The sequence below is a fragment of the Coloeus monedula genome (genome assembly GCF_965178545.1).
Source record: "Coloeus monedula genome assembly, chromosome: 1".
Lineage (NCBI taxonomy): Eukaryota > Metazoa > Chordata > Aves > Passeriformes > Corvidae > Coloeus > Coloeus monedula.
The window spans coordinates 42,675,472-42,736,419 of NC_138781.1; the positions used below are offsets into that span (position 1 = coordinate 42,675,472).

The following is a 60,948-nucleotide window of genomic DNA, read 5'->3' on the forward strand; positions in this document are numbered from 1 at the left end:
GTGAGGGAGGCTTGCAGGTCCCCCAGGGAGAGTAAGCACCAGAAATAAAAATTCATTCTTGCTGGAGCCATGCTTTGACTATGTAGTACTTCATGGAAAGCATGGATGCCTTGTGTCCTTACACAGGGCAAAATTAGTAAGTACAGATGCCTGAGCCTTCAGAGGGCTAGCTGGAGAGTGGACAAACAGGAGAAAACCTAGAGGTCTCCCTCCTTGACCCTGAAAGAAAACTGGTCTGGAAATGATGGTCATTGCATCTCAAATTCACCTCAAAATGGCTTGTCTGTTGGGAAATTCCTTGGACAATCTTCTGCTGTACCTCCGGGAAATGCTGATGTCATTTGCCAGAGCTGTGGTCTGGCCAGCACCCTGTGATAATTGGCCTATTAAATTTTGATATTGCGAGAAGGCTGAAGCCACCCAAAACACTGTGGTGTGGCCTCCTGGCACTGCCTTGCAGGATCAGAGCTAGCAGAGCCCTGCCTCTCTCTGTCTCTGGGTAATACTGCAAGATGTCTATCTGCACTTGCAGCCTGGCTGTGTGTGGACATCTGCAGGAAAACAATTTGTCACTGTAAAGTGTCTGTGTGAGGGGAGCTGTAGAAAACAGTTGAAAGGTAACTTTCTCTCTGAAGGGTTTGATGCAGCATCTTTGGTCATGATTTTACCAGCAGGCCACCTTCACCACTGCTCTACATAAGATATTTTAATGTAGGGCTGGGCCAAATATTTGTCAAGCCAGAAAATCGGTCTGCACCACGCAGTTGGTCTCAGTCCTGGCCTGTTTAGTTGCTTCAAGGGCTTTACCATGCCTTATGGCAGGGAAATGAGATAAAATCACGGGGGAGCAGCAGGCATCACCACATAAGGAGTCCTTAAGTCCCTGTGCCTTACCCTTTGCACACTCCTGCTGCCCCTACTGATGCTCGTCTTCCACCTTTCGGTGGTCCTGCCCATTGTGCCAGATCTTGGCAGCCCTTCCCCTGGCTGCCCCTGCCCCATCTCCCTGCCTTCCTGCAATATTTTTTTATTTCCATAACACTGTGGCTTAGGGACTGGACTAACCAACACCAGCCAGGAGTAACCAAAGTCCCAGGCAAGGCAAGTGCTCAGGCTATGTTTTCCCTGCAGTAGTCAAGGCAGGTTTTCCTAATTCCCCATGTGCCTCCAGCCAGGTATTAGAGTAATGTCCCCTGCAGGATTGGGTGTAGTGGCATTAGGCACATACTACCTCCGGAATTCAAAAGGGGACCATTGCAAGGCAGAGGGCTTGATCTTTCTGCACCCTTCTCAGCAAGGTTAGCTTGAAAGGTTATTATTTAACCCACATGCCGATTGCAAATCATTTTATATAAGGCGACTGGTGAAAAAGCAGGAAAAAATGCCATGAGACAGGGCAAGAGGTGATGGTTTATGCATTGTAACATTGTACCCCTCCTTCATATACATATACATATACATATACATATACATATACATATACATATACATGTATATCAGCCTGAATGCACTGTATCTACTGAATGCTTTATGGGATAAGGAATGCACTGGCTAAAGGCTGAAAGCAAAATTTAATATCAGATTTAAACAGTGACTCAGTGACTTGCAGAGAAATTCTTGATATGCTGGATGGGTCAGCACCAGAGTGGGAGAGAGTGTGACTCAGAGGTGTGGGGAAGGGTGGTGAGGTGCAGAGAAGGGGCCAAGGCTGGGAGAGGGGGGCTTTGAGGGCAGCAGGGTGGGAGGAGCAAGGCCTTGGAAAGGTCTGTGGGCTGGAAGGATATTGTGGGAAGGAGTGTGCCATCTCTTGAGCACTGGGATGGCACCACTGCAGCTGACTGCCTTGCCAGTGGCTTGCAGCATCAGTGGTTTGGGGAGGGGAACGTGATGCCCTTCCAGGGTTGGACTCTGTGAACCACAGTGTCCTGAGCACAGTCTGGGTGCTGTCACAAAATGTCACAACAGGAATAAGGAAAAAGGAAGGCAGCAGAGAGTCCAGATTTTGAAATGCCTTTACATATCCTGTGAGGTCAGTGCCTGAGCTTGAAATAAAAATTCCAGTATAGTTGACCTAGAGATGGGATTCTGTCAGCAGGCTAGAAGTGAGAGGCTGATTGGTCCCAAATAGTGCTAAACGGTGATGCCTTACCCAGCTCAGCCACTTGAGGCTTGCCCAGGGGGCAGCTGGGAGACAGCTGGGAGGTAACCCGCACAGTGGCCACCCCCAGGGGATATCTACACTGCTATCAGCCATAGGGAGATATGGACTCAGGGGGACCAATGAAGGAAAATGCTCCTATGGAAGAGAAGATCTGGAAGGAAACTAGGCAACTGTCCCTCTAATGCTCACATGGTCCTTGCATGGCATAGAAAGGAAGAGGGTGGAAGTGACACCAAGGCAGAGCCTTCTGCTGCTGGCAACATGGGAAACACAGCTCAGCCAAGTGCTAGGAGGAGCCAGACTACTCAGCAGTGGTCAGAGGTGAGTCGTGAGGCTGCTTTTTGAGGACAGTGCTTCAGTTTGCACTGTAGATTGGTGAGTATTTAACAATTACTCTGCCTCCCAGCAAGAAGACAGGACATGGCATCTGAAGGAATGAGCAGCTGTTGGCTGCTGAAAAGAAGACAAGTCAGGGATCTGTTTATTGAAGGTGTCAGTCCTTTCTGTCTCCTGTGAGGTTATTAGCTCTGATCCTGATGTACAGTAGGTGCAATTTTATTGCCATTTGCAAGTAATTATTGCCCATTGTTCACTGTTTTAAGCAATTAGGTGAACACATTTGCTTTAATATACCTCAGATGAAGTATGGTAGGGGAGAATAGTCCTTACATCAGTATTCACCAAATTTAATCAGCATACTTGTACTCCCATCCTAATTTCTTTGCCAGGCACAGAGGAAACAGACTGGGAAAGGAAATCCCACATTATTACCAGGCCAGATACCAATGCTTTTCCAGACTGCTGTTATTACCCAAATACAATTTTTCTGTTTCAGCACTGGTGCCAGCACTGGTGTTGATGGAGCAGCCTATAGAAAGCACTAATTCAGGTCAGCAGAGAGGTTTTGCAAACATGCTGGCAAAGGTGTTTTCCCTTTTCCTCATGCACAAAACCACAGCTGAGTCTCTAACTGACTCTTTTTGTTTAAAGCATCATCTTACAGCTCCCCAGGAAACCTGGGTAGAAGCTCCCCATTGTTACCCTGGCCTAGGACCTGATCCCTTACAAGTCCTGCTGTCCTGTTCCTCCAGAGCAACAGGCAGAGGCATGTTTGTTCCCTTCTCTCCCATCATTGAGATATCATTTACTATTAAGACACAGAGGACCGGAGACCTCAAAGGCAGCAAGGGAAGATTTACGGCAGAGTGGCTGTCAGTTGCTTTGGTCTAATTAAATGGCTCCTGCCTCCTTGACTCAGTTCCAGTGCAGTGGAGCTTGACTTGTTAAGCATTAGGGAAGTGTCCTGGCTGCTCACTGTTACTAATGCCTCGGCTCCAAAGTGTGACTGTTTGGCTGAAATAAGCTGTAAAAACCTGTCGCTGCCTTCCCACCCCTCCTCGCGGGCAGCTGGATGCCCCTGCTGGTGGGACAGCAGCAGCAGACCACACGGAGTAAGGGGCACCACACATGGGCAGCGGGACAAGGGGCCCACGGAACCACTGCCGCCCTTGAACCCCCTTTGGAGGTGTAGGCACTTTTCATCTTCTCTGCTTGCAGTGGAACCTGGCAGTAGAAGAACACACTGGAGGTGAGGACCAACCTCAGTGTGGTCCCATGAGGTCCTTTCCATATGACCCCATGACTCTCAGGCAGGTGCTCTTCCCCTCCTTGCCCAGAGTCATGCTGCCTCTCCTGGGGCACTTTGCAGCCTGCCCTGCCATTCTCCTAATTTCTAGATATCTGGAAGCAGAGCTGACTGAGTCCTTCACAAGTAACTCACCCAATAGCCTCAGCCCACTTTTTTCATGCCAATGAAGTAAGGAACAGGTCACGGTTCAAGTAAGTGTGTCTATTAGCCTCAGTCACTTGAATTATTTTTGATTACGGTTTATTATTTGTCCCTTGTTAGCAAATTAGCTGGTGTTAATCATCAGAGCACATGCTACCCAATTGGCTGCTCACATCATACGTTATTCCCTCCCCTCCCTGATTGGATGAATCAAATTTTATTAAACAGCAGCCTTCCTTCTCCCTTGCTTGCAGATGATGCATGAGCATTTGTAGCTACTTGGCAATTCTGTTGTGAGACAATAAAAGAGCTTTTCAAAATGCCAGGAGAGGAAATACAGCGTGAATACTCTTGCAAATATTTACTTGTGCTCTTATTTGCAATATTTTATTGTGTAATGGATTTAATGATGCTATTTATCAAATAATGATGATTGCTGTCTTTAATGAATTCAAATTTAGCTAAGCAATTTCCAGAAATATCTGACAAAATTAAGAGAAAATTCCAGTGCACTAAATGCAAGAGATAGGGGAAACCATTATAAATAATTACAGCTGCACTGTGCTTTGATATTGCACAAATGTGTGTTTCACAAGCACCTTAGAGGAAAAAACAAACAGAGAGTTACCTCAGATGCAATCCCAAATTAGCAAATGCTGTATCTCCACCTCTTCAATTTGGTAGCACCCAGCCAGGACACAGTGGACTGGCCTTTTCACTGCAAGCAGGGCTGAGCAAAAACAACCACATCCAAAGGTTTGTCACTTCAAGACAGGGCTATGATAGAAGCCTTACTTTAGAAACCTGGGATGTTTTCAGCCTTTGGGGTGATTTCACAAGCAGGGCTGCCTCATTCCAGCAGTCTTCCCAGCTCTGCCCTGGCCCCATGCCACCCCATTCTGCCTCATGGGAAAAGAGGAAAGGGGTTCCAGCAGTAACAGGGATGTCTAAGAGTCCCTCAGGCTTAATGCATTGACCAGCCAATGGTCATGGAGCTGTGGCTGATGTTTATTCTGTCCAGATCAAGGAATTAGTTGTGGAAAGGTTATCTTTCCCTACTTCTTTTCTGCTGTGCATTTTATCTCTGAAGTTTCCAGCACCCACACATAACTAATTGCCAGCTGACATAACTTTATTGAAAAACAAGAACTACATAAAATGCTGAATTTCAGAATTAAGAAAACACAGAAGGATGTAGTGAAACCTTCCTGAAGTGGGTATCAGGTGTGATTTTCATGCTTCTCATTGAAGGATCTTCCAGGATGTGCTCCTGAAATGCTGAAGACAAGGTTAGTCTCCAAGTCCAGTCCCTTTCCCGGGAAGCTGAGGGCTGGACGTCTTCCTGTGGCAAAGACTTGAAAGGCTCTATCCATATGTCTGTTGAGTCACTAAGCTGAAAGTAGTGGGCTGCAAAAGTCCCTTAAAGTCTACCAGATCTAGGTTAGGCATATGAAAAAGAAGCAACAAGGACACATTCTTAGCCTAGTCTGAAGGAACTCCTAGTGAGTGCCAGAGAACAGGACCATCTCCAAAACACCCGAGTTTCACTGAAATCCAAGCACACTCTTTCCTCGTCTGACTAAAATGGAGGCACTGACTTTTTTCACATTGCTATTTTGACTTGTTTGAATATGCAACAGCAGCCTCTATTTCCAAGAAACACAGTAAATATGGATTCTTGGAGAGCCAAGATCCTCTTTACTCGTTCTGAAGCACCCAAACCTTCAAAGCAAGAAATATTTCCTCCAGCTGTCCATGCATGAAGTTGATTTATGACTAGTTTTCTGTTCAAACCACTGTAATTTTGTGAAATGATAGCAGTATTGATTCCAGCAAGAGTTTCACTTTGCTGAAACTACCAGGCCAGAGGGACTAAATGGAGCCTTGGAGTGAATAATATAGCTTTCCACTTTATCAATTTCATCTGTTTTGCTCTCCACCTTCACTTAACAACCTACATCTCTTCTTTCCTTCCTTCTTTTCCCTTTAAGGCACTGGTCTTTTGCTCTGGTTCACAGCTGTAGATGATTGAATGTATTTTCTTACCTGGGAACTCTGAGCAGCATCAAAATACAATCTGAGCGATGAATACACTGCTTGACATCTCCAAGTGGTTCACGTTGCTGTGTGGGAAGCTGAATTCTGGCTCAGAAATACATGAATTCTGGAGGCGAAAGAAGAAAATTATTTTTCAATATTTTTCAACGGAAGAAAATATTCCTGGTTTAGCTTTTATTAAAATAACAAGCAATAAAATATTTAGGAGAAAAATGGAATTCCTCAGTCTGGGCTAGATTCTGCTCTCAGTTACATTGAGATGAATGAAGATAAACTTTACTGAAGACAATGAGAATATCTTGGTATAAAACTAGTCTGAAGACCAGTTCCACAGATAGACAAATCCTCACCTACGTAGGAGAGAAGGAAAGGGGAGTTGGATGACATTTCTGGACCTGTAACCTTGACAGTGATATAATTTAGAGACTAAGTAAGAATTGCAGATGAATTCCACATACATTCCATCCACACTCCTTGTGTGCAGGTGTGGCTGTGCTTCCATTTCTAATGTCAGAGTGAAAAAACCCAGAAAATACAAATGCTTCAGAGGCATTATTAATTCAGCCATAGGCACAGCGTATATGTCAGCATAAATCTTCAGTAGCCTCGCCAGCTACTGAAACTGCTGCTTCTGCATTTGCTTTCTCTGTACTCACTGACTTAAGAAAGAAATTTCAGAAAACCAGAGAGCTTTAAAGGTGTTAGGAACAAACACCACTTAGAAAAATTAAGAAAGAGATATATATTCTATTTTTCTTGGCATGCATACAACATAAGTTTATTTTTTCAAATGGACCATCCAAGCTTCTGTAAGTACACTGGAGGTTTGAAGATTTTGAGGCAAGTATTCAGGAAAAAACCCCAAAAAATAGTGTATACAGGTTCTAGCCCGATCAAATAACACTTTGGATTCTACCACAGGAAACATGCTTTAAAGCAAAGCTGAGACATGCTGCATTTCTCCCAAACACTATATGCAGTGGTGTGGCTCCAGCACGGGGATGTCAGCAGTCAGCTGACGGGGGTCAGGTTTGGAGGTGGAGGTGGGTTGCTGCCTCCATGCTGGTGCTAAACAACCCTGTGGCAGCCATAAAAACCTATTGTCTGCAGCCCATCCCCATGGCCCCAGGGAGAGGAAATGGCTCGGCAGCTCCTGATGTGGAGAAAAAAGTGCACGTCATGATGCAGAAGGGAGAATGCTCCGGCTTGAGAAGCAAGCCAAGCATGAAATTAATATTTCCTTTATAGAAAAAAGAAAAAAGAAAAAAGAAAAAAGAAAAAAGGAAGCCTGTAACATAGGAATAAATGTAAACTTGAAAGCTCAGGGCCAGGCTTTGAATCTTCTTGGGGAAGGGGAATGCTTTGGCTGGTTCACTTCTCACCCTGTTGAGTAACACAGCACTGAAGAGATCAAGGATGTGCCACACAGTTAGACTGAGATATCCAACCTGCTGCCCGGGTGAAAGCCCTGTATGTCTTGTATTCTCAGTCCCCTTGGGAAAACTTCATCCGTGAGGCATAGGTAGGGCCTGTGCAAGTCCTCAAACCCCCAGGAATGGATTAGGATGGGACCCTTGCTGGACCACCATCTACCAAAAAATACTGCAGAAAGGTGGTGGGGCTTCAGAGGGGTTTTCCCTTGGAGAAAATGGAGATTAGTCTTGTGCAGAGTTGTGCATCGATGGGTATTTTGGCTTCCGTGGTAGGATTTCATTATATTTATTGCATTTCTTCATCTCTCCACTTCCTTTAAGGAACTGCTCCAAAAGGTCTTATGTTTGGAACAATCGGTACTGGGACTGACCAAAACTGGGGTGTGAAGCTAAAGCCTGGACAACCCAAGAAGTATGGGATTTAATCAAAACCTCATCTTAATTTTCCCAGAAGAAAGTTGCTTAGAAAAATTTTATTTTATTTTATTTTATTTTATTTTATTTTATTTTATTTTATTTTATTTTATTTTATTTTATTTTATTTTATTTTATTTGTGTTTTTCCTCACCCTCCTTTTATTTTGACAGCCACATCTCAGCACAGCCTTACCCTTCCCTCCTGTCAGGGGTTTCCTGGGGAGAAGCTCTGCATGCCCTGAGCCCAGCAGAGCGCGGCTGGTGCATTTCTCCTGGCTGGCTTGGCGCAGAACCCTGCAGCCTCCCTGGCACTCCCCAGGGCAGGCAAACTCTCAGTGTTGCTGTCACCACCAAGTGCTTGAAGCAAAGCAAACGAGCAGTGAGGACTGGCAAACATCCTGGGTGGCAAGCAGAAGTACAGCCTTCCCTCCAGTGAGGAAGAGCCACATCTACCTGGAATGGGCACATTTTGGAGGGTGCTAGGGTGAGCAGTGGGCAGGTAAATACCCAAACTGTCAGGCACTTACAGCCTTTACTCCCTGAAACGTGTGAGATGAAGAAGGAGAGGTGGCTGTTACGTATTGAAAGCAAATGACCCAACCTTGCCCATTTTGGGCACAACACACAACTATCTGAAAGGAGGTTGTGATGAGGTTGATGTCAATCTCTTCTCTTGGGTAACAAGTGATAGGACAAGAGAAAATGGCCTCAAGTTGCGCCACAGGAGGTTTAGATTGGATGTGAGGAAAATTTCTTTGCTGAAAGGGTTGTCAAGGCTTGGAACAGACTGCCCAAGGAAGTGGCTGAGTCACCATCCCTGGAGGTATTTAAAGCTGTGTAGATGTGGCACTTAGGAATGTGGTTTAGTGATGGACTTGGCAGTGTCTATTAAGAGTTGGACTCAGTGGTCTTAAGCATCTCTTCCAACCTAAACAATTCTATGAAAAAGAGCAGAATTATGGAAAAGGTAGCAAAGTTTTCAGCACAAAGTAAAAAGCTAAATAAATTACTATGCCTATTCTGGTTTTGAAAAGCCTGTCTTTGGGAAATCTGCTTGAAACTAGGCTTCACCTGCTCCATTCTCCTGCTTTGGCTGGGTTGAGCTGTCACGGTTTCACAAGGTCTGACATGCAGCAATGCTACTGCTCAGTGCATTGTCTATTTCCCACCGTATGTCCGAGTTTTTGGTCACTTGAACATACCGAAGCACTGCTCTGCTTTGAAAAGCCACAATCTCCTCCTAAGTCATCAGGCTGCTCCTCCTCTCAGCTAGAAACCAAACATGCCTGTTTAAAAAAGCAAAATAATTCCTTTTTCTCCCCTGCAACTGCTATTTCAGAGACAGCCTGGCCAGTGCAGCAGGAGATGGACTCTGGTGGCTCTGCAGTATCTACTTTTCCAAAGGTAAAGGGTCTGACAGGAGGAAGCAGCTGGGGTAAGGAGCACTTGGCATGCTTAGGATCCCACCATGCTTTGGTCCTTTTCTCTGGCAGGCTGCCGCCCTCCTCCTGCCCTTGGTGCACCCACAGGCCTTTAAATTCCACGAAAGCTCTTTGGTTCTGGAGAAAATAATAATTAGAGAGAAAAAAAGAAAAAGCAGAGGAAAAAATCCTCCTTGATTGCTGAGGCACTGATGGCAGGAACCTTCCTTCCCTGCTGAACCACTTAATCAGGCTGGCCCCCGGCAGCAGCCGGTGCCCACGAGGCGACCTCGGGAAATCTCCTCATCACCAGCAAATGGCCCTGATGATGGCACAGCAGGGGCCCAGCGAGGCCGGCTCTTAGCGAGCACAGAGGAGCTTCACCAGCAGTGCTGGAGCTTCCCATCTTTCTCCAAAGCTGGAAGTGGGGAGCCTGCTCCGCTACTACCCCGGGCAGCTCCCCTCAGGCTCTGGCTGCTGGATGCTCAGCCTCTAGTCCTGGTGCTGGCAGTGATAGCACAGCCCAGTGCTCTCAGTTTTGAGATGGAGGACTTAGAGCTCCTTGGGGGAAAAAAATGGGATTTTTGAGGAAAGGAGTCATCAAGGGGCCACCTGTGACACAAACTGGCTTGACTGGCCATTTTCCTGGCGTTGCACCTTTTTGCTTACAGCCACATGTGTGTAAGCCAGACAGGCACTCTCTGCTCATCCTCTGGGAAGTCGTGCTTTCATATATGGTGTGCATATGGGGCCTTATTCCAAATCTGAACCAATCTTTCTGTGTTACGGAAGAAAGCACAGTTTTGGCATAACCTTAGTGCTTTTCCCTTGGCTTCTGTACCTATCATGAATACCAATGCCTTCTTCTGACCCACAGATCTCTGGCCTGGGCATTAGCAGTGTTATGTGGCTGCCCTACCAACTTTACTCGAGGTGATGTGATTACAGCCCCTGTCTCCTCTGGATAAATGTCTTCAGTTGCTCAGCAACCTCCACACCAGGATTAAATTAACTTTGATTACAATTACAGACAGCACAAATCAGCCTGCACCATCAGAAGAAAGCAGAGCACAGGCTGGTTTTCTTTCTGGAGGATTTTCTTCTCAAATGCTGTTATTGGAGGGGGGTGGAATTGCATCTCACCTCTTTCCCTTCCTTGCTTTCTGTTGAGCATGGATGCATCCCAACCCCAATGCCTTAAATGTGCAGTGGGATTGAGCACAGAAGAATTCATTTACATGCCTGAAAATATTTCCCTGCTTGGGGAAGAAAAGCAGAGAGGAGGCCCAGGTGCTGAAGGCAGCTTTGCTCTTATGCCAAGGCCCCAAAACTTCCTCTGTTGAAACTGATAGGCTTGAATACAGCTACTCATCACCCCCATAAGGCCTTTGCTGTCACCTCCTCCAGGTGCTCACATTAATAATAGGAATGTGCAGTTATTATTTATGGCTTCACAGCTCCCTGGAACAGACTTCCTGTCTGGGAGGTGCAGCTCCATAAAACCCCCAGGTGATGAGGATTGCAGGGGACCAGCCCCACAGGGATCAGACCTATGGCACACAAAGTGGGAAGATTAATCACCTCTATCTGCTGCTCGTGGTCTTCTGTGTGCACACCTGGAGGAGACTTGCCAGGCAGGCAGGATGCTTTCATAGTGCCCAGCATGTCACTGTGTGGGCTGCAGTGAGGTGACCTAGACTGGCAGGAAAACCTTTGCCTGCGTTGAGAAAACTGAATGTTGCTTGAAGCACTGGCCATATACTCCTGGCCTTGGGAAAGTCAGACTGTTCTTGCACCTCTTCTTTTCACCACCTCCTTTTAGCCAAAACAGAGTGCCTCTTTCCATGGTTTTTCTGCTTTCCTGGCCTGTGGCTCAGGAGAGCTGAGTGCAGCTGGCCACCACCAGCCTGGAGGAGACCCGCTGGCATCACTCTGAAGGAACTACTGAACTGTGTTTCTTTGGGGAAGAAACTCCCTCAGGTAGATGGAGAGGAAAATAGTGCAGAGTGGTGAATCAGTGTGGAAACCGGGACTGGCAGCACCAGTGAGAGTCACAGAGAACTTGGCTGTAGATAAAATTAAGGTGTGCTTTTTAGATGAGTTAATAGAGGGGCAGTGTTTCTTTTCTCCCTGGGCAAAGAGGAAGAGGAGAAGGAGAAGGCAGGGCAAGGCAGCAGCTTTTGCTCCTCTCTGTGGTTCCCTGGCCAGGAGACTTCTGCCAATGCGGTAGGTAAGGACATTGTCTGCTGCAGGAATTGGCCAGCAACAAATGACTGCTCCCAAGTGGGAGTGGGGAAGGAAGTGTGGAGGCTCATTACATTTAATGTAATTACTCTGGACTTAGAGCAGGGTATGCGACAAAGGAATTTGGCCTTCTCTTTTTTCCTCCCTGCCTCAATATTCAATGATATAAGAGTCTGGTCATGCCAGTCTGTGATCCAGAGAGGCTTGACGCAGTTCGCCTTAAACAGGGACACCCCTGGCCTTGCACAGGTAGAAGTAACATGGCAGAACAATTTATAAACAGGCCTAGAATTTGGCCAAGGCTGCTGCTGTGCAGAGGTCTGATGCAGGTGTTCTGCCCTGGCATCCTTTACCTGCTGCCCTCCCTACTCTGCCAGAGAAGAGCTGAGGCTGCACCTTGGCCTTCTGCCCATTTCCTGCACAGGAAACACTGGCCAACAGTGAGTTCCCTTTGCCTGGGACCCACCACTTCACCTGCACCGCCTGCAAAACAGATAACTAGAGAAGCATTGGCCAGAATGACCCAGAGGTGGGTGGGATATGGGGCTTTGATCCACCCACTCCACCCTCCTCGATCCACCCACTCCACCCTCCTCAGCCCTTGCTTTTGCCTTCCACATTTAATGCTGGGGGAGATGGCCCAAAAGCTGTGGCAGTGCTGCCCTGCTCCCTCAGGAATGCACCTCTCCTCAGTTCACTGGGATTGCACTCCTGTCCTGGCATGGACCCCCTGAGTCCCAGGTACTGACCTTCCCACTGGGGCTCCCAAGGCTTATCCATGCAGGCCATGCTGGGGCCATCTCCTGCTGGATCCTTCGTAGGTTACGCAGGCAGGTTCCCAGGCTGTGGCAGTGGGTGGCTACTTGCACTCTTGGAAAGCGCCTGGTCGTGGTCCGTCAGTGCTCACAGCTGTCTTTTATTGTCTGCTTTCTCTCTCTCATGAATGTCCTGATGTTTCCTGACACTTTCACCTTCCTCTTCCTTGTGTGCACCCAGGGGAAAGTGTCTTTGACTCACACTCCCGTTTCATCGTGACTCATTTCAGTCCTGCTGCAGCCTGCTCTGACCACTCGCCAGAGCGCAGCATGTCAGACATGCCAGAGGTTGCCAGGATTTGTCTTCCCAAACTGCATTTCTGATGAGGAACCTTTGCATAGTCTGCCTGTCACAGATTTGGTTAAACAGATCATTTTGATCTAGTGATCATCTAGGAGTTCCAGCTCCATGCTCACCTTTACCTAGTCAGGCTGGACTTTCAAATTACTTAAATGTGGCTCATGTCTGTCCCTTGCTGTGAAAAGAAAGCTTGAGCTATTGCTTGGTATCTTCATCCCAAGGGCTCCTGTGATACCCTCAAGTCAGTGCTTCAGCAGTGGTGATGGAGGCATTCAAAACTAGATGCCCAGGTGTTCTCGCTGCCCCTACCGCTCTTCTCAACACTGTTCCTGGCCATGGAACCCACATATGGCAACCTACAGCCTCTGGCAAAGGTGTTGTCGGTCCTCCGCTTCCCTTTCAGGAACAAGTGTCCACAGCACCCATTTCTCCTATGCAGATAAACCCAAGTATCAGAATATGAAGAACTTTAGGTCCATTTAAATACTTATTTGCTAACACAAAAGTGCGTGCCCCCATAATTTAATATGCTTCTGGAAGTAATTGGATAGAAGTCCTTTGTTTCTTTTCTTCCTGTCATCCTGCATTTGTTTAATTTCACTGTCGTGACATGAAGTGACAGATCCCATGCTCTGTTTGTACAGATAGCAAAACTCTGGGATTCTTCCTTCTGCACCGTTAGAAATTTATGAATTCTCCCCATTCACTCGTACGTCACTATTGTGTCAGATTACTGACCCCCTTAAGCATAAATGCATTTTAATACAGCTGACCCAGAAACCTCCCAGAGGGGAGATAAAGTGTAGCTCTGAGAACCAGCTGAATTTGCTGTGACTTAGAGAGGAATCAGAGAAGGGTCCAAAGTGGGCAATGGCTCCGTGCCATGGTTATTTCCCATTAACATGTCCACATTTCCTGCTGCTTGCAGCATTCTGGTCCCAGGGTTACATCTGCTCCTCCGGCTGGGAAGGAGTTGCTCACACAGAGTTTTCAGCAGTGCTTTCCCAGAGACACAGATTCAAGGGAAGATCAGGATTTATTCCTGTGCAGAGAAGGCAACAGGGCTGTCCCAGAGATGGGACAGGGATCCTGGTATCAGGCACAGCAGGCACCAAGAGCAGCAACATCCAAGGACAGGTATTACTCAGGCACAATGCCTGCAAGGGCGAGAAGGCAGGGGACACAGCTGTCTGCAGGGGTTGGGGAGGAGCATTACAAATAATGCCTCACAGTACATTTGCCTGGCTGGCAATGTTCCTGGCACTTCTCTTTTAAAAATATTTCTCAGAAGAAAGGAGAAGCAGCAGGAAATTGCAGATTCAACCTTGTATGTAAATGCAAAGCTGCAGAGTGCAGGAAAAGAAAATATAATCTTTCTCTTTCTAGAGGTTTTTTAGACATTTTTCTCAAATTTCATACAGTGAATCTTGCTCCCAGTCCATTTTAACAAGTTATTTTAAATGATTTCTGTAAAATGCTTTTAAAGCCTGAAGGACGTGCTAAGTTCTGAAGACCACAGGCCACTTCCACTCCTCTCGCTTTGAGGTTTCTGAGTCGAGTGTTTGGGTCCCTGTGGGGGTCTTCAGTTCAAAGGAAATGCCTTCAGATTATAGCCATGGCAAATTGTTTGGGGGGGGGCATTTGTGTCACCTTGGATGATTCCAGTTACCCACCATGTTATTATAGCACCTCCCCCAAGCACCACAGGTCTCCGGTGCTTAATCTCTGTGCCAGAACCTACTGGTGGCCAAACACAGACCTTTCCGGCAAAATTTCTTTTAATTTATGATCTGCATGTTGCATGTTATCCTCAAGCAGTTTATAAAGGCCATGCTGTTACTAGGCCTCAAAGTTGAACTCTGCAGTGGCCCTGGCAAGGACCTTTGCCCCATGGGAACAGCAGACGTGGTGGATGCTCCACGCAGGAGCCTGCCCGTGCATTTGGTTTGCCACCACAGCCAGTCTGGCTCTGTGGAGCCTGGGTCTGTGTCCCCAGAAGGGATGGAACCTCCTGCTGATGAAATTCCCACCCAGCACTGCTGAGGCCATGGGAAAGGTACTTCAAGCCAGCAATGTGTTTTGCACCCTCCCTGGAAAGGACCAAACCCTCCCATTTCCCACACACAGAGAAGGAAGGAGCCTTTCTGCTGTTTTATTACTGATGTTCAGAGGGTGTAGGGATGAATCAGAAAGTGGCCAAGTTCATTTGCTTAATCTCCCAGGGTCGCAAAGATTGGGTAGACTCTTCTAATCCTTGTTTCCCTTCCCTGAGAGGGGTATAAAAGCCAGGAGGAGAAAACAGCTGAGGTTTCATATCTTAGGTTGATTTTGCAGCATGGACAAAAAAAGAAAGCAAGCTACTCCTCTTGTTTGGAGCTGAAGAACATTTGCTCTGGAAGCCCTTGAAAGAAAATAAACACCGTGCAATATGGTGTTGTTTGTACAATCGGTTTTCTGTGAAAAACTTCACTTTAAATAGTTATGAAGATCTGGATAGTGGTGATCACGTATGTGAATTTAGGGACTATGCAGTAACCAGGGTAATATTTCTACAAATGCCTAATTAGAGAACAAAGCAGGTGACACAGAAAGAGGCATTTGTGAGAGCTTCTCTCCTTCTCTCCAATACAGACTCACACACGTGCATGTATATACACGTAGAGATATATATATATGCACACAAACACAAGAGTTTACTTAGATCTAAGGCCCATTTAACAACCTGGCTTTAAGACTCATGATGACATTAATTGGGTGTGGTAATTGTATGTGCTCAAAACTGAGCAATTGTACTTGAAGTTACCAAGAAATTCTGTGATGAATTACCTTAGGATTTTAATTCTGAGAGAGGTAAGGACAAGGTTAACACAGGCCTAGTTTGAAGAGAGTTGAGCACCTGGTAATTATCCTGCAGTGCTGTATATTTACAGCATGTACTGTTGCCATGAATCTTCAGACCTGTTGCAATGTAATTATTTCTGTTTTCCATAATATGAAATGAATTCCGCACCATGGCATGGCATTGCCTTCTCAAATCCATGGGCATTTTTTTCTGTGGTCCAGAGAGGGGACCTGGCTGTGCCTTAGGTCACCGCAGGTGACTTACCCCACTCTCCTTTCCTTACACACCAAGACATGGATTAAAGTGCCAGATATCAGGCAACTATTTTGGAAATTTTTCATGGAAAAGGATTTTAAAAGTCCGTTCTCAGAAACCAAAGCATTTCAATTCTTTAAAAATGTGGTGTAAAGGGCTGTTGCCCTCCTGTGTCAGCTGAACTGAGGGGAAGATGGAGGATTGGCACACAGCAGCACACTTTTTTCATCTATAAGCATCTACTCTGTGCATTAAAACCAGAGAAGCCATGAATTTCCTTTACTCTCCTCATCCCCCTCAGGGCTTACGAGGCTGTGGTTCTGATAGGAGCTGGATGGGGCAGGGGTCTCAGCTCTACAGGGGGCAGGGGATGGTTTCAGCAGCCAGGCTTGGCAGGCTGGGTCTGCGGTGGCTGGGTGGGTGTCCTCAGGCAGTGTCAGTCCCTGGCTATCAGGCAGGGCTGGCACCCTCCTCACAGCAAATGACAGGCAGAGCCTGGCTTGTCCTCTGCAGCATCACTGGGTCTTCAACCCAGCTGCCTGAGCTGCACAGGCAAGGGGTTTCGTCTCCAGTGCCCAGGCAGTGGGAGTGAGTCGGGGAGAGGTGGGGTCAAATGAAATCTCTGCAGCACTTAAGTTCACAAGTAAATATCTAATTAGAGAAATGTTTGACTTCAATAATAAATGAGCAGAATATCAAGACATGAGTACTGGCAAAGTACATCTACGGCAAAGTCTTTACAATGGGGGCACTTTTTGGTCTGCCCTCCTAAGGTCCTCAAGTAAGTGGAAAAACCATGTGTGCAGCTGCTAAGGGTAGGGCATGACTTTCCTTGCTCTTGCTCTAACAATTTGGAGGCACCCATCGGCAAACCCACCCTCATCAATTCTGCATCTTCCTGAAAATGTACTTTTAAGCACCTTAATTGCATTTCAGAGATAACCCTGCAGGCAAAGTGACAGGAAGAGAAACCATATGGAGCAGTTTGGCGGTCAGGCTCTTTGTTTTAAATCAATCAAACATCTGCGGCTAATGTAGCTTTGGGCTGCTCCTCAGGAAACATTAGCCCTATTAGTCTGGGCTGGCAGGAACACAAAATAATATATTTATGGACAAAGCACATGTGCATTACTGTTGGAGAGCAAGCAGAGGAGGAGGAGGAGAAGATCTGTGGTCAGCACTTTGCCTTCACAGGAGGTCAGCTCCAACAAGCAAAGAGAGGGAGCAGGGATCCTGTCTCTCTGCTCCAGCCCCATGCCACCCACCTGGGAGCAGCCTTGAGACCTGCTGCCGCAATCCTAGAGGGGAAAGACCACCAAAAAAAGCTGTGTGGCTTCTTACCTAAAAGGAAATGTGAGGCAGGACGGTGGAGTGAAGTGTGTTGCAGCCTGCAGGGACAGCGATGGGAGGGAAGCACCGGATGGTGGGGATGGCCAGGGGGCTGTGTCTGGCTCCCCACAACACCACATCCCCACAGAGCTGGTGGAAAATAGCAGGGACAGCATGGATATCCCATCTCAGTCCCCACAAGCAGAGACAAGGGAACCCGTGTGCGAGGGAGCTGGATGTTACCAGGCTGAAACCACCATTTCACACCAAGAGCTGCAACACACAGAGGTGGGCTGGTTCCCTGTCTAGCATTCCTTTCTACATCTAGACAGACAGTTCATCCCATTTTCATCTCATGTGGTGTCTGTGTGCACTTAGGTAACAGTAGCAGTCCCGAAGAGGAGGTGGGAGATGAAAAGGGTAACAAAGTTTTTTCATTTACATTGTCATGCAGACAAATAGAGATGCATTTGCAGGTGCATCAATAAATGAGAGGGCCCAGGACACATGTCTACCTGACAGCACCTCTCTAGTCTGTCCCTCCATACCTCAGTTGCCTGGGAAATGGTGAACCATGACTGAGAGCATGAAGAGCAGGAACTTTGGGACTGCTTCACAGCCAGTCACTGCCTGTATGTGAAGGAATTTGCACCTTAAAAGGTGTCAAAATACTGTACAAACCCTTAATCAACTCCCTAAACCCACTTTTAGGCTTCTTTGTTTCTATTCGCTGCAGGGAAAACCAAAAGCCTGTGGCACTGACAGGGGTAAATTAGAGCAGCCGTATTTAGGGAAAAGTGCATTGCTGACAGATTTTGATTTTGCCAAAACAAAACATTGTAAATCCTGAAAGCACAAACAATTGTTAAATTCAAGAGAAAACCCAAAGTTATTCAGAATAAGGAGTTGTATATTCGTTAGGCTGAGACAAGCCTTAATGGCTGAGACCTGCCCCTTAGTGACACTGAAGTAATCGCACAACTATGACAGTTCAATTAAGTTTTCATTCCAGCACTAGGTGAACCTGTCTTCTCAAATATAGTCTAATTAATCCTTCTCTAATTTTTCTTATTATAACAACACTGGGCAGAGCCAGGGATTTGGGGATGCCTTAACTGTGACTTTCCAGATTTTTAGATGTTTTATTCCAAATTTGCACCTCTAGAGACTACAATGGTAGGGGCTGTGGAGAGAAGGATAGCAGAATGTACAGTTTGGATTTTTTTTTTTTAATCATGCATCCATGTATGTATTTATTGCTAGTGTGTATGTATCTGTTTGAAGAGTTTCCTCTTTTGCCCAGGTTGAAAATATCAGACTGGTACAGTGACTGAATTGCAAAGAGAACACTTTTACATTCAGGAATTGTAATGACTTAAATCTGGAGAACACCAGCTCTATTTCCATATCTGGTTTTTCATGAGCATGCTCATTTGTAAGCTCTGGCTTTCCTGCAGGGATGCAGAGGAGCAAGGCAGGTTTTGTGAAGCAGAGCTGCTGAAGCAGGTAACTGCACACCCTGCAGACCTCCCCGCTGCCTCTGCAGCTCATGCCCCTCACATGCCCCTCATCGTCCTCCTGTCCACATCCTCTCCACATACCCCACAGCCCTTGTGCTTTTCCAAAATGTGTGTCAGCTTCCAGTGCTTCCAGCTGCACTAAGACCATTCCTGCCCCAGCAAATATCCCCATTTATGAGCAGCTACCTACTTCCACCTTCCTCTTCTCTAAAGGGATGTACGAATTCTGCTAACTCATCAGCCCCATTCTCCCAGGAGGGAGATCCATCTCCTATGAAATGGGACAATCCCTGGAACAGCCACTACTGCCTTTTCCTTTCCCAAACAGTGACAAAGTTTCAGTGCTCAAAGGCAGGAGAAGGACTCACCTTACCTTTCTTTAAGAGCCCATGAAAACAACCTGTGTGAAACACTTTGCCCCTAAGGGAAGGCTGGAGAAACATCTACACATTTCCTCTGGTGCATTCGTGAGAAGGCACAAGTCTGAAGACTGCTGCTAAATTTGCCAAAGGACGTATTTTCCGAAGTACTTGTAATTCAGGCAGATTTTCCAATTTATTTGCAAATTATTTGAAAATCCACCTCTACTCAAAAGAGTAAGTGCTGTAACTGTGCCAGAGACCTGCTGCATCTGCACGAGTCACTTACCACCTTCTCCCAATGACAAAAAACATCATAATTCTCAGTAGCAGCCCCATCATGCAAAACACACCAGGTTGGTTTGCATTTTCCCAGCATCACAAGCAAAATGTTTCCTTGAGTCATCCAGAACTGAGGGGCTTCAGGAGGAAACCAAGGGGTAGCTCATCTGCAAGTACACAGAAACTGCTGCTGGTGGGACTTCTCAGTGTGGCCAAAGTTGTCCTGGGAGGGTGGGAAGAATAACTAGCAGGTGTTTCTGGGAGAGAAAAATGGTAGAGGGGAGTTTGCTTTAAAAATATTGTGTACCGCCACTGAAAAGCAACATATCATGGTGGGGGAAATACAGGAAGTAGCTGAGGTCTTGCAGCAGACTTCTGAGCATCGGCTGCCCCATGGTCCCCTCAGTGGCTCAGCAGAGCAGGGACCTGTGTTTTGTGGGTCACAGAGCAGGATGGGGCCCCAGGCAGCAAATGGGGTTCAAATGGATGGAATTTCCACGCTTCCACAAAGAATATTACAATTAGGAGTCATCCTAGTCCATGCAGTCCAAGACAATCATCATATTAATATATTTGTGATCATCAGCTACAAGGGGAAAGTTTTTCTTTCTTGAGCCATACCTCATGGGAACTCCTTATCCAAGGAAAGCATGTGGGAGCTTCTCATCAGAAATGACAGGAACTCAAAGTAAGGGTGACAGTCCTTCCCTGCGCAACTGAAGGTCTCTTGTGTCCCCAAAGAGGTGATACTGCAAAAAAGGATTCAGAGAAGAGTCAGTGTAATTCCAAATGTACTTTGTGCTGTCACCAGCTGTGTGAAAGACTTCAGTGCTGGACCAATGCTGGAAGTGAAGGACATGGAAAGATAATGATGCAGGGGAAAATGAAGTTCTTTGCCATGAATGTTGCTGTGGGAAGATGGAGGCTGTGGCAACCCTTGTGAGGAGTGTGCCTCAAAATTAAGAGAGGTGAGAAACAATGCGGTGACCACATGTGGATTTGAAGATGGTCCAATAAAACTCTGATCCATGTCCAGAAACAGATACAGGGGAGGGCTGTGACCTCACAGGAGTTGTCCCACTGCCTTCATATCCCTTTGGATGAGATCTATTGTATCCTCACTCCCAAGGAAAAAGGATGTGCCGGGCTGGTACAGAACCCTAGACGTCATAGAATGGTTTGGGTTGGAAGGGACCTTTAGAGATCATCTAGTCCAAAGCCCCTGCAATGAGCAGGGCCATCTTCAACTAGATCATGTTGCTCAGAGCCCCTTCCAGCCTGATTTTAAATCTTTCCAGGGATGGGGCATTCACAACCCCTCTGGGAAACCTGTTCCAGCATTTTACCACCCTCACTGTAAAACCTTCTTCCTTATATCTTATGTAAACCAGCCCTCCTCTAATTAAAAGCCATTCCACCTTGTCCTGTCACTACAGACACTTGTAAAAAGTCCCTATCCAGCTCTCTTGTAAGCTCCTTTTAGGTACTGGAAGGCTGGAAGTTGTTCCCAGAGCCTTCTCTCCTTCAGGCTCGGCAATCCCAACTCTCTCCATAGAAGAGGTGCTCCAGACCATCATCTCATGGCTTCCTCTGGACTCACTCCAGCAGGTTCATGTCCTTCCTGAGCTGAGGACCCCAGACCTGGATGCAGCGCTTCAGGTGGGGTCTTACCAGAGTGGAGTAAAGGGACAGAATCACTGCCTCAGCCTGCTGATCATGCTGCTTTTGATGCAGCCCAGGATGCAGTTGGCTTTCTGGGCTTTCGAGCACATGTTGTCAGGTCATGTCCAGCCTTTCATCCACCTGCACCATCAAGTTCTCCTCAGCATCATCTTTGTTCACACCCCAGACTGTACTGGTACCTAGGTTTGCCCCAACCCAGGTGCAGGGTGCCAAGCAATCTTTGGCCTGTGGCCTCCAGGCTGGGCCCCTTTTGCCTTTTTGCCCATTCTTTACTTGTTCTTTGAGGAGGCTGTACTCAGGTGGGCTGCAGCAGCCCTTTACAAACAGGCAGTGAGGAGCCTTGCCCAGCCCATGTTGTGGGTTACCAGATAAGGTGGGTTGATAATGAATCTTTGCATCTTCACCCAGACCAGCACTGCCTCTGTGAGCTTTGCAAGACCCATTGTCCAGGAACCATAACCTGTCCCTAATCTCCCCAGTAGGTACCAAATTAATCAATGTTTGTTTTCTTTTGCTTTCAGCAGGTTCTCTAATTATTAACTGTGCAGAGGACTTGTGGTTTTGTGCGTGGGTTACTTCCTCTCGCTGGGGGAAGGTGCTCTGCACAAGCTGGGGGCTTGTTTGCTCCTCAGTGCTCCTGAAAGATAAAGACATCGAACAATGAGAACCCAATCATCTTCCTTTTCCCCCTCATGACCATTAGTTTGATTCATGGTACTTTTTGTTTGTCACTGATGAGTAATGAGCTATTCCATCTTCGCTCCAGATCTATGCAGAAATGATAGGTACACATCATGCAATGTAAAAGACATGAGGATTTAACCCCTTGGCCAACAACATGCTGCTAACAACTCATGCCTTGGAAATAGTGCTGGGGTAGCAGAGGGGAAAAGTATTTTTTTTTAAATCTACCTTTGATTAGAGACATACATTTTTGGAGTGACAGCCTGCCAGAAGTACAGTGTTACACAAGCTCTCATCATCTGAACCAGCATCCTGGAGTTGCTTGTTTTTCTGTCTCAAGGTCATACTGTTATTATGCAATTGCATAAGCAAGGCAGGGACTATAGGTGTAAAAAGACAAGGTTTCGACTCACTCCCATGAGCACAGGGCCTTTAGGACTGCCCATTTAGGTACACATATCTGAAATATTTCCCATGTTTTCTCTCAATTTGGCCCTTTTGACGCAGCCCCTATGCAGTATGGGGCTGAGAAGTGCCACCCATCCCCATACGCTGGATGTCTTAGGGTTCCACTCTCTCTGTGCCAGGCTAGAGCTGAGCAATGAGGGTGCTGTGCCAACATCCCAACCACCTTCCTACCCATCTGGAGCACATATGCGTCGGTCCCACCATGAGCAGCCATAGCCAGAAACCCCTGTGCCAGGTCAGGCTGGTTGTGCCTTGACACCAATCCCCTCCTTCCAGCAATGCCCAGTACAGAAGAGGCTCAGTGCCTTTGGGACCGCTCTAGGTTAGGGGCAGCTGGCAGGAACCCCTCGCTCGTGCCCCCCTGACTCACCCCAAGTGCCCTCAGGAGAACCTATGTGTGGATTAATAGCAGCAGTGAAATGGTGATGGTTTTCCAGAGCCCGCTGCAGCTGACTCATAGAACAGAGCTTTGCCAGAGATGACAGGGGGATAGAAATCAGGGCCCTGATGAGCTTCTCCCTCAATTATTTATTTATTTTGTGCACCATCTTCTCCTTCTGCCTCTTGGCAACGAGGAGAATTTATAAGTGATAGTAATAAATGCGGAATGACAGCTAATCTTAATTGACCAAAGCTTCCCTCAAAAGACTGGGTCATGCTGGATGTAATATGCTCTAAACGTAAAAATATAAGCCAGGAAATTACACTGGTGGTTTTACATGCCTTTAATAGAATGGGTTTTATGCTGCCAAGCAACAAAATCAAGGTGGGATCCCTCTGTGAGGGGTTTTTTTTACCCCTAAAGAGGAGCTCTGCAGTTCAGTGGCCTTGCATTGCTGCTCCATCCTGCCGCCTCTGCTTCCCAAACCTGCTAATTTGGGCTCCACAGTGGCACCACTCGGTAGGGTTTTATTTTCTTCTGCCTAATCTATTTTCACCGTCCTGGGCATTCACCACATGCTCAGTGCAGCCACTGTGCTGAGACACCGCTGAGATGCGCCTGAGGGGACCATCATCATCATTTCAATGATGACATCTTACCTTGGCGGGTTACTTATTTTCTCTCCAAATATAATGCATCACAGACTGTTATTTTTTCCAGAATACACTTTTCCTCCCAGGAAATGGGTATTGATAGCAAGATGTGCCCTCACGTTCAATTAACTCCAGCACATTTCTCTCTGGAAACTAGTGCAGGAATGCTTGGGGGATCTTTAGGGCTAGGGGGCAAGAGGAGGAGGCCAGGCACAGCTAATCCCTTCAGGATAGGGAGGCAGTGCTCCGTGTGCCTCTGCCCCAGAGGCAGACCTCTCCTCTAGTCAAAGGGTATCCAATATTTTCCAGTGACCCAGGGAACCAGGGTTTCAGTGGCTGCTCCCACTCCTGCTTTGGGCTTGCAGCACCATCTCACTCCCCAGATTTCTTGTCTGCATGGAGGTGTCTGGAATGCTGGGGCTGAGACATGTGAAGGATGAGGGCCAAAGGAGAGGGGAATGTTAGGAAGGAAACCTGAAGACAGTAGCATTTTTGCAGTCCTGCCAGGATGCTCCTGCTTGGGGTTTCTTTCCGCACTTCCCGACTCGGGTAGATCCCCTCCCCGCTTGTCATGCCAGCTCAGCTGGGCTCGTACTGCGGCACTTTCCTGAGAACATCCCAGAGACTTCAAAACCTCCTCCTCGTCGTCCTGGCAGAATGACTTGCAGCTTTTCCGAAAACTGGCAAGCAGCCTCAGTGCTTTACCATGGGAAGAAGGTTAACTCCTTCCCTCCTTTTCTCCTTCCCTCCCCTTCCCCCCAGCCCAGCGCATCATCCTGCTGGTTTGCCTAGGAACTGGCTGTCAGGAACGACGGAGGAGGAAATAGTTGATTTTTAAGAGCATTTAGCCCTCACAGTTTCCTAGCTCGGGGTGTCGGGAACGCAGCCTTGCACCGACATCCAGAGGTTTCATCCATCTGAGGCCATGAGATAAAATCATTTGCACGTGGTTTGTGAAAAGGGCAATTATTGAGGATTTGGGGGTCAGTTGTTTGCAGGGTGTGGAACATTTAGAAGTGAGGACAAAAGATGTATCCTTCAGGCACTGCAGGGAGGAGCTGGCAGCAGCTCAAAAGGTGCCCAGCCCCGAAGGAATATTTTAAAGTTTTCCTATTTTGTAGCTCTGCATCAGAGCAACCCGCAGCAATCGCGCAGCAGGACTCCTGCCTCCTCTTCCTAGCTTTGCCTTGGGCTTGCAGCGTCACCTTCTTCAAGAATACCTGTTTTCCTGGTTAATTTTCAAAAGCATTACTTTTTTTCCTCCCCCTCCCCCCACCCCCACAGGAAGATCTGCAGGTACAAAAACCATTGGAGTCCAATGCACTGCAGCTGCAAACCCGGCTCCCTGCTTTGCACTCAGGTAAAGCATGACCCTGGGGTGCTGCCCCCGTTCCCCTCTGTCCCTGGGCTCCTCTGTGCCCCCACCTCCCCAGGGCATCCCTGGTCTTGGCCACTGTTCAGGTGGGAATAACCACCCCTTACCCCTGGCAGAGGCTGGTCAGGATGGTCAGGGTACACTTAGTGGGAGAGGTGAGGGATAAGGAGAAAGAAGACCAGGAGACTGCCACAGCAAAGGGGTCCAGCCCAGTTAAGACAGATCTTAAACTTTTCCCTCTTTTTCAGGCATGATTCTCACTCCTGAGATGTCAAGATTTCAGATTATTGGGAGATAAATTTAGAGTAGATCTGAAAAGTAATTTAGAAACCTAAAAATAGCCTGCGAGCCTGTCTATCCAGTGACTGTAAAACCAGAAGGGAGGAAGAAGGAGAAAAAATGACTGGGGGGCTGGGGGCAAAAAGTAATAAACAATTACGAGAGCGGGCAGCCGTGACAGAGAGAAATCTCTCTTGCATGTGTTCCTGATCACTGGGATCTGGAGCTGGACAGGAAGCTATCTTAACTTGTTGCTGCACACACTGAGAAAATATGGCCAGCTATTTTGATATTAAAATTGAGAGATGCCATTTCACGTTGTGGTGGGTAGCCCTGTGTGGCTGCTCTCTGCTTCACCTTCTGCACCCTCTCCCAGCTGGGGCACCACCAGCATCCATGGCCCAGCAGGATGTGATGCCCGATCTTTCTTTCTTTCCCTGATAATGTTGTGGCAAACACCATTTGCCCTGAACGATTAACCAGATGTGGAGCTGGTGAGAATCAAATAGCAATGGGGAATTTTCTTCAGGAGTTTTGGGAAACTGAGTAAACACAACTTGGCCAGTGAGGGGGATTAGCTGTAGCTGGGTAGGACCTGGAGATCACTGACAGCCCCTAGCATGGTGAGCCAGGTCCAGGGTGCCAGCAGGAAATCCAGACAAGAGCAAAAGCAGATGAGGTTGAAGATAAGCAGCAATGTTTAAGCAAGGTGTCAGTGCTGAGGAGAAGCCGCCCACAGCACAGGGCTACAGTCCATGCTGCAGGAAGGACCAGAGGCCGGCAACATAGTGCAGGCAGGGCTGGCTGCCCCAGCCAGAACTGGAACAGGCTTCCTGGTCCCCCATGAGAAAGCAACCCAGTGGGACCAGTGTACTCCACTGCCATCACAGCACCAGGGCCCCAGGGGGAGTCCAGGGAGGCACGAGGAGGGGGCAGTGAGGGCTGCAGATGTTTCCTGCTTGCTGAACATGAGCTGCAGAGAGGATATAAATGTTGGTACTGTGAGCTAAGCCTTGCCTCGTATCACGCCTTGCTTTTATAACCTCTTCTTTTTAATATCCTGTTGGGACAAACAGCCTGTGCAAGTGTGCTGCGGGGATCTGCCAACCAGCTGAGCATTTTAGAGCATTCGTCCTGAAAGGTGCTCTAAGAAATTGAGTATTGCAGGAAGGGCTGGGCTGCCAAATTGCTCCTGTCCCAACCTTGAGTCCCTCAAGAGCAAAAGAGAGATGCGAATGGCCACAGGGTCCGGGTCAGGCACTTTGGTGTGGTGGTAGCAGGCCATGGAGGGCGGGGATTGCAGCAGGACAGGGAGATGATATGAGAGGTGCTGAGATCGTTGGTTCAAGGAGTCATAGGATGCCGTAGACATCTCCCATGTGATCTCCTAGGGCACTGTAATGCTTTTGTCTAGCTGCAGCTGGCACGTGTGGTGATGAATATAGGTATTGTGTAGATCAAACATATGACACTGCTGGCCACCATGAGCCTGTGTCATAAGTGCACTCCTGGCAGCAGCAATGTCACCTCTCCTTCTGTATCTCCCATCAAACAAAGAAGTGATGTTGCTGCAGGTATTTCTCCTTCCCCTCTCAGCACATATCCCTGCTTCCAGAGAGTGTTGTCAGATGTCCAGAATCACATGGGACTGAGGCCCACAGGGGGCAAGAGCCTCTGCTTTACTTACACCCACTTCCCCTGACAACTGATGTGTGCAGAGTTTTCCCCTTGAACTGTGAATCATGCCCTCTTTCTGTAATAGCTGCTTTTGTGGCAGACACATGATCATCCCTCATGCAGTCTGTCATCACATTATCACCTCCAGCTGGAAAGAGGGATGCAGACAAGGGGGATGGCATGGGCCAAGGTGTCACCTCTTCTAGCATCGTCAGCACCCAGACTGGGAAGGTGGGTGTCCAGTAGCACAAAGCCCATATGGGCTTCACCATGGCCATGGCCATAAATCCTCTAAACCGTGGAGTGAACTTTCAGCCTTCAGGTTTGCCCAAGCACCCTTTAGCATCCTGGCCAGCCCCATGATCCTGTTGTAGTAGGGCCAAATCCTGCTCCCTGCTATGGACTGATTACCATCCTGAGTGGGGGAACTGATGGAAGGAATCCCACCTTGCCCTAGCTCCCACAGTCACCAACCCCACCAGTAAGGTCTGGTGAACTATCCCTTCCCCTCAGCAGGAGCTGGTGCAACCTCAGTTGCCCCAGTGGGGAACTGGGCTGACTCAGAATGACGAGGGGGCACATCCTACTCCCCTGTCCCCAGTTATCCACACCAGGTTGCCTGTCTCAGAAAAAGCCCCACCCTTTTGATAAAACGTGTAACTAAGACTACTCACGTCTGTCACTTTGGGAACAAGCTATTTTTGCAGGGCACACTAAGCTTTTTGACTGCTTTCACCACGGGGCAACAATCCTTGGGTGTTGGATTCCCACAGCCCATCTCCACAGGGTAGTCCCACCCGGGGGGTAGCGGGGTCTGTCCTCACCAGAGCTGCGCAGACCTCAGCCTGGGTCGCTCTGTCCTAACAGTGACATGCAGTGGCGGCAGGCTGCAATGGAGCCTGGAGGTACCCTTCTGCTGGTGCCAGCTACAGCACCTAACAGGCTTCTGTAGCCGTACCTTTATTGTTTTTCACTCAAGGGTCGATGTTTTATCTTGATAGTGAAGTCTGCCCTTGTTCCCCACAGCATCGTTCCCTCCTGGCGCCATTCTGTCACACCTGTGAGTGCGCACATACAGGCCTGCCACAGCCCTGTCTGCGGAGACGTGGCTCAGCAGCAGCAAAGCTGCCACCGCTTTTCCTAGGGCACGGCCAGCCGGGTGCTGCTGCATCTCCCGGAGCTGCATCTCCCCGAGGCTGGCGCAGACGGGGGGATTCCTGTGGGATACATGCCCCGTGTCCCACTCAGCCCTTTTCTGGGAGTCTCAACACCTGCCTGTGATGGAATCGCTGGAAGGAAGGGAGCTTCTCCCCCGCCCTCCGTCCCTCTCCGCCGGCGGGCAGGGCGCAGCACCCGCCCAGCCCTGGCACATACTTCTGCACTGCTTACCTGCTGCTGCTGGCAGATCAAGTAGCTAATGTCTAAGCAGTCCCATTTAAACCCACAATCAAATTACAGGAACAAAATTAGAAGCCAGACTGGAGCCACTTTAAAAGTTGCCCCTTATTTAATAATTCTGTTGCAGTTATTTTTTCCTCTTATCACCATTTATTCTCATTCTGGGGATGGTCTGTAATAATAGAGGAGGTTCATTTGTGCCCCCCTCCTCTTTCCCATGTCTAGCCTTTCTGTGTGGATTTCATTTCTGCCTTGTGAAAAGGCATTAGGATAAAAAAAGCAAAGATGCAGTGCTACAGAGATCTACGTTAATAGGATGGCACCACATTCACTCCTTCTACAACCTGCCCTTTCCCATATGAAAGGGGTGAATCAAACGGATGAAACCCCTCTTTCAGCCCTGCCCCAAACCTTTAGGTATCAATCTGTCAGGTGTGGAAGAAGAAATTGCAGTGCAGCTCCTTCTATAAAAGCAGCACCATGCAGAAGCAGGAGCCTGGAGGAAATGCCGGAGCAGTTTGGGAGCACTGTGTCCGCTCTAGTGGGGTCTGTGCAGAACTGATGGAGCAAAGGAGAAGAGAGCCTCAGCTTCCCAGCCGATGGGGGAAAGGAGGGGAGAGTCTCCCCCTCCCTCCCTGCTCCTGCCATCCCTTCTCTGCGCGGCCAACAGCGCTAGCATGGAAATATGGGGTGGCAGGGATGTGCAGCCCCAGCTGGGAGCTGGCTTGCACTGAAGGAGCCTGGGGAAATACTGTTGTAATAATTGGCCTATTAATTAGAGGTGTGACTTGATGAGAGGTTGGATTCATTCACCTGGCTGGATTTTCATGTTTCTACATATTTCTGGGATAAAAATAAATGCCTTTTCTCACTAACCCTTCAGCATTTTAGCAAAAACTAGTTTTAAAACCCTCATAAAACAAATCTATATCCATTCTACAACAGGCAAACACTACTGTGTGCTTAACAGTTGTTGTCCCCCAAACTGCTGCTGAAATCTGCATGTATTAAAAAAAACCCCAAAATAGTTTATGCACCATTTTGGTGACAACTGCCCCTGTGACACACCTGAATTCTTGTTTTCTGTGAACAAAGCATGACCCTAACTAATGCACTCAGGCAGGCTTTGCTGTCAGGAACTATGACAGGTGTCACACAGCCTCAAAGCTGCTTTGGGGTGATGCACAAAGTCCCAGCATGGGCCGACCCTGTCTGTGTGGAACAGAGTTACCCTTTGGCATGGGGGCTGAGGCATGGGAGATCTCCATGAAGGTAATTCAGGTTGGATGCAGCTTTCAGGGTTGGAACTAGATAATCTTAGAAGTTTCTTACAACCCAACCCATTCTGTGGTTCTATGATTCTACAGTTTTTGGCCAGGAAATGCATTCCCAACTGGGGAACCTCCTGCATGGCCAAGCCTTGTGCTGAGCACAGAGAAGGGCTAAAAGCTAGGAAGGAGTCAGTGCCAGGGGATGAGCCAGCTGGTTCCCCACTTTTCTCTGTGCCTTACCTGCACCTACTATTGTCCTGCAAAGTTCCTTTGTGTAACAAACAGGCACAGCAGCTTCAGCTGTGAGTAGGCTCACTGCTGGTGGAATGCTTAGACTGAGGTGTTTAAGATGCCCAAGAGCCTCAAGGTTTCATCCTGCATCTCAGGGAGCTGGACACAGGGAAATAAATTTTGAGTCAGGGTGTGCAGCAAGCAAATCTGACAGCAGCATGGTGCTCAGGCCCTGCAAGCCAGGAAACAAACCAGGGTCAAGTGCTGGATGGTGCACACCATCCCACTGCTCTCAGGAATCATCATGTGCTGGTCTTTCTACCCCCATGCGTGATTCCACTACCAGAGTCTTCCTTCCACTGTGTTTGCAGAATGGTTATTTTCCTTAACCCTGTACTTACCAGAGCATCTACTGGGGGTACTCATGATGCAGAACTGGCCATAGCACATGACTGATCACAGGGGCTCAGTGTCCAGCAGGACAAGCTGAGGGAGATCTATCTCACTCCTGGCAGTCACCAAGAAGAACACAAGCCTCAGGTAGACATGAGTAATAATCTCCTTTTCAGAGGGGGTCTCTAGCTGGGGGATTTGCATGCACTGAGCTGTCTAGCCTCCATTTTAGGTTTGAGCTCTGAGCGAAAGCAAGAATCTTTAAATGAAGTCAAAGCAGAAAGGCAGGTGGGTATCAGGCCAGCACTTAAATATCACAACGCTACAAAGGAAGTGATAGCCGCACCTTGCTCCACACACAGCTCCAGTCATTTACACATCAAGTAGGTGAATGTGAGAGTGCAGAAATAGACCTGTAAATATATGGAGATCCTGCTTTTGCAGTAGCTCATTTTCAAAGTACATCTACTCCTTAGCATACATTTGGGGTCACACTCCACAGCCTCTGCCCTGCTTCCCAAAACTTAGTTTCAGTTTGCTAGCTTTCCTCTGCAAGTGAAGCATAAAATGCAAGTAAACACCTAACTTGTAGTGTTGTCACCACTTTCATCTTGCTGCTAATTACTAATGCAAATTATGTACATATCTAAAAATGTCTTCGGTACATTCCTGCTACTTGTGTTTCCTAAAGTATATGTGGCAAATATTTCCATATTTTGTACTTCTACATTCTACTACCCACATCCAAATCTTAAGGTAGGATATCCTTGTGATCAAAGGCAACAAGGCAAACTGCAACAGAGCCAAGGCACCCCACTCCTCTTGTAAAAGATGAATTTATGATCTTTAGTGACAAGTCATGTTGTATATCTTGATTTTTCATCTTACCTCAGACAGTCCAGTGACCCCCTACCTCATGCTTCACCATCAGCTGATTTGTGAGAATACAGTTTCCCATGACACCTTCAGTGCTGCATTAGAGGTAATTCTTTAAGGTTCCTGTCCAAGTACCAGTCTGAGACAATGGTGTCCAGCTCGGGAAAAAGCACTTGCATTCCGAGAACAAGCTTTAGCCAAAGGAGGGATACCAAAACTTTAAAGTGCCCCTATAGTGTAGATCCAAGCTCTCCAACCAGACTTCCCTCTAGCTGGCGCTGTAGGCATCCTCCTTAACCTCGGTAAGCTGTGCTACTTGCACACTAGACACCCCAAACTTTCCCTCACCATTTCCCTTCTCCTCCAGAGCTGACCAGCTCTTGGATGCTCCCACCCCAGAGCTCTTCAACTGAATTTTGCTGTTTCCAGCTGCCTCGTTCCTTTCTAGCTCTTACTGTTCCATGTGGTGTAGGCTGTCATCCCAGCCATGTGCCTCTGCTCTCCACACTGGTCTGTCCACCCCCTGGCCTGAAAACCTGAAGGCTCCATCCATTTCCATCTGCTGCCAGTAACACTTGAAGGCAGTTGCTGCACACGCCTGTGTCCTGTTCTGATCTTACCAGTCCCACTAATACATGTCTCTCTTCAGCTACCTGTAGTGCCTCAATGCTTTACAAGTTTCACTTGTGCTTCCTACAAAACATAAATCCCCCAGTGAAGGCTTCAAGGCAACATGGCTGTGATGCCACACTCAAAGATTGCAGGATGGCTTGATAGTCAACTGGCCAAAAGCACCCAACAAAATGGTAGATAAGCCAAGGAGCTCCAAGAAATTACCCATTTAAAAGCAGTTGACTGTGAGCCTTAGGCTTCTGCAGACTCACATTTTAATGAATGCTAACAAAACAGGCATTCCTGAAAATGTCTGCCCATACATCAATTCCAGGCGTTTTAATTGTATTTTATCTTGTTTTCATCCCAGTGAAAAAGCTGAGTAACTGTGATCTGGAAGGGCTTGGAATCTGAGGAACCACAGTGAGGACCACAGACGGCATTTCAGAGAGAGACTGGCACATCGGCTCAGCACAAACAGTTGTAGCAACCTTAAAAAGATAACTTTTAAAAAGAACGGCTAGCATTGGTTTAATCCAAGTGAAACCAGATGATGACATTTCTCTTGTTTGGACCCATTTTTCCAAGATCAACACATATGAATTCACATTTTCCATTTCCATTTCACAGATACAAACAGGGACTTCCTTGTGATGGTTGTGAGTGTTTTATTATAGTCTTATCAACAAGTTCTCTGAAAATCAGTTTTTCAGAACTAAAATCTAATCTGGCAGTGTTCAGTAAGTAACAAGATGAACTCAGCCATGGAAAACAAAATATTGCTAAGTTACTTTAAATAAATTTTATCACAACAACATCAGGAAGAGTGTGTCCTGGAGATTTAGGCAGTTTATCTTGGATTTTTATTAATATTTTGGATTCTTTTTGTTATGGTCTAGCCTCTGGTACACAGCTGTGTTCATTTTGATGCTAGAATGGGATAGATCTTTGGGTGCCTGTATGCCTGTGATTCTTCTCTTATTTTATAGTGCTGTAATAAAAATAGCATCATCAGCATTCAGTGCTCACCACAGTACATTTAAGCAACTGGTCATTGCACTGAAACAGAACTTCTTGAGAAACTGAGATTATTTCCAGACAGTAATGGCTCACAAAAGGTCTAGCTCCCAAGACTTTTCAGCCATTCATCTTCTGTTCAGCACCTCCTATGACATTTATTACAGTAATTTGATCAGGTTATAGGACATTCAGAATTCCATCTTGACCTTCAGAGCAGCATCTAATACTGCCTGGAAGATAATCCAGAATCATTTTCCTTACACATACAATCAACATTTTCAGCTTGCAGCTACTTGTTGACAAACACTCACCAGTTTCAGTTAACTACAAGGAAACCTAAGAACATTGAGACATTTGAAAATAAGCATTACTGTATTTTTAATGTATTTTGGATGGCTTACCTCAATTTAACTAATAACTCTTGATTTCCAGGGCTTAATTGCACGTAATTTTTATAAAAGCAGTATCATCTCTTAACATTAATCAAATATTTAACATTTAAGAATTTTTTTTATTGTGCAAAACATAAGCAATAAGTCTTATTAGTACAATAAGCTGAAAAAGCAAGGGATATTTAAAACAATATTCACATCCAGTGTACAATTTTTATCCCTACTTCCAACTTTTAATGTGGAATCTACAATTCCCATCCGTAAGTGCTGTCTGAAAATACCAATAGTTTGTTTCACCTTTCATTATTTGGAGAAGACTCAGAATTTATTTTTTCATTAAGTTTTTATGCACAACTAAACCAGCTGTTTAAGTTGATAAATACAAAATAAGACACTGAAAAGGGTGAAAAATAACCAACCTGCTGAAGGCATCCACCTAAATGGTGGCATGACTGATAATTTATAGCTTATATTGAAAAATGGAATTGATAATTCTGATTTTCAATTTTCAACTCAAGATTTTAGCAAATAACCCAAAATTTTGTTTTACAGTTCTGGAATCTGCTAATTGAAAAAGTAATTTAATTCAATCTTAATTTTAATTAAAATCTTTATCTTGCTAGATATTAAGTGCTACCAGTCAAGGCAGCCACAAAAACTGTTTGATGTTTACATAGCACCATATAGATAAGTATCTCCTTCAGTAAGAGAGATTATGTTCTGCTGGGGAACATAATCAGGTTATTTCCTGAATATTTTAGGTATCTTTGCCTTCCACATCATAAATATGTGCAACCATTCCTTAATTTGAGAAAAAAATGGACATAATTCAAGCTTTAAAACAGTGCTATCATTAATTAAAATTCTCTTTGTATAAAAGTATCAAGAACTCTTCAGTAGTCAATTGAATATTCAAAAACAGATCAATAGTTTTATGTAAACTTGTTAAAAAACAAACCACCACATAATTTGGCTTTAAAGTGACAAAGTATTTTTTCTTAATATAATTTACTAGGCATGTAAAGAACTAATGTCAAACTGTAATTCAAAAAGGAGCAGAGACTGGACTATCTCTGATATTGAAATACTCAATTAAAATACATAAAGAATCTCCAAAACATGTAATTATAATTCATTACAGTGGTGTTGTTCATTCCAGTAATAATCCTTCCTATAAGAAGGCTGCATGTTAAATAAAATACATTAAGCTGTTGCAGTTCCCTATTAGAGAAATCAATATTCTGCCTCTGTCTCTCCTGCAGCCTGAATTCACTAAAATATGGACTAGGCTTTCTACCAAAAGAAAATGGGAAACAGGCTCATTATCCAGGTGGATACTTCCTAGCCCTAATCAAAATCTTATCAGCTTATCCACAACTGTTAGGTTTAGACTAGTAACAAATCTTGCAGTAAAGTGTTAAAAATAGATGGAATAACTAACCAGCCATCTTCTGTATTTTAAACCACAGAAATCTACACATCAAAATATTTATGGAAGCATGAATGCTGGTGACATCATCGACTCTTACACTGAGTCTTCCGTAAAAGTTGCACAGATGGAAAAGGATGCCTTGAGATAAATGGAAATAAAATTCAACAGAAGATAGATTTCCTAATACTGAGCCTCAATTTCTTACAAACTAACAAACATATTTCAGTGACAGACACTGCTCATTATTTTGGCCCCGTCCCTTTCCCAAAATCAGTTTCATAAGCTGTTACCACTCCAATTAAAAAACAAACCCTCTTAAAAATATTGTATATGGAGTTCTGAGTTCCAAAAATAAAATACATATGCAGTTTCATATTCTTGCTATGAAACATCAGCTAAAAAGTATGAACGTTCACAAAGAAACCAAATTGCATTTTGTACATTGTATCTCTATTGATACAGTTCTGTGTTGGAGAATTCAGCATTTTTAGAAAGTTCAACATGTGCAAAGTCCAATTAAATTTTGAAGAAAATTCCAGTTTCAAGAGTTACATGTAATTTTGTATCTGACAGGACAATTTCAAAAAAAAACCTGTACAAAGTTAGGTTCAAACCTCTTCATTCCCCCCAAAAATAGGCACTCAGTGGTTTAAGTGTGCAAATGGCTTCTTAGAAGAAACAGTGTGCAAACAGAGCCTGTTCCATTAGCTCTGCATTCTTTAGTGATTTCCTAGAGAGTATTGCCATTAAATGCTATCTACGGTATGACATTCTAAAGATCAGAAGACATTCAGTCCACAGAGTCACAGATGTCTTTCACTTTCTCGTTGAAGTCTTCTGGTTGATCAGCATACACGTAATGACCTGCACCGAGGATAGCCTGGAGGATAAAGGTGAAGAAACATGTCAATATCACAAAAAGGTAACAAACAAATACTGGGACAGGTGAAGAACCTGGCTTTTACACATTACCTAAGAGTTGGCATCATACAGCCTAAAAAACAACTCTAAACATAAGGAATACCAAAATATTCTTTTCCTTGTGAAGAAACTTTCCTACATAGGAGAAGAAAATAAAACTACTGCTTATTCAACTGCTCACCTTGTTGAAAAAAACCCCACCACTGGAAGTGTGCACAAGTCACAGCACAACAAACTTGGTAGATACATATGCCTTGCTTGCCTTCACTCTCCACTCAAATAGCCTATAATTGCTAAAATTATAATTATGCTAAAAATGCTACAAAGTAAACCAACACCACAGTGTACAGCAAAGGTTCTTGACTCTGTTTTCTTTCCATTTTAGTCAGTCCAAGACTACTATTTATTTAAAACTAATTTTCCCTCCCCTACTTAAAATACTCTCTCTAAAGTCTCTACCAAATCTCATAAAAGTATAGCTATATTATTGTGTTAAAAAACCCAGAAACTCAAAGCAAAAATTACTTAGAAATGAACACATGTAATAAAACCACAGAACCCCTGTGCATTTTACCAAGCATGGCAGTGCCAGTCCACATCTTGGTCTCATTAGAGCCCATGCCCTGCTATGGGTTTTTGAGCATGCCTGCAATTTTAGCACTCCAATTTACCTTTTAGAATCTGTATTTGGTTTGGCAAAATTTTAACCTGGAATACAATAAAATTTTCCACAGTCCCTTCTAAAAGTTCCTGACCAGAGCGGAAAAAATCTGCCAGAATGGTAAATGCGTATCCCAGCAATATTCTGTACACTTTTTAACAGTGACTTTCTGTTACAACTCCCTCTTTGGTCAAGCAGTGAAGTGACACTTTCAGTCTGGATATCAACATTTATGGAATGTATCTGTGCTCTTTACCACACTGTCTTGGGGTGACTTTATGATGTGTATCCCATATCGCTGCCCTATGCCCAGAAATTAATTTTTGTGCCTTACTATGCCTCTAAACTGAGCCTGAGAGGGGGGACGAAAAACTGAGCAAAACTTTTTCAAAGCAGTTTGCAGCTTGTTCAAGGTCACACAGAGATAGCAGGTTTTTTCCCCCCCAGCTGCAGCAGGGGAGCGAGGAAGCACCCGGCTTGCTGCTCCCAGGTCAGTTTCTGGCCAGTTGTTCAGCTTCTTTTTCTCCAGAGAGAGACTGGGAGTTTAAATTTTTTTTTCCCTTCTCTGGAATTTCGGATTTTCTCCCTTTTCCACTGGACTGCTTCAGTATCAGAGCACATCGGGAGGACTTTCCACCGAGCACAGAGGGCCTGGCCCTGGGCCAAGCCCCAGCTCCGAGGAGACCAAAGGGAGGACTCGAACACTTTCCCAGGTTTTTTCTCCACAGCGAGAGCTTTTATTATTTAGCATTATTTTCCTTTCCCGTGTGTTTGTTAAATAAATAGTTTTTATCTCTTTCACTTTCCTTTGAGGAAAATTTATTTTCCCTGAAGCTGGTGGGGGAGGGGTGGTGACCTGCCTTCTCTCAGAGGATATATTTCTAAATTTGGCCAAACCGGATCACACACTTAAAAGAGTTGGATAACAATGTCTTTTCTCTAAGTTTCAGCTCTGAATTCAGCTGTATCAAGTCATAAAATTTTATTTGGATGACTTGTTATAGTATAGTATCAACATTACATATTGTACACTCTGTCCAGATAGTTCCAGACATCAGTAACATCACAGCTGGTGTGTTCAAACATTTTATCACCTCACAGCATTTTAACATGTATGCATATTCAATTATCACAGTTGACTGATGTGAAAATGTGTGAAGAATACTTTTAAATTAGTTTGTTTTTATAGAAATCAGCAACAAAAAAATGCAGTGTGCAAATTTGCATCAAGTTGTAAGTACACTCATTTTAAACGATAATACCATACCTTTAAACAAAAATGTCTTAGGTAGTAAGACAACATTAAGTATTTTTTTAATGACTTAAAGAAAGATGCTTACAAGAACCTAAGCACCAGGTACAAACTACTCTCTTATCAGAGAAACCAATGCATTATATAGACAGATGAAGAGAGTTTATGAGAGCCTCCCCACAATCTTATATATATAGAGATAGTAGGACTGCTGTGGTTTAAAACACAAACAAGAACAGTGACCACAACACCTACTTCTATTGGCACACCGTAGAACAAAATAAAGAATCACCTTGCTCACTGACCTAGTTTGGCCTCTAGTGCTACAGTAAGTTTTGTTCTTAGCCTGGGGACTCAACACTTTTGTCTAGGTTTTCTGTGATGTAACATTTGTCTTCTCTCTCTTACAGAAAACAGAACTTATTACCCCAGGCTCTAAATCAAAAGTAGCACCATTTCCACAGCAGGTATTCTATTCCACATAGAATCATAGAATGGTTTGGGTTGGAAGGGACCTTAAAGCTCATCTAGTTCCAACCCCCCTGCAATGGGCAGGGACACCTCCCCCTAGACCAGGTTGCTCAGGGCCCCATCCAACCTGGCTACATAGATATGATTGAAACAAATCCACACAAAAACCAAATGACTGCCTTGAAAGTCAAACTTACTATTGTCTTCACATAGGAGTTTGGTCTCAGAGACTGGATAGTGCTGCCAGAATTGCCATCTATACATGAACGTGCTCCATAGACCACCGTGATAGGAATGTCTCGATCCATTTGTGAAATCCGTTGCAGCATTGGCCTCTTTGCCCATCCGTAAGGAATTGTCATGTTCTTGAAAGCTGTTTCACCACTTCAGGACATTCAAAAGGGTAAAAACAATTTCAATTGCCATTGGATCTGCTTTTTATCTAAACTGGAGTATCTATGCCTTTTGGTAGCACAAAGTACACGAGGTTGGGATTTTTTACAATTAAGAGAAGTAAGTTTTCAAGGTTTACATGTAATTTTCAACAGAAAGAGCCCATGTTTTTGCATGACTGAGTGGTAGCACTTAAAAGAATGAAATGCCTTATTTTAAAAGTTTTTAAAGACATTCTTTACACATTAAAATTCTCCAACAATTATTTAATTAAATACAGTGCCCAAACTCTCACAGAATTAACACAAATTGAGAAGAAATACAGAATTAGGATACTCTTTATGTTTATCAGTATCCAGAATTCAGAAAAATTGCAATGGTACTTTTTCTTCAATATAATAAATGCCACAATTAAAAAGAAAAAATAGCATGCACACTGCTGCCATGGCCATTGGAGGGAGTAGCAGGCACTCAGTAAATGAACAACAGACTTCAAAACATACACTGGGAAACTCATACTCACCTGGGTGACTGTACATTGCAGTGATAGATATATTCAGCCACAGTGTTGTCATCAAACATTGATGAATATTTTCGCTTGAAATCTGGTCTTAAACGCTGAACAAGGCTTAATCCTGTTAAAACCAGAAAACACTGTTAGAGGGGGAATGAGTATAAATTACTCTATCAAATTGCCTAATGCTTTTCATTAGAGCCCTCAAAACACATCCCCTTGAAACTCGTGGCTTCTAAACCTGTATTTGGCTTTACCACTTACATGTCTTGGAATTAGCTGCATGATGGAATTACACCTAACATGAATGAAATACAAACACTCTAAAGAATTTTATGCTGCTCCCCCTGCTGAATACATATGGGGAATGTTTGAGTATGGTCACTACAGCAATAGAAGAAACCTACAATGGGGACCTGCAAAAGGGCTAAGCAGTGTCTTTTTGTCACCAGTTTAGTCTCACATGATACTGACACTTTCTCCTTTCTCTGGCAGTATCTAGTAGGCTAAATGCATCACACCTTTCAGGACCAGAAGGCACTGCTGAAAAAGCTGGGGTGCTTTTCTTGCTTAAGTCTGTCATCTCCTCTTACAGAACAGTCTGCTTCTGAAGCCAGTTCATCCAACTAGTGTGTGGTTGAAAGAACAGAAGTCTATGACAAAAAACAGGGGTAGAAGTCCTAACATAAGGCACAAGTACTGGAATAAATGAAGAGACTGAATGTTAAAACCATTGTCCTCATGCTCTCCTAACAAGCCAGTAGAGGTGTGTGTCTTTTCAGGGGCCAGTTCAGCCCTTCTGAACTTAAGCACCTTTTCTGAATAACTTCTCTAAGGAAGAAGTCTCTTCTACATTGACCAGATGGATCTCTGGGACAAGAGCCTCACCAGAAGGCTAATCTTAGTCTAAGAACATTAGTCATCCCAAATATCTGATCCAACCCTTTCAGTTTGAAGCCCTTAGCCCCTGTCCTATCACTACACACCCTTGTAATAAATTTCTCTCCACCTCTCTTGTAGGCCCCCTTTAGGTACTGTAAGGCTCCTACAAGGTGTCCTCAAAGCCTTCTCTTCTGAATCTTAACTCTTTCAGCCTGTCTTCATATGAGAGGTGCCTCCAGCACGACCATCTTCATGTCCCTCCTCACGACTATCTCCCACAGGTATGCCTCCAACACTCTTATATTGGGGCCCCAGAGCTGGATGCAGTATTCCAGATGGCATCTCAGGAGAACAGAGCAGAGCGAGAGAATCACCTCCCTCAATCTGCTGGCCACACTGCTTTTAATGCAGCCCAGGATATATTTGGCTTTTTGGGCTGCAAGTACACATTGGTGGGTCATTTTGGGCTTCTCATCAACCAACACCCCAGGTCTTTCTCCTCAGGGCTGCCCTTAATCTGTTCTCTGTTCAGAGGTGGTTTGGATTACCCTGACCCAGGTGCAGGACCTTGCACATGGCCTCATTAAACTTCATGAGGTTGCCATGGGCCCATCTCTCAAGCCTGTCCATGTTCCTCTGGATGGCATCCCTTCTCTACAGCTTGTTGACCACACGGCTTGGTGCCATCAGCAGACTTGCTGAGGGTGCACTCGATCCCACTGTCCATGTTGCTGACAAAGATGCGTAACAGCCCATCCCAACACTGATCTGCGAGGAACTCATCACTGGTCTCCACGTGGACATTGAACTGACTGAGTGTGACTGAATGTTTCCCCTTTTCCAGATGGTAGGAACTTCATATTGTTGTTAATCTGTGCAATTTTGATGATGTCACTTCATACCCCACACTGGGCAAAGGGCTGGTATTATTTATGTAGACCTTGTCACAGTGATCTATGCTTTCATAACCTTGAGACGATTGCAACACGCCCTTATGCATGCTTTAAACAGATTTAGAAAACTAATACAGTGCAAGAGAAAATAATTCCCTTATGAAACAGCGATTTAACTCCCAAAGCAATGAAGATTTTGTAGAAGTCTGGCAATTGGCTCTGCCCTATTTTCCCTACACAGCATACAATTGCTGGACTTCTTTCTCTGTGTGTTTGGGTTTTCTGAACACAAGTGAACACAGCTGGCTTGGAATAAGAGTACTTGGAAGAAAGAGACTAATTCAGTGTCTCGCCCTGCTATGAGCACAGAGGCCACAGCATGAAGTGTTACCAAATTTTAGAATTCACTTTCCATTTTGATAAGAAGTGTCTTGTCTGTGGGTCCAAGTCCAAAGCAGTTTTTCCCTGGGAATTTACAGGGGAGAATGAAACAAGGATTCAAGGCAACTTGGAACAAATTTTGGAATGAAATCACACTGTAAATCATTGTTGTAATGTTTATTGAAGAAATTCTGAATTGTCTGGCTGATGTTTTCCACAGTGTCTATGAAAATGCTATAAGAAATTCTAACATTGAAGACACCAAGTTCCACAAAAAGGGTGTGGTCACAGTGACATTTCTGTTGTCCTGAGGAATTTTCAGGCATCCAGCTCTGGCACCAAAGCACCAAACCCCCACCAAACTGTCAGACTCCTGGGTGACTGTTCCAGTTAAGTGAAGGAAAACATGCAAATCAACTACCTGGAAACCACGCAAAGAAAAAAATATCCCTGGATTCTGTCTCTCCCCCAGTTTTAAGTATTCGCCTGCAGGTCTGATTAAATATCCTTGTGATTCTATTGTGATATCCCAATGAACCTGGCTCACATTTAAGTGCCTAACTCATGCCTTTGAACAAGAGCAATTGGCTTTAGAGTATGGTTCAAACAACTATGTCTTCCCATCAGCTTAAGCACATTTGCAGGTGGAATGAAACCTGGGGTTCAGTTCAGTGCCTTTTCAGCAGGTTAGGTCTGACACCTACTCACAGCACTGTGTTTAGACCTACCCTTCTCCAAGAACTATGTTTCACCTGTCAGGAACTTAAGTTGGTGACAGAAAACATTTTTACCAGTGCAGTGAGAAACAGATGAAAAATTTTTTAAAGGCACTGCCCTCCAAGGCAACCTATAAGGGAGGCTAGGTTTGGGGACACCTTGCCAAGACAGAGTCTGCTTCTGCATTATGGTTTGACTGCACTTATTGCTAAGGGAGACTATTTCAGCTTTGAATTTTCCCGTGTGGATTAATCTATGCATGCACACATTAAATCAGTGCATATCACTCAATATGCTCCAGGTCATTTTGTTAACTGAATTAGCATTTTACTTTAAAAAAAATCTGTTTGTACAAAACATGTTGCTTGTCTGAAAAACTAAATTTGTCACACTACAGAAAAGAAACAAACAAATCAGCATATTAAAATATATATTCTATAGAAACAGATTTAGGAAACAGATGTGGTTTAAATGTAAACAATGCCTAGAAATCTCACAAGTTTATCTTCAGACTGAATACCAGAAATGATGAAGAGGTGAGTTAATTTTAATTTGTGAGGGGCCTGAAGGATATCTTTTATCCAAGCCTCTCCACAAGATAATTCTGCAGCACAGAGAGTAACAGACAGATAACCTCTTTCTCTTCTAGAAAGAATACATATAATCACTTCAAGATTTTATTACACTCTTCTCCCCACACCCCAGATGAACTAAAACCATGGTATTTTTGGTCAGCCCTATCTAGCCCTAGTACTAGGGTACAGAGAGTTTATCTACCATCCTATCAGTGCTGTTGAAGAAATGGAAATATGAACTGCCAGCATAATGAGGCCCACAAGATTTGCTAGAGTAGTAAGAAAATGGCTAACAGAAAGAACCCAGTTTCAACTTCTCTAAACTCAGGCCAAAGATTTTCGCATTTATGAGAGACTGCCTTCTAACTTTAAGGGAATTTGTAAATCCTGTTTGCTCATCAAACTGGAGTTAGAAAGGAAGCAAAATGGATTGTGACCAGAGGCAACCAGAAAAAAACCTTTCACATTCATGCCTCTTTGTTAGGGGTCCCCAACAGACATCTGCATAATCCAACTCACTATAACTGAAGCCTGTACAGATCATAACTGTAGCTTGCATCGTACCAGTATTTCTAATAGCAAGAGTTTGTCTTCTTTCCTAAAGAGTTCAACTTTCCTTAACAACTCCCACTTTCTCCTCCAACTCTTTCCTCCATGGGTGATATAGACTTGCAAAAAAGCTTATCATAAGTTGCTGTCTGCTCCATGTTTATGTTTAACCAAAACAGAAATGGTATTAAAGAGTAGCTAAAACTCACCAAAGGGTCCTGCTATTCTTAGCCCAGCTAATGGATTAAATGGACTCAATATAGCTCCTAGTGCTTTGATCCAGATTGGAATTGGTCTTTCGTGTTCAGCATTATCAGGCCTCTCTGGAAAACCCCATGGCTCCACTAAGATAAGATGCTTGACCCTGTTGGCAAAAAAGGTTCAATGGTTTAAGGTACAGTAGCTTTTCTTTAACTGAGCATGACGAAAATGTGCTGTTTTACAGATACATACAGATAGCCTACTTTAGTCACTTCTATCACAGAGGCTTATTACCTAGTTTCTGATTCATCAATGGTTTTGATTTCAGTTACTAATTAGAGAGTGAATTGCCTCTAATCATATGTATGAACACCAGAAACATGGAAGCATGTGTCACAAAGAGAAGCTCAGTATTTTAAAGATACTCACCGTCACAAACATTTGAGAGAAAGGATAGTCTTGTTTCTGTTTCTAAAAATAGGCTAATCTAAATGCTCAGTCAATATTATTTGCAGGAGCAGTTTAATTTGACAGAAAAGAGGATAATTGCATCTGTTTCATTTAAGTGAAGTTGCTAGAAGTCTAAGATCTCCGTTCAAAGAAGAGACAATTTAACTGAAAAATCATCTTATCAAAGTAAAATTTAAACTGAGAAGGGCAGAGCAAAACTAGCAGTTTTCTTCTAAATTTATTGATTTTAGGTCATGAAAGAAAACATCAGAGAAGCAATTTGTACAATTATTACTCAAAGGAATATCAGTACAGAGAGCATAGCAGGAGTCTCCAGCACATGCAACTATCGATCACTTCATGCTGTGGGTCCCCCTCAATCAAAATTTTAATTCATCCTGGTAGGCTAGAATCATCCATTTCTGTTTAATCCCATAACACCTATTCTAACTGTCCTAGATACTGGTGATTTCTGGAAAAAAGTGACTCTTAACTACAGTTTTCCATATTTAAGATGATTTTCCATGGCAGCTTCCTCATTACCGCTGTATACAACTACCTGTCAGGAGGCTGTAGTAAGGTAGGGGTTGGTCTTTTTTCCCCCAAGAAGCAAGCAGTAGAACATTAGGAAACAGCCTCAAGTTGTGTTAGGGAAGGTTTAGATTGGATATTAGGAAAAATTTCTTCACTGAAAGAGCTGTCAAGCATTGGAACAGGCTGTCTTGTTCCATCTGGTCTAGTGGAAGGTGTCCCTGCCCATGGCAGGGGGGTTGGAACTAGATGATCCTGAAGGTCCCTTCCAGCCTGTAGCATTTTATGATACTGTGCCCAAGGAAGTGGTTGAGTACCCATCCTTGGAGGTATTTAGATGTGTGAATGCAGTGCTTAAAGGACACAGGTTAGTGGTGGACTTGGCAGTACTAGGTTAACAGCTGGACTAGATCCTAAAAGTCTTATCTAACCTAAATCTTTATATTTTTGTCTTTAACTTTTTACCTTTTTATCTTCACTTTTTCCTTCATTACATCCTTCCCTGTTAAAGCCATGGGATTAGATATTAACACAGAAGAGTCCATAGTGGCTAAAATGATGCCAGAAGTGATGCCAAAAGCTATTTCTGGATTATAATCAGTTGGGAAACCAAAAACTTGTGCTTGGAATGAAGGGTTGGAAAGGATTAACCTCACAAAGATGTTTCTTGGTTGTTGGCTGAGCTATAAGCATACTTGCACCCTGCAGCAAACAACAACAGTAAGAGAGGACTGTACAAAACAAGCAGGAGAGATCAGAGGCAAAGCAGTGCAAGCAATGAGGAGCCATTGAGGACAGCTACACATTCTGTGCACAAACTATGGCATTAAGTATAATACAGCAAATGAATAAATAAAAGTAGAGTAAGCTTTGTTTCATGCTTCCTTTCTTAATACTTTCCTTCCTATTTGGCATTTCTCCTTTTGGTAATCAAGCCTAAAACATAACCCAGAATAATGGGAGGTTGACCATGAGAATAATTCCAAAAGTAAATGTCCAGAAAGTACAGTATTTGAAAATCATGGCCCACTTCAACTTGGCGATATGCTAGATGGGAATCCTTTTGGATTAGTAGCCTCGGATTTTCCATGAGCAACTCTGGTACAGTGCAGCAAATTAATGGATCATCCATGCTTGGAGAAACAGATCTACTTTCCTAACAATATGTATCCAGAATCCCTTAAGCCTCTAATGCATTGGTAGATAACCTGGCTGAAAGCTGTGCTATATTTATCACTTGATTAAATGCTCTTTTAAGACCCTAGCAGTCAATTTGCTATTTTGGTGGTCTTAGTTTAATTCCAGAGAAACATTAGTAATGTGAGAGCACAAACTGAAACATCCCCAAATTAATTAACCCCAACTTAAGCACAGTGATGCATGAAAACAAAGCATTGCTTTTGATATATGTCAGCAGTGGGCAAAACCAATATCCCATCCCACAGGGATAGGACAGTGCCATTTATAGATACTTTGGAAAAAGAGGTAAGGAACTTATAAGTAATCCCTACAAAAAGCTAACTACAGTTAGCTAAAAGTTGGTTTTGTAACTATAAGGATAATAGGTTTGCATCCCTAAAGCAGAGGATTGCATTTCTTTTTAGCAATTCTGGATTTAGAAACACACCTACTTTCACACATCATTTCCAGCCACTTGTGCTAACTGTTGTCCATTTAGAAAGAAAAAGGCAAAGTGTTTTAGGGACAAATGATGCATGAAATTACTTCAAATATATCCAAGTGAGAAACAAAGAAACAGTAAAACTTGACACGAATAGAAAAGAATAAGATATGTTTAGTATAAAACAGAAACTGCCGTATGATGTGGAGAGTTAAGCTTATATTCAGTTTTTCATAGGAGACCACTATATGTAGCCCAGCAAAAGCATTGTCTTTTTTTTTCATACAGAATTCCCTCAGTTGGTAGGATCCTAGCTCATCAGGGGATATATAACCAGACATATAACCACATACATAAAAGAAACAAATTACTACTTTAAAAGGAAAAAAAAGGTATTAACTGTTGGACACAACATGGTGCAGAAAATGCTGATGAAATATAATTAGAGAACTGTTGCAGCTGGGTTGTCTTGCAAAGAAGAAATATGAAGTGGCATACAGATAATTTAAAACAAAGAGTCACTAAAATAATTTTTACATCATCCTGCTGGCACCAGGCTGACTGCTAGCATATAGGCATAAATTACCTAGGGGAATTACATTCAGAAGTTTCAATGTTATCCATAAGAGTGCGAAGTCTGGCAGGAACAGGCCTATTTTCCCTTCACAAAACAATCTTTGAGACAAAACATTCACCCAATAAATATATTCATTGCTATTTCACCTTCTAACATGGCAAGGGGGTACTGAACTGAAGAGGAACAGGAAAGTATACAGAAAATCATGTTTACCATATCTACCTATTTCATTCACCTGGAAACAAACCATACAATTAATACTTTGGTCTTAGAATTTCGTTAAATCATCACAGTCATTTATGTAAAGATATAAAGAGCCTGATGAAATAAAATCTATATTAAAATCACTAGTCAAATACAGAAAAGGAATCCCTTCATTCCTTTATTTTCACATACCTTGATGGATATTTTAAGGAGTAAGCAGCAGCCAGGAATCCACCTAGGTTGTGTCCAAGCAAAATCATTTTTTCTAGCCCCACCTCCTTTCTCCATTCTTCTATGGATTCCACAAACTGATTTTCTGCTTCCCGAGCATCAGTGTCAAAGTGTGGTCTACTGCTACGTCCAAATCCCAGGAGGTCAAAAGCATGAACGGTCCTGTTCTCACAGAGATCTTCAAAGTTGAGAGCCCACAGTCCAACACCTCCTCCAAACCCATGCAGGAGAACAAGTGGAGTTTTATTTGAAAGGTCTGGAGAGAACGTCAGTGTCCATATTTTATTTCCATTAGATATATACACGTATCGTTTATTGTATGTGCTTGCAATACCTGGAGAAAAAAATGGGAAAAAATTATGTTGCTAGACATGCATGACAAAATACAAAGTACACTCTACAGAAATCACTGTTTTAAATAGGAGGTCCTTTCAAAGGAGAGAGCCTCTAATGAAATATCTACGTAAGTGGAAAATTAATATGTAATTTTAAACCTGTTTATTTCATCATAGTGTAAAAGCCATACTGAAAAACTTCTTCCATTATATTTAATGTAAATTTATAGAAAATCTAGTTGTATCTGTGAAACTTATTAAAAACCAAAGACTTACATTTTAGCATTTTGTCCTCAGCCTCTTTAAGGTGTAGCAGTGATGTGGGACACCAGGCAGGAAGCCAGCTGAATAACCATCCGAACCTACAACAGCAATACAGAAGAAAAACGTCTTGAGCAGCATGGTAATTTTTGGCACTAATGCTTTGAAGACATTTCTTTTGCTGCTCTTCATAAGAGAGTCCACATTAAGCACACAGTGTGAAGAACAGGATTGTGCAGTGGGAGGGAATTCACTTTTTCGTGACTTTTTATAAAATGGCATCACAATCAGGGGCATTCTTCAAAGGGTGAGCAGTTTTTCCACTGTGTCCTGATATCACAGTATACTGATCTGGAGACATGAGCCCTCACATCAACTCAACAAGCTTGGCAGGACATGTAACAATCACTGGAGTTTCCAGCCTCCTCTCAAGTTCTTTGGAAGTCTGCCTGCACATGCATAACCTTGCATGAACCTATTATTTCCAAAAAAGCAATAAGCTGTACATTCCACAGCCTAACCGGAGCTGATTATTACTCTAAATTGAAAAAGTGAAAAATGAGCAGGTTTATCCCAGCAAAGCAAAACCTTGGACCTTAATTATGAACTTAGAAACAAAATCCCAGAGGAAAACAAACCAGCAATTCCCTCAACAGAAGCTGCTTTTCCAGCTGTCAGTTACTATCTTGGTACTGCCACCTTGACCATGAGAGCAGGGGGAATGACTCAGCTGGCAGCATTGCCTCACACAGTGCTGCAAAGGATACGGCAATTTGGTACAGCTTTTCCTGGTGCTAATTTATCCCTTGTTTTTAAGGCAGAATCTTATTTTTCTGCCTCTCACCTGGTTTTGAAGTGGCTTAGACTATCAGTGCAAAGGCTGCTACTGCAGGACCATTCCTCACGGGGAAGAGGATCCAAAAGTCACTAAGTTACCACATCAACTTTCTCTAGCACTCTTTTTCTGCTTTCTGAACTGAACTGCCTTCCAGTTAGTTACAGAATTTTCAGCACTGAACACTGAGAGCGTTGGTTATACAATGACTAATGCAAGAAGACTATTAGGTTACTAACGTCCAGTTTTTGTGTGCACAACACATCAGTAATAAATTAAAGATCTGGCCCCACAAGTTCTTTATCCACAGGATCTTCTCCACATATTCTAAGGGGCTGACCTACCTCAGCTGCATAGCTACTTAAATTTATGATACGACATGGAAGGTTTTCTGGGGATGCACAATGCAACTGCAAGCAGCATTGTTTGGATTCACAGAAAACTGTTAGGAGACATCAAGAAAAAAAAGCCCCAAACCATATCTGACCAGAAAGGATTAATCATCCAATCACCCAGGCCCACTGCTATTCAGTATTATTTACTCCTCTACACTGATATCTGGCTGTTCTGTAAATAACCTTCCTGGCCCACTAGACCACTGGAATTGTTATAAGGAGGGACCATGAGAATTGTTATCATCATTATAATTGAGAGACTGGGAACACATGGTTGTACATCCTTCCATGCTGTGTGGTCATGCAATCTAGGAAATGAAGGAACTTAGCACCTTACAGGTAAATGGGCATCCAAATATTCTGCTTCCACATTAAACTATGCATTTATTTAAAAGTAAGATTTTTAAGAAGTTAAAGCTGGGACAAGCCAAGAGTAATTTCACCCGCAAGTAACCGTGAAATCCGAGTTTAACAATAATGCTTATTGTGTCCAGTGCTATGAATTACTCTGGTGAATTATTAAACAACAGCTAGGTCACCACTCTTCTGAGTCAAGCTTTCTGTTAGTTAAATGCTCAACTTGGCATTTTCATTCTTAACTCTTAGGTCAGAAACAAAACCAGTCACTATTTCCCCTGAGCTGAAACTCTCTGTACTGTTTCTTCTCAGAAAAACCACTGATTCAGAGAAGAAAATACTTTAAAGATTTTATTTATTTATCTACAGAAATGTAAAGCTGCAACACGTCAACAAGAAAACAGAGCAGAGATATGGCCACAATGAAATAGAAGTGACATCTACTGATCACAGTCCCAGAATTGTATTTCCTAGTCCTAGGGAGGCACCTGGATACTTAAGAAAATTATTTAGGAAAATGTATCAGAATGGTAAAGTCGCCCACTCTTTCTTTTGTTAGTTATAAGAACTGTTTAAAAATATTTAGATTTTAATTCAGAAGAGACATTGCATACATGTATAGTTTGACAAATGCAGTCAGCAAACCGAAGCTTTTAAAATTAAAACTATGTTTGCAATTCTGTCCTGTTGTACTTGCTGAACTAAAAGAGTAAACAGTGAAGGCTTTCAGGCAAAAAAAAGTGAGCAATTTCTAGAAGCATTATTTTTGAAAGAAAGTATTTCGTTACGTATATTCAAGACTTAAATCTTTTGTTTCCCTCCTTCCAAAAATTATTTACCACATTGCTAGATGTTTTCCACATGTGGAGAAGAAACATCTATTTAATCTATTTGAATAATTTTTCTGATAATTTTGGAAGGCTATAGTTGTATTATTTCTTTTGTACATCTGTGCTACATGTGTCTTCTAAATGCATACAGGAGCATCCATTGCTTACATGGTCTATCATTTTTATTTCTGTGATATAAAGCTGTAAGTACTATATAATGCCAAAAATGAAGCAGTGGACCTTGCTAAGCAGTGTGCACACAGCAATGGAGATGAGTTAAGAAAGAAAACTGAAGATTTCAGCAGTAGCTACCCACTGCCAGAAGCAAACCCCATACTGCTCTCATCACCCACCACTTCCCTCACACTCTGTTCCCACCTGTCTTTTTACAAAGTCAAGAGCAGAATCTTGTATTTTGAGGAGATAAGAGATCCATTGGCCTTAGCTGCTTGCTATTTCAAAAAGTGTGAAATAAATTTGGCAACTGACAGTGCAAATTTTTATAATATTTTTATCAAATGTACTTACAGGTGTTACACATCAAATTACCAAGGCACATAACCAGTGGAATTTAACGTGTATATTTGTTTGTGGCCATGTAGTAACAAAACCCAGCGTGCACATCCATGCTAAAATAACCAATAACCAGCAGCGGGGCAAAGCATTGCACAGGGTGATTCCTTGCATCTTCAGTTTGGGGTCAGTTACATTTTTCACATCTGTCTGACAAGGTCTGCAGTAACATAGGCTGGAAAAATCAGAGGCTACCAGGCAGGGGGCTGCTGACCTGCCAGGCATTCAAAGAAGTCCCTCTCTTTGCCAACAGACCTCCACACAGACTTCCACACTTCTGATACATCTAGGGAAGGAGACCAGAAGGTAAGGGAAAGCCCTGGAGACACCCACTGAACGACCTTAGAGAAAGTCAAGGTGATTAATGTGAGGCTAGAAGATTAGTGGAGACCATCAGTAGCCTATGCTGATGATCAAATACAGTAATAAATAATGCAAACAAAAGGGACACAGGCACAAACATCTGACAAGGGGGAGCTGCAACCACCATGTGCAGGGGCCAAGCCACCAGGCAGGCTCTAACAGATTGGCTGGTTGGAGCAAGTGGTCTGAGACCCTGGTTGCAAGCATAAGAAAGGATGAAAATAAGTAATTACTACTACATTTTGACATTTAATTTTGACAATGAATGAACATTGTGCAAAATGTAGCTCTGGATAATACTGCTTTTCCTTAGCTGTTTGAATGTTAATATGAAAAGACTATAAGGTTACTAAAGTCCAGCTTTTCAGTGTATGTATAATATGAATCAAGAACTTGCTGTCACAGCACTGCTTGAATTGCTCGAGGGTAACTTCCAAAAGAACTGAGAATCAAGTAGAGGCAGAGGTACAGTGAGCATGACCCACCCATCCACCTCCACAACTCAGATCAAACCCAATGAAGAATGTGGCAAATTGGTTGTACCACAGTTACCTTTCTGCCAGCTCTATTAACCCTGTTCAGCTTGGTGAGGATTGATTTCATGCAAGACAATTGATAGATCTGTAGCCAGTCACAAATTTGACACACTCACAAAAAGTTTGTGAAAGCTTAGATACAGCTGAAGAATTGAAAACATCTATTTCAACAATGAGATATGTACTGAAACAGCTGAACAATCCATTTGATTTCTGGCTTATAATGTGGATTTAAAAAATGGAACCTCTACCACATAAAGATATTCAGCAGAAGTTGCTTATAACTCTATCTAGGAGATAGAAATGTACAGAAATGGAGCTCATCCTCTCACTTTTCAAGCTTTTAATTTACTTACATTAGAATAACATGAATGCATGGCTTACAAGATGTAGTAAGCTTGAAATCATTCAATGGAGGCATCTCCCCACATACACCAGCATTGCAGACCTAGCTGTCATGACCTATGGAAAGCCTGTGTGGCAAAACAGCAAATCAAAGAACCTGGGGTTTGCAAACAGGTTGCAAAAAGGTAACAAAACTCCACCAAACCAGAGTAAATGAATACAATATCATTGCTACATGATCACCTGTCAAAAATTGCTGACCCACCAAGACAGGACATGCAGAAACCTTTCTAAAGTGTTGAATATAAAATCAGCTTTTCACTAAGAATTTTGAAATTAGTATGGTAATCAAAACTCCCAGTACAGACCAAAAACCGTGCAGCAGTGACAGGAGTGCGTAGAATAGATTTTCCTGTCACAAAGAATTATTTGGACTTTAAAATTACATCACTAAGGAGGCCAGAGCTCAGGGTATGAAACAAATATGCAACAGCTTCTAAACAGAGGCTTATGGGAAAGTAACTGAATGCACAAACATCAGAGCTGCACATCTGTTTCTGTCTTGCTCTCAGGAAACAAATGTACTTAATATTTTTAATTGAACTTTTGCAGATAATATTGCTAACTACCAAGATTTTAGCTAGGGAGCAAGCTCAAAAACTTAAAAAAGCTGAAACACTGAGTGAACTCATGGGAAACTACTTCAAGTTTTACCCTTTACCCTCAAATCTTATTAGAATGAAGCTGATCTCTCAAAAACCGTAACCCTCTAGTCTCCTGACTCTCAGAATTAATTTCAGCCATTTAGAAGTAAGTAAGGAAAGAAAAACAAATTAATGCAGAGAATTTGGTATTGTTTCTGCCCAGCACCAACAGGAATGGCATTGGGATTTTCAGGGTCATTCAGCTGACAATTCAGTTATAAGCACCCAGCAATTCAAGCTAGCTCCAAATTAAGAGAATCTTATACTGTAACAGGGAAAAACAAGGGTAAGCTAATGGAAAGACAGCTCAGGTTCTACCCTCTCGTTTCTGCATGAAGTATTTTTGCAGTACTGCGCTAGCAAAGGAATTCAAAATTGCCAATATGTTGCAATCTAAATATAAGCAACATAAGGTTCACTCTTCCAAGGTGAAACCTCATCCCATAGAAACACCATGTTACTTCTCACAACTCATTCAGCCCTTTCAGTTGGTCAGAAATACTAAGAATGGACAAAAAAGGAAGAGTGAAAAGAACCATCAGATATTCATAACTGGGAAAGAGGTCAGCATATCAAATTTATGGCAAACTGTCAATTTTAAAAATAAACTTTTACTATAATGCTTTATGAACACTTTACAGTTAACACAGGATGGATGCTTAAGTGAAATAGCTACAGATACCCTTTTACCATTTTCATTATCTCCTTTTCATTGGATGCTTTTTCCTCAGCATCAGCAGTAGTCTACACAAAGCTTAAGGGGTACAGAGGATGGTTTCTTCCACCATCAACACCACCAAGTTTAAAGAGCAAATTCTATATTTGGTTACTAAATTTCAAGTTTATGAGTAATAACCTGAAGCAATAAAAAGCAAAAGAAACAGTCAAGGATGACACAATCAAATAGAACTTTCTGTGTCAAAATGTCAGAGAAAAGTAGCAGGTTTACATCTGGCTCATTTCTATCCATGACAATTAAGTTATTATAAACTTTTCCTTTCCCATTTCATTAATTTAATAGCCTGAAATACGAGAATATTGGGTGCTGTTTACATGACTGATTATGGCAAGAATTGATGCTTCTTTGTTAACAATTACCAGCAACACCACCATGGCAAAACCCCCTAATATGTAAAGAAAAATATTTTAGTAATCACTACATCCAAGGTCCATCTTGGGGGCTGTTCTCTGTGCCAGATTTGTGAAACTCAGGTTTGAAAGACACTCTATTTTAAACCAGATAATTATGGTTTAACACAGCTACAGAAAAGCCAGAGAGTTAACCAGCAGGCCTATGAACTAACAAGGAAGAAAGAGACTGAGTCAAGGTGGAGGACACCAAGCTTTTAAGTCAGAGCTGCCACTGACAGACAGTAACATATAATCATGACATCAAGTCTGCATTTAACTAAGGTAGGGATGTTTCTGCAACAAGGCTCAGGATACGATTTCATGAGAACCTTAAAGGCATAACTAATTTTAGGAGCCCTTCTAGTCCTTCATTCCTGTCCCTAAAGTGCAGCATGTTCCTTAATGTTTGTGTCTTGTAAGAACAGTGAATATAGTCAGAATCATTCAGGCATATGCAGTAACTGTTGTTGTGAAGACTGTATATCCAGGGACAAAGCTTCTGCATGTACAATAGAAGTCAGACGTAGCAACCACAACAATTTGAAGGAGATGTTCCTAGGACAAAACACTCTGGCAGTTGCAGACAAACATCAGGAGGAGAAAAGCATTCTGTGTTTCACTTTCATTGCATGAACAGACTAAAAATGTTGCGATCCTTACGGAAAGACCTTGAAGTGCATACTAAAGAGGCAAGATGCAGAAGCAAGTATTAGGAACATGGTATGGGAACAAAAACACCTCAATGCTTTAAGAAATATCAGTCTACCATTTTCGTGAGGAGACAAAAAATTGATGAAATCATTGTTAAGAGGTTAAAAAAGGATACCAATTTTTTTCCCTGATGACATTATAACCCTGCCCAGAAAGTTCTGTTTAGATGAGTTTTGAGCCAAGATGTTCCATGCAGTTAGATGTTGTGAAACTCTTGGATACTTCAGTAACATTAAAACAGAATGTTTTGAAAACCTCTGCATAATATTTCTAGGAAGTGTAACATACATCAGCCCCATTCCAACACAAAACCCATGATAGGTTATTGCAGAATGTTGCTCTACATTAGGGCAGAGGTGAAAACAATGCATTCCTCATGTACTTACTGCATCTTGAACTCTGTGTTCAGAACATTCAACATCAGAATTAATATAAAAATTCAGAAGCAAATTTTATTACTGTTTTTATCAAAATTAACTATCACTTATCAAAATTAACCTGAAAACGTACCTCATGAATGTGAATCCATAACCAATGACATCTTCTGGCTGTATTAGAGATATTAAAGTTTACCGCACTTATTTTAATTCATTTGAGCAACCTGAGTGGAAGTGGAGAGGACCTACAATTCTGCTCCCTCCCATGGTGGGCTTCAGATGTACGTACACCTTGCAGTATAACTTGCACAATTGCAGCCCCCTCCACATTTTCTTCTGTGTCTTCCAGCACCTTTTTCTTTTTTTTTAACCATATGTATCCTTCTTCTATACTTTTACAATTTCTTCCACCCTCTTTCCATCTATACCCAAAGGTGTCCATTTCAGGGCAAGTGTTTTTTCAGTATGTACCACAAGAATGAAGTTTATCCATGGACTGTCACCCAAGTCTGCAACCTGCAATGCTCATACTGCTTACAAAGTAGCAGTGGTAGCACCCAACTAGGTTTCAGACTCTTATTTAAAAGCTAAAATAAAAAAAAAATCCAAAGAAAAAGCGTATTAGCAACCACACAGCAAGTATGGAATAATACAGACATAAAGATGCAGAGGAGAAGAAACAGAGAAGCTGCACAGCCCCACTAAAACTCCTTAACCCTGTGAAGAGACCACACGTGTAATACAGGGGTTAGGCACCACAGGGGTCCTACCTCTGCCTCCTCCACAGTAAACTCAAGTCTGATAGAACTTGGCAGCGCCACACCTTTCACGTGTTTTTACAAACAACACACTGCACATTGCAGTAAGAATTTGTGAAGAAAAGCATACTTAAAATTAAGGAAATGTAAATTTCATCTTAGTGCCTCTCAAATATTACTTAACTTTCTACTGCTTTTACTTTATTCATACATCAACTGATGTACTCCTGCTGTCCTTCATATACTGCATGACTTCAGCCTTGCTTAATCCCTGTTTGCCTTATCATACCTACCATGCCAGCAGCGGACATTTCAGCCTGTCTCCAAATTCCATCAAACTGGACAAGAGCAAAGCATACATGCAACAGGCACCTCTCACTAACCTGCACCATTGCCCACCCACACTCTACTCGGCTTATCTTTTGGTTAAATTCCATTGTATATCATGCACAATTCAGATCACTACGTCAACAGGAGGTGAATGTTTTCACTTTTCCATAACGACCTGTGTAAGAACACAGATGTAAGACTATCTAAAGCACATCATCATTTCCCTCAGCTCCAAACATGCTATACACAAACTCCACTTGTACACAAGTATGAATACACACTGAGGGTTGTTTCACTGCAACTCATTGGAGCAGCTTCTACGTTGCTCTTTTACCATAGCCACCTAAGGTGACAAAGAGTTACCTATGTCAAAACGCAAGAACTGGTATTCAACATTTTGGACTACATATTCTTATTTCCATTTTCTGGAAAACCTAAGAGGTGCACAACCCTTTTGATAACAGACTATTTTCTCTACATCCTTACACAACAAATGCTTTAGCTGTCAAGGAAGTGCAAGTAGTCTCAAAAACAGTTAAGAAGTCAAATGAGTCTAAAAAGCCATCATAGCAGAAGTCCCTTATGGAAAGTTAAAGATATAATTAATAAGCTTTTGGTGTCAGTATGACACTTTCTAAATGCAACCAAGAAAAAAATTCTACAATGGTCGGCTAGAGCACCGACCCACCCCATTTCTGTATTTTTCCCATTGCCACACCCTTCTCTTCCTCATTTCAATATATGAGCAGACTTACTCGATGGCAACAGGCACTCCTGCATCTGTTTTTAGAGAATACATTTTTTATGCCTGCATCTTCCCCTCCTTTTTGTAGTCCCCTATCATCCTGAGTTTTCTATTACAACACACTCAGAGCACCTTCCTTCTCTGCCATTCCTCACCATGTTTTCTTGCTGCCACTTAAAATCCTCCTTTTACCCTCTTAACCTTATTCTAGACCGACCTCATTCCCTTACACAGCTTTACTGACTCACAAATCTCTCTTCTCCACTGACCCCTCTCCTGCTGCTCAGCTTCTCATCTGGATCTTTCTGAGCCAATGTAAATGCAGACACTCCTCACCTTTCCTCGCATGCCCTCTTCTCCCTGGCTCTCAATGTAAATCATGTACAAAAAACTATCCCAAAACAATGTCAGAATTGCAAGTAAATATTCAGAAGTTATGAAACACAAAAATCAAAATTTCCTTTAGCAAGCAATCTTAATAAACCACTATATAAAAGAAAATACATTTTAATTATTTATCAGTTGGGAGAGTTGTTCAGAGTCTCCCATAAAAGTCCAGAACAGTCAGAGAATCCCTGGCAGACAGTGTCCGTTTCAAAGAGGTAGGTCTCTAACTGGGCCTACCAGCCCCCAGCAGGCTCTGAAACAACTTTGCATATACCCAAACACATGCAATATTGGCTAAAATTTGAATTCTCCAAGGACCCATAGTCACCAGCACTATAGCAGCCCCACAGCTAGCTGCCCCTCTGGATTTATAGCTCTACTGTAATGTCCACTAGGGCTGAGACACCCCCCCCCCCCCCACGATACCCTAATTCTACTTTGGCAACTTCTGAAAAAGCGTCTTTGCTTGACACTTGGAAAGTGGGGTTATGAGCATCTTTCTTATGCCACTAAAATGAGAAGATAGCCCCTGTTATATTTCGCCATCTTTCCCTCTATCCCTTTAGCCTGCATTAGGGGAGATGAGAGACCTTGATGAACACAGACCTTCCCTCCCCAGATTCATTCAAGTACCAGAGACCATTAGAAACAATCCTATAAATGCTGAAAAGCTGTTCATACAAATACCTGCTGATGAGCTCATGCATGTAACACAAACGGCATTAAGTACTGAAACTGTGACTGACACAACCCTGCCAGCCAAAAAGACAAAATCAGAAAAGAGGAAGGAAAAGTCCTTTAACCTTTTTCTGCATCTGCCTTCCACACTGCACTTACATCTCACTCAGTTTTTAAAAATGCAAGGTGTAGCTACCAAACCTGCGTTCAGTCACCTGCATTATAGGAAAGAAGAAAAGTAAGCAGAACCCCACTTTCAGCAGCCTATCCACTCAGTTTGCTTTAACACCTAGATGACGTAACCAGCAAAAAAAAAAAAAAAAAAAATCAAGCAAAAATTCTGAGTTGAAAGTGTCCCTCATGCTGTAACACTGTGAACCATCATACTAAGGAGGAGACATAGGCTCTATCAAGCCTAATAAACTACTCCTCTTTTATTAATCAAAGAGCTCACTTCAAAATTGTATAAAGAGCTCTGTAATACAAACAAGCTCATAGGATAACACAAAAATAATTGTGAACACTGGTGTTGCAGTGCATGTTTTAACCTTTACTCCAAGCCATTATTCTGTCACACTACAGGCCAATTACAAGCAATTTGATGTAGGCTTGTAAGTGCAGATCCCTTAAAGTTTTCTTTTAAAGTGAGCTATTCCATTTATCTTAGAGGGGAAAAAAACACCCCAGTATTGTGATTTGGGGATTTTTTTTCTGTATATATACATACATTTAGTAGCTGCTATTTCTAGTTATATTACAAGCCATAAGCAGTCCTGCTGCATCCAGAGTGAATAAGTGAATTCAGTACTGGCAAAAGGCTCACACTAGGCTGTCTGCCTCATGGGCAGAAGTCTTCATCTAAAACTTACACAGAGGAGGTCCAAGGCTGTAAACAGGTTTGGAAATCACTAGCAGGTGACATGTTAATCAAGCAATCACTGTCATTGTGACTACTAAAACATTTGTTTAGTTAATCTTCTAATCCAAAGTTAGGACAGGGCCATGAATATTTTTCAGCTGAGATCTTCCAGAAAGTAACTGAACCACTGTTATTCTGTTTTCACCATGCTTTACACAGTTACCAAATTGAAACAAAACGAATGTGTTGCATAACAAGTTGAGTCACACTATTGTTTTCAGAGCAGATAAACTTTGCATTTATTCTTTGTATGCACCTGTCACTAGTAATTTAATCTAGGGGCTTGATGGTATATTGTAACTTCCTATCACTGCCACAGCATTCTAAATGAAAAAAGATTAACATATTTCTCTTGTTTATAAACTTCCCCTGGGTACCGAGCTCTTCTCAGTTTCAAAAGATGAAGAAATGCTATTTTTAATTATTGCTAGAAACCAACCAATAAAAGCACTAACATTTCAACACAAATGCACTTTCCGAATTCATGGAAAAGGATGATGAGATTTTGTTCTTAGAAGTCTTTAGTAAACTGGGAGGCTTACTCTGAAAAATACCACATCAATGTCTAATTTTTCAGAAGTTCTGAAAATCAACACCCTTTAAAAGCCATCCAGCAGTGTAAATCACATGAGAAACTTGCAATAATCCTCTTGAAAATTCAGCCTAACCCCATGTCCAGATCAACGAGTGTTACGATCCTGCAATCCTGACAGGCAACTCGAGTTCAGGGTGCTTGGCACGGTCTCAGCAGCACTCAGCACTCTGTGTGATCAAACCAGACAGCTAACGCAGTTCAGGCTAATGCGCTGAATGAACACACAAACAAAACAGGCTGAGGCAGAGCTATTTTAAGACTCTTACTTAGAAAACCTGTAAACCAGCCACAAGAAGCTTTACAAGCTACTCGTGTTCAAGAGAGTGAATAGGTCAGAAAGAACACAGAACCAAGAAAGGGACTTGTAGCTTCCCATGGGTGATGTTGCAGAAGGCAGAGGTTGTGTGGAGGGGAAGATTTTGAAAAGCTATTTTAATTTGAGGAAAGGAGGAGAGTGCAGAGTTACAGATTAGACAAAATTGCATAGTGCTTTGAAAGGGAAGCTTTTGGAGTCTGCATTTGAAATGAGAATGCTGTGTACATATGGTGATAAGAGCATAACAGGGAGTTTGGAAAAGATGGATAGTTCAGATCTGGTCAGACTGAGCTGGCAGAGCAGGAAAATATGTAAGATGAAATACCAAAATCCCAAACTGGAAAAAGGACCAAAAAGAAGACTGAGGATGCAGGTAGTTTTGAAAGATAACAAAACAGACACATAGCACGACAACATGCAAATAGCAACATCCTTAATTAAGAAGTCATGAATGCATGGCATGAGTTTCATGCAGGTAGTTGAAGAATTTTAAGTCTGATTTCTCAAAATAACGCAAGACTTAGTTATGCAAGAAGGGAGATGTAGAAGAAAAGGTAAGAAATGAGTTTTTGAGGGCTAGGCAATCACCAATGGGATATATCTCCTGATATTTAAAGCAGAGAGAAAGAGGAAAAATTTATGTAAACAATGCATACAAAGCATATTTACACATCTGACGGAAGGAATAAAGCACATGTGTGACTAAAGCACAGCTAGATATATTCTGATAGAGGACTGTTTGGACTAGAACCATAAAATATGATGGAACAAACTTTTGAGATAAGTGACCAGCAGATATATTAAGTACGTTTGGTAAACAGACTCAGAGACAGGATGACTGTATTATTCTACAGGGGCAGACAACATATTTGGGGGCAACGGAAGGGTATAAGAACAGGTCTGCAATGGAAGCTGAAGATTAACAAGAAATAAAGCATACACTGCGAAGGCATACATGAGTAAAGAACATGTGACATGAAGAACGGACCATGGATTAGTAACTTGTATATAACCATTTGAATGTACACAGACAAAAGATAAAGTGCAGAACTATGTAATTTCAGGCAGAAGAATGACTAATAGCTATAATAAAGTCATATAGCAAGGGTGTAAGTTATAAACAAGTATTAGAGATGTATGTCAAGAACAGGGGGAGGGTAACTTTTGCCATAGGAGTTACTTCAGTAGGTGTGAATGCCTTGGGACAGTGAAAGGAAAGAGAAAGTTACCAGGGATAGCATACAGTACTGGAAAAGTTAGAGCAACAGTGTATGCTTGTGATTTATAGATGTGCTCTCATCTCCTGTCAAATATAGAATGATGACAAAAGAGAGGCTGACAAGTGTACTGTCTGCTCTACATCACAGTGAACATATAGAATGGACGGAACAGGAAGATAGGGTATTTGTACGCACAGATAAAGCTGCAGAGGCTTACGGGAGCATGGGCCAGCACCGTATACAGACGTGTGACCTCTGGGGCGCAAAGGGAAGGGTGGATGACAGTCGGGGTGCGTACATACGCCAAAGCAAAGCGGCAGAGAAACGCGCAGGGGCACACCTGCAGGCAGGTGTACAATGACAACAGCTGGCCAGCCACGGCGGAGCTCCAGTGCAGAAGGCGAGGCAGCAGGGGCACGGGGCTCGCAAGGAGCCGGCGGCAAACCCTGCCGAGAGCCTGTCCGTGCCAGGAGGCGGGAAGCCATGGCAGGAAGGCGGGCTGTGCGGCAGGAAAACATGGCAGGCAGTGTGCCCACACGCCGGGAAGCGCGCGAGTGGCGATGCCGGACCGCGGTGGGGCCGGAGCGGAGCGCGGAGCCCGGAGCCCGGCGGGCGCTGGGGGAGGCGGGAGCCCACCCAAACCCCGACACAGGGGCCGGCCGCCGCCGCCCCGTAACCCGTAGGCACCGCGGGCAGACGGGCTGGCGGCGGGAGGAGGCGGGCGAGCAGCGCCCGTGGCGGCACGGCCCGGGCGCCCCGAAAAGCTTCCTCCCGCCACCCAGGACACCCGCGGGGAGGACGGGGGTGACCCCGCGGCCGCATCACTCACCCTTCGCTGGGAGCCTCCTCATCGGCCATGGCGGCGGCGCGGCGGCCGGGAGCTGACAGCGGCGGAGGGGCGGCGGTGGCGGTGGCCGGCAGCGCAGCGAGGGACAGCGCGACGGCAGCAGAACCGGCCATTACGGGCTCCTCCCTCTCTTACTCCCTCCCTCCTGCCCGCCCGCCGCCTGCGTCATCGGCGCGGGGCCACCCACACCCCCGAGCGGCGTCGTGCACGGCCAGCAGGGGCTGGAGCCCTGCCGGCGATCCCCGGGGCCGTGTGTGGGCGTCGGGCGGGCACGGGGTATGGTCCCCCAAGAGGGGTGCGGGTCCCGGCCGCTCCCCAGCCGCCC

At 43.8% G+C, this 60,948-nt stretch overlaps 1 protein-coding gene across 2 annotated transcripts; it reads right to left on the bottom strand.

The window, feature by feature from the left end:
* Positions 1 to 31,855: 31,855 nt before the first annotated feature.
* Positions 31,856 to 60,742, bottom strand: ABHD5 (abhydrolase domain containing 5, lysophosphatidic acid acyltransferase). 2 transcript variants are annotated; one of them, XM_082295605.1, is made up of 7 exons: positions 60,606 to 60,742; positions 46,687 to 46,772; positions 46,037 to 46,409; positions 42,470 to 42,624; positions 38,273 to 38,384; positions 37,554 to 37,740; positions 31,856 to 34,931 (listed from the first exon to the last, which is right to left on the bottom strand). In XM_082295605.1, exons 1-7 carry the CDS (start codon positions 60,734 to 60,736, stop codon positions 34,842 to 34,844), a joined length of 1,134 nt encoding a protein of 377 aa, XP_082151731.1. In that variant the 5' UTR covers positions 60,737 to 60,742; the 3' UTR covers positions 31,856 to 34,841. The 2 variants fall into 2 exon arrangements, with proteins under 2 accessions (XP_082151731.1, XP_082151732.1); XM_082295606.1 differs by lacking the exon at positions 60,606 to 60,742 and adding an exon at positions 57,596 to 57,663.
* Between the last annotated feature and the right edge of the window lie 206 nt (positions 60,743 to 60,948).

Coding starts and splice junctions, on each gene's coding strand:
- ABHD5 (XM_082295605.1), bottom strand. CDS start 60,736: ATGGCCGGTTCTGCTGCCGTCGCGCTGTCCCTCGCTGCGCTGCCGGCC. Junction 46,773..60,605: donor GAGGAGGCTCCCAGCGAAGG/GTGAGTGATGCG, acceptor TTGCTGTTGTAG/GTTCGGATGGTTATTCAGCT. Junction 46,410..46,686: donor TGAGGACAAAATGCTAAAAT/GTAAGTCTTTGG, acceptor TTTTTTCTCCAG/GTATTGCAAGCACATACAAT.